Genomic DNA, 60,948 nt, shown 5'->3' with positions numbered 1-60,948 from the left:
TGCTTTAGCTCTTTATCTCTAAAAATGAGGTCAAAATATCCCCTTCCTCCAGAGGGCTGAAAATAAGACGTTGTGAAGAAGCAGTGCCTCTACTGTGTACCATAGTAAAGGTTCAACAGCCATCACAGATGCAGGAGGTAAGTATGGAGTCACTCACTACTAAGGAAAATAAATTATTAACCCCTTGGCAGCCCTCCAGTACAGAAGGGGACTTCAGGAAAGCTGGGAAGGGGCTCTTGATCGGGAACTGCACTGATAGGATGAGGGGAATGGTTTTCAGCTGAAAGAGACGAGATTGAGATGGGATATTAGGAAAAATTGTTTTGCTGTGAGGGTGGAGAGGCACTAGCACAGGTTGCCCAGGGAAGTGTTGGCTGCCCCATCCCTGGAGGTGTTCAAGGCCAGGTTAGATGGGGCTTTGAGCAACCTGATCCAGTGGGAGGTGTCCCTGCCCATGGCAGAGGAGTTGGAACTGGATGGGCTTTGAGGTCCTTTCCAACCCAGACCATTCCATAATTCTATAATTCCATGGTTCTTAGTTGATGGTTGCTCATCGCTGCTCTGGTTGATTCAGTGACAGCCATCGTCATCAGGAACCCTGGGAAGTCACAGAACAGAAAACATGCAGCTCTGGCAGAGGTGTTGCCATTATGGATTTAATTAGGCATTAACAGCTGAGGCCCAGCACATATTTTCTGAGGATTAGTGACCATCTGGGAGCAACTGATGACCTAGGAAACCCTGATTGTTAAGGTTTAGGGCTTGTCCTTTCTCAAGGTCATTACTGTGGCTGGATCAGAGTCCAAATGCACACTCAAAGGCCCTTCCGACCCCTGAGGGGTTTGTGTTTGGCTCTGTGGCTTGTGGTTTGCAGCCAGCCACTGATAAACCGATACCAGAGAAGGTTTTGAAAGCACTCAGAGACTATTGTTTGAGTGAGGAGTAAAAGGCTCACAGATCATAGAATCATAGAATGGTTCAGGCTGGAAGGAACCTCAAAGCCCATCCAGTCCCACCCCTGCCATGGGCAGGGACACCTCCCACTGGATCAGGGGCTCCAAGCCCCATCCAACCTGGCCTTGAACCCCTCCAGGGATGGGGCAGCCACCACTGCTCTGGGAAACCTGGGCCAGGGCCTAACCACTCTCAGAGGAAAACATTTCTTCCCAAGATCTCATTTCAATCTTCCCTCTTTCAGCTGAACACCATTCTCTTTGTCCTATCCCTGCCCTCCCTGATCAAGAGCCCCTCCCCAGCTTTCCTGGAGCCCCTTTCAGCACTGGAAGCTGCTCTAAGGTCTCCCCGCAGCCTTCTCTTCTCCAGGCTGAACAACCCCAACTCTCTCAGCCTGTCCTCGTACAGGAGCTGCTCCAGCCCGCAGATCATCTACGCGGCCTCCTCTGGACTCGCTCCAACAGCTCCATGTCCTTCCCTGTGCTGAGGGCTCCAGAACTGAACACAGGGCTCCAGGTGGGGTCTCACCTGAGCGGAGCAGAGGGGCAGAATGCCCTCCCTCATCATACTGGCCCCACTACTTTGGATGCAGGCTGGGACACGATTGGCTTTCTGGGCTGCAAGTGCACATTATCAGCTCATGTTGAGCTCCTCATCCATCAACCTTCTACTTTGCCATTCAGAATTCTGTTTCAGAAGTGTCTCACCTCACCCCTCCCACCAGCTGGGCCACTCTAGGTGCTATCCCCCACTCAGAGTGCAGTCCTGAACCAGTAAGAAGTCCTGAACTGGCAGTAAGAAACCTGACAGTTGCCAAGAGGGTTGTCAGCAGTTAAACCCCATTAACCCCCAGGTGCTCACACGTACCTAAAATTGCATGTGTAGGCTGAACAAATCTGCTTTTCACAACCACTTTCCAGAGGAATAAATAGAGAAAAAAGAACCAGAGGAAAAAGCATGGCTGAGCAAATTGAATAATAAGGTTCCCCAAAATTTTGAATTACTTTTGCTCAAGCTACAAGCAGCTGGGAAGTGTGACATGTTTAGAGCCTGTGGCTGCTTGATGAGAAGCAGTAGTGATATGAGAGATAATAATGGATCAAAACCAAACCCAAACCCCTAAACCTACCTTTTTTTCCCCCCAGCAAGTGTGATCAATCAAGTTTTAAATAGCTCCAGACTTTAGCAAAGTGTGCATTTGTCCATTATTTAGCTTTAACCTCTGGGTACAGACAAATCTAGCCACCAGCCTAATCGATGCAGTAGCATCCTGCTCATATCCAAAATTCCCACTGTTCAAGTGGATGCTTTTCCAGCCTTAGTCTTTATGGGCCGAATCAAACTGTAGCTATTCAACTAAGCATAGAAAATTACAGCAAGTTCTAACTCTTTTTGAATACTTGATATGAAATGTCATTTTGTCTCTTTTTTAAGAACATAACCTAACACAGCTAACACTGTTTCCAGATCCTGGCAGAAGAAAGATTTTATACCTGGTCTCTTTATACCTTCTTTCCTATGCCAAAGTCTTGGTCACCGCTGGCAGCCTGCCTCCTGGAGAGCCCTGGTTGCTTGTGATATCCTAATTGAGCTGATGCTGGTGAAAGCAGTCAAATTAATTTGTGACAAATACAATTGCTCCAAGTGAAAAAAACTTAATCTTCTGGAGCTTATTTATTTTTTTTCTTCACATGGAGCATATTCAAACAACCATGAAAGTCTTTGTGTTATTGTAACACAAATAAGAATTGTAAACAACCTCTTTTTTACTTCCCATTCAATCCTTCCTCTACATTTGTGGTCAGAGCATTCTCCTGTAGGCACAGCCATTGAAACACATACAGCAACTGGCCTTAGCTGTAGCGTTGGCTGGAGTAACTGGGTGAAGGACTGGACTAATCCTAGACAGCACAGTACTGGTTGCAGAGTATATGCGCTGCTATGTAAGAACACAGAACAAAGTTGTTCAATCCCTGATTTTAGCTGTGTTCAGTTAGTTATTCTGAAGCTGAGGTCTTCCTAAGCAGGAATATCCAAGACAGTAATTGCAGATGACCCATCATTGTTAACTTGATGACCTTTAACCCTTGCTTGAATTAACATCATTATCCAGAAGAGCTCGCATATAAATCATATAAACCACTGCTTCTTTTATGATGGGCAAAGCTGAGCTTAAGAAGTGCAAGGTTATTTGCAAATTTAATAGAGTCTGTGACTCACAAATGGGAATAGATCTTTATAATGCCCATGCGCCCTTGGACAAACTTATTCTCTATTGTGTTCTAGTTAAATTTTGTTGAGGTTAGTAATCCACGAGCTGTGGTCAAAGGGAAGCATCAGTGACTGAACTATACAAGGCAGAAGATTCTTTAATTATGATATGGCATCACCTTTCTTTACGTAGCTGGCCACAGTTTCATTTAAAAGGCGTAGGTGCATAAACATGGATAGCAAAATAATAACCGCTTTTATGAATCATAAAAATGCCTATCCATGAAATTTGCTGGTTTATGTTAAGATTCGATACTTTAAGAAAGAGCATCTTATCAAGGGCAGGTAAGCAATGAAAACATCTCACAGATATCCTGCTATCACCTATCTGACAAAAACACAGTTCGGGCAAAAGTGGCCAGTGCCAACCCAAAAGCACACTTTAATCGTGGCCTTTCATCAGTTTTTATGTAATTCATGTGCACAACTTGTGCACCTTGTGGTCCCGAGCCTTTCCCTAGATGCACAAGGAGGTGAAGAACAAGCTCCTTCACCACTGCAGATCTCTCCTGCATGGTTTGTGCTGCATTTCTTTGCCTGTATACTTCTAAATAGTGGAAGAGGTGAACTCTTGAATATGATGATTTAGGTTTCTGTCTTTGGTATGAAATCATTGCCGAGGAAGGAGATCAGAATCTTACTCGAAACCCATGAGTGTGACATTGACGCCCTCTTTAGGCTCGTATTTCTCCAGACTCAGTTGAAATTTGATTGCTTTGCCCTTTTCCAGACCTATGGTGCAGTGGTACAAAAAAACCCACCACCCCCTCACACTCTCCCTAAACAGAAATCACAGAGGCTTCGGGAAATCCAACAAGGGACAGGTTATTTGGGCTCCTGTTTCACTCACGCTGATTTGCATCACAGTAGCTGAAAAAAACCCCAGAAGTATGAGCTGAAGCAAAAATAGATTCTACAGACCCTATTATTATATCATTTTTAATAAACTACCTCAGATATTTGCATAATGATTCACAGCTGTGCACAGTGCTCTGAAGATGAGCAACCTCAGGCTCTTTCATCAAGTCTCTGTGTGCACCAATGACATTGGTGGTTTGCTAACCAGCCTGGGTACCCTGCTGCCTGCAGAGACAGATTGGTGTCTCAGAGACACGGAGACACAGGATGGTTTGGAATTGAAGAGACGTCAAAGCTCATACAGTTCCACCCCCCCTGCCATGGGCAGGGACACCTCCCACTTGGTCAGGTTGCTCCAAGTAGCCTTGAACCCCTCCAGGGATGGGGCAGCCACCACTGCTCTGGGCAACCTGGGCCAGGGCCTCCCCACCCTCACAGCAAAACATTTCTCCCTAAGACCTCATCTCAATCTCCTCTCTTCCAGCTGAAAAACGTTCCCTCTTACCCTGTCCCAGAAGTCCCTGATCAAAAGCTCCTCCCCAGCTTTCCTGGAGCCCCTTTCAGCACTGGAATCTGCTCTCAGGTCTCCCTGGATCCTTCTCCAGGCTGCACAAACCAAACTCTCTTGGATGGGAGGTGCTCCAGCCCTTGGATCAGTTTTATGACTCTCCAACCCTCCGAGTCTTTCCCTTTTCCCAAGCTTCCTTGATGTCCCACAGGAGCTGATAATACACAGGCTGCGGCTTGGCCCATGGCAGCGTGCGGGGGCTCTGCCAACGTGGGGCGGGTGGAGGGGGAGGAGGCAGGGGCCTTTGAAATCATCCAATCCAACCGTCTCAGATCCCCGAGCATCTCACCTGCCCATCTTTTAAACCCCTTCAGGGATGGGGGCTACACCACCTCCCCAGGCAGCCTCTGCCAGGGCCGGAGAACCCTTTCAGTGAAAAAACTTTTCCTGGAGTAACTTGAGGCCATTGCTTCCTGTCCTAGAAGATCACAGAATCACAGAATCATTAGGTTGGAAAAGACCCATGGGATCATCGAGTCCAACCATTCCTATCAATCACTAAACCATGTCCCTTAGCACCTCATCCACCTGTCCTATAAACATCTCCAGGGAAGGTGAATCAACCACCTCCCTGGGCAGCCTCTGCCAGTGCCCAATGACCCTTTCCATAAAAAAATTTTTCCTGATGTCCAGCCTGAACCTCCCCTGGCGGAGCTTGAGGCTGTTCCCTCTTGTCCTGTCCCCTGTCACTTGGGAGAAGAGCCCAGCTCCCTCCTCTCCACAACCTCCTCTCAGGTAGTTGGAGAGAGCAATGAGGTCTCTCCTCAGCCTCCTCTTCTCCAGGCTAAACACCCCCAGCTCTCTCAGCCGTTCCTCATAAGGCCTGTTCTCCAGCCCCTTCACCAGCTTTGTTGCTCTTCTCTGGACTCGCTCCAGAGCCTCACCATCCTTCTTGTGGTGAGGGGCCCAGAACTGACCCCAGGATTCGAGGAGCGGTCTCACCAGTGCCGAGTACAGGGGCCCAGAATAACCTCCCTGGCCCTGCTGGTCATGCCAGCATGGATGTAAGTGCCTAGCGGGGACCTTCAGGAATTGGTACTGGCACCAGTGCTGTTCAAGATCTTCATCAATGACAGGTGGTGGGATTGAGGGCACCCTCAGCACGTTTGCAGATGACACCAAACTGTGTGGTGTGGTTGACATCGCTGAGGGAAAGGATGAATCCAGAGGGACATGAAGAAGCTGGAGAAGTGGGGCTGTGTGGACCTCATGGAGTTCAACAAGGCCAAGTGCAAGCACAAGGTTCTGCGCCTGGATCGGGTGATCCCAAGCACAATTACACACTGGACAGAGAATAGATTGGGGGCAGCGCTAAGAAAGACTTGGGTTGCTTGAGGATGAGAAGCTCTACATGAACCAGCAATGGGCGCTTGCAGCCAGAAACCAACAGTGTCCTGGGCTGCATCCAAAGCAGTGGGACCAGCAGGGAGAGAGGGGATTCTGCCCCTCCACTCTGCTCTCGTGAGTCCCCACGTGGAGCCCTGTGTTCAGTTCTAGAGTCCTGAACACAGGAAGGACTTGGATCTCTTGGATATCTGTTGGGAGACCTTAGAACAACCTTTCAGTATGCAAAGTGGGCTTATAAGAAAGGTGGGGAAAAACTTTTTAGCAGGCCCTCTAGCAATAAGACAAGGGGTAATTATTTTAAACTAAAATAAGGGAGGTTTAGACTAGATCTTAGGAAGAACTGTTTTCCTGTTAGGGTGGTGAGACACTGGCCCACGGTGCCCAGAGAAGTCATGGCTGCCCCATCCTTGCAGATTTTCAGGTTGGGGTTGGACAAGGCCCTGATGCACTGGGAGGTGTCAGTGCTCACTGCAGGGGCATTGGACTGGATTACCTGGAAAAGTTCCTTCCAACCCAAACCATTCTATGATTCCATGAGGAATCAAGAGGGGTGCGAGCACCTGGGATGGCAGATGAGGGGGAGCCCCTTGCCTATCGGGTCCCATAGGAGCTCCTCTAAGCTCTCCTCAGAGCCTTCTATTCTCCAGGCTGAATGACCTCAACTCTCCCAGCCCTTGGATTGTCTCTGTGGCCTCCTCTGTCCTTGCTCCAACAGCTCCATGTCCTTCCTGTGCTGAGGACTCCAGAACTGGACACAGGGCTCCAGGTGAGGTCTCACCAGAGCAGAGCAGAGGGGCAGAATCCCCACCCTTGCCCTGCTGGTTGCAGAGTTTGGATGCAGTCCTGGAAAGCAGGTGTCTTCTGCAGGAGGTTTTGCCTCTTTCACTTGTGTAAAGGGGATTTTGGTTTTGCCAGGATTGTAATTCGGGTAAGGCAAGAAGAAAAGCATGTGAAGGTACACTGCAGCTGGGGCAAGGGGACAGGAATCGGGGAAGAGGAATCAGGAGGGGTACGAGGGTGAACCCCTGGGTTGGTAGGTAAGGTCCTCCCACAGGAGGATGGGAAGGCTGGATGTGATGCCCTGGCTGAGGGAGCAAGATCATCTCCTTGGCTGCAGCCCCTATGACAGGACAGCTCCCTGACACCTGGGGTGGGGTGGATGCACCAAGACCTTTTCTCCCACTGGCACAGGTCAGGGTTCTGCCTGGCCCTGGGTTGCATCCACTGTCCCTGATGGGAATGTCCCTCGCTAGAACTTGTGCCCAGAGTGCCTGGCCCTGCATGCTACAGACATCTCTGTCCCATCTGTGCTGCTACCCCAGCACTGAACTGGGTGAGTTTGCCCCAGTGTGGCTGTATTTCCCACAGCAGAGACGCACCCTGTTCCCACAGCCGTCTGCGTGCCTGGGCTGTCCATGCCCCCAGTCTCTGTGGTGACCCCACTCCTGTCTGTCACTGTCCTAGGGAATGGGATCTGGTGCAGAAGTGCTGATGTGCCCTCAGATGCTGGTAGGGGGAAGATGGTCCTGCCCTGCCACGTTGCAGCCCTCGCCTGCGTTGACACTGCGAGTCCTGCTGTTTTGTGGGGAGCCTGGTGCAGAGACCAACTTTACTGTTTTGTCTGTCTTAAACTTAGGATATCGGCTGAGGGCCTCCTCAGGTTCAATGGCAGGGGAGGTGCAGGAGTAAGTACCGCTCCCCCTCACCTGTCCGAGCTCTCGGTGCTGAGCTGGCTGCTGTCAGGGGAGGAGGTACAGCATCGGGCACTGCCCCCACCTCACACCACCCTGACTGCCCTAGCTGGACCCTCCCAAAGGAGCTTCTGCATACTCATAGCAAGAGCACCTCCACGTGCTCATGGGGCACACACTGGCCTTATAAAAGAACCTGCAGAGAGAACTGCTCTGAAGAAGAGACTGCTGCTGCCCATTGATGCCATGACACCTTCCTTTTCACTTCTCTCTCTCCTTTTCCCCCCGCTCTCTCTATAATTTACCTTACTGTGTTTTCTTGACTGGCATTGCTGTATGTCAGATCAACCCCACTTGACCTTCGTTCTGTTCAGGGATCAGATTGTGAACTGAAGAAATTGAAATCTGTTTTCTGCAGCTTTGAGAAGTTGCACCCTTATATCTCATCTGTGCACCGAAGTATTTTGGTCTGTTTATTTTGGTCAAAGCCAGAATAAATTTTGCTTTTGATTTCACCTTGAGAGTAACACTGCTGGCCTCTGGATCTCTGCGCAGATAAACTAAACACCTTCCCTCGACTGTGCAGGTTGAAAGAAGGCCCAGACATGAGAGTGTAGCTCATGGATTAGGGCATGACACCTGGTGTCCCCCAGGAGTAGATGCTGGGGCCAAGGGCAACCTGGTGGTGTTGGGGGGCTGTCCTGGAGCTTCACCCTGGAATGAGGAGTGTGGACGTGCCCTGCACTGTGCCAGGGCTCTGCCCATCTGTCCTGGGGTGGGCAGGAGCTGCGTGATGCCTTGTGCTTGTAGGCACAGGGCATGGCACACCAGGAGCTCTCACATGCGGGGCTACGGCGGTGTTAAGTAGTGATTTATCATCAGGGAGATGTGGGGGCCGGTGTGGCAGTGGGGTGTCCCTGAGGCGGTACGTCCTGTGCTCTCAGCTCCTGCAGGAAAGGAGCAGGTGAGTGGGGCTGGACAAGAGCAGCCCTGGCCAGGCAGCTCCCACCTGCCGTGGCCTGGAGTGGATGGGGTTTGGGTAGCTGGGCAAGGAGGAGATGTTACCTGCGCCTGTAGAGCCAGATGGCCCCAGCGAAGGTTGCAGCCACTGCCAGCAGCACTGCGATGGTGATGCCGACACCAAGAGCTGCCTTAGACCTGTCTGGAGGAGAGAGGGCAGTTTCAGGTGCAAAGGATGTCATGGCTGAAGGTGTCATCAGAACCTGACCTCCAGACAGCTGCATGGGTCCAGGGGCTGCCACCTGCACCCTGTGCCCCATCACCACGGTTGGCACCTACCCCATGGGATGAGGAGGCTGCGGCTGCCCAGGCTGCGGTGGCGCACACGGCAGGCGTAGCTGTGCCCATCCTGTGGGGCCACAGCCAGGACGCTGCGGAGCTGGTAGGTGAGGTCGGCGTTGGGCAGGATGGCGCTGGTGTTGAGCTCTGGGCCTGGTGGCACCTCCTGGCCATCCCGCAGCCAGGCCACGTTGATGGGCCGTGGGTAGAAGCCGGTGACGCGGCAAACCAGCAGGAGCTGGGCTGGGCTGGGCGTGCGGGCAAAGACTGTGGCCACGGGTGGCACTGGGGGACAAGAGTCAAGGGGTGAGAGGAGCCCTAGTGGGGCACCTTTAGGGCACCGTTTGTCCCCAGTGTGTGGGGAGTTTTGGGCTGCCTGTGCCAGAGTCAGGGTGGTCTCACCTTGTCTCTCCAGTGTTGCCTTTCCGTGCTCAATGAATTTCCTCATGTGGTCAATGCAGGTGACATTGAGAAGGTGCTGTAGGGTCTCAGCGAACCCAACGAAGATGCTGAACTGCTTCTCAACTTGCACAGCCAGCTCACTTTCCTGCTGCCTCTCCCAGCGAGCCTTGTCCATGTTGAAGCTAATGAAGTTGTGGGCGTTGTAGGCAAGATGGTAGAATGAAGAGTAAGAGCCATTGCGGTACAAGTTGCAGCCGGTTACACACTGGAACACAAAGGGGTCTGGGGGGTGGCAATGGGCATCATGAGTGCAACTCCATTTGGAGCCCGCATCTTTAGGCACAGCCCTTTCCCCTTCCCTCTGCACCCCAAGTCATTCTCCTTAGGAAGAATGAGTGAAAAGGCAAAGCTGAATGAAGAGTTAAACTGGCAAGTGCTGTGCCAGCTGAGTATTTACAGGTCCATGGAACTGATGGGATTAATCCCAGAGCTGAAGGAGCTGGTGGATCATAGAATGGTTTGAGTTAGAAAGTCCATCCAGTTCCACCCCTTGCCATGGGCAGGGACACCTCACACTCAATCAGGCTGCTCAAAGCCCCATCCAACCTGGCCTTGAACACCTTCAGGGACGGGGCAGCCACCACTGCTCTGGGCAACCTGGGCCAGGGCCTCCTCACCCTCACAGCAAATTGTTTCTTCCTAAGATCTCATCTCAATCTTCCCTCTTCCAGCTGAAAACCATTCCTCCTCATCCTGTTCTTGCATTCCCTGATCAAGAGCCCCTCCCCAGCTTTCCTGGAGTGCCTTTAAGTACAGGACTGGACTCCTCTCTATCATCTATGAAAGGTCCTGGGAGTCTGGAGAGGTTCCTACTGACTGGAAGCTGCCCAGTGTTATTCCCATGGACAAGAAGGCCATGAGGGAAGATCCAGGGAACTACAGACCTGTGAGTCCAACCTCAATACCTGGAAAAATGATGAAGAAGATTATACTGGGTGTTACTGAACAGCATTTAAAGGACAATGCAATTATCAGGCACAGTCAACATGTTCGCAAAGGGAAAGTCCTTCTAACCATGTGATCACTTGCTTCACAGGTGAAGGGAAGAGAGTAGATTTAGTTTTTCTGGAATTTAGTAAGGTTTTCAATACTGCCCTCCCAGCATCCATCTGGAGGTGTTGTCCAGCTGTGGGGTGAGCAGGTTCATGGGGCAGTGAGTGAAGACCTGGCTGCATGGCTAGCCTCAAAGGGTTGCAGGGGGCCACCTCTGGCTGGGGACTGGTCAATTCTATATTCCATATTTGATATTCCATATTCATATTCTATCCTATTCCTCCATGTCACGGGTCTGCTCTGCACCAGGGGAAATTCTGCAGGTAAGAAGCCTGTCTGGAGCCCTGTAGCTCCTTGTCCTTGGGCTGCCCCTGCCCGTAGCAGGGTTGGGAGACATGACAAAGGCGGACGTGCTGCTCTGCGGAACAGGACATGGGGTGCAGGCAAGTCAAAGGACGGTGGCACTCTGCCCAGAGCCCTGCCCTTGGTTAACCAGCAGTGCATGAGACATGATGCTCACTTCTGGTCATCAATGGCTTGGTGTTCAGATGGAGATCTGTGACAAGTGGTGTCCCTCAGGGGTCTGTACTGGGACCAGTGCTGTTTAATATCTTCATCAATGATAGAGACAGTGAGATTGAGTGCACCCTCAGTAAGTTTGCAAATGGTACCTAGTGTGGTGCAGTTGTCACACCAGGAGGACGGGATGTCATCCAAAGGGACCCAGACAGGCTGGAGAAGTGGGGCTGTGAGAACCTCATGAGGTTCAACAAGACCAAGTGCAAGGTCCTACACCTGGGTCAGGACAATCTACATTTTCAATAGAGGCTGGGGGATGACATGATTGACAGCAGTTTGTGGAGAAGGACTTGGGGTGCTGGTTGATGAGAAGCTCAACATGAGCCATCTATGAGCACTCCCAGCCCAGAAGGCCGACTCTGTCCTGGGCTGCATCAAATCAAAGTGTGGCCAGCAGGTTGAGGGAAGTGATTCTGCCCCTTTATGTTGCTCTCATGAAACCCCACATGAAGTAGTGTGTCCACTTCTGGAATCCTCAACATAAGAAGGATATGGAACTGTTGGAACGGGTCCAGAGGAACGCTACAATGATGAGGTGCTGGAGCACCTTCTGTATGAGGACAGACTGAGAGGGTTGTGGTTGTTCAGCCTGAAAAAGGCTCTAAGCAACTTCCAGTATTGAAAGGGGCTCCAGGAAAGCTGGGGATAGGCTCTTGATCGGGGATGCAGGGGCAGGATGAGGGGAACGATTTTCAGCTGAAAGAGGGGAGGTTGAGATCTTAGGGACAAATGTTTTGCTGAGGGGGTGAGGAGGCCCTGGCCCAGGCTGCCCAGAGCAGGGGTGGCTGCCCCATCCCTGGAGGGGTTCAAGGCCAGGCTGGATGGGGCTTTGAGCAACCTGATCCAGTGGGAGGTGTTCCTGCCCATGACAGCGTGGTGGGACTGGATGGGCTTTGAGGTCCCTTCCAACCCAAAACATTCTGCAATTCTATGATTCTATGAGCAGGGAGGCCCCTTTAGCCTTCTACTACATTTTCTTGGATGACTTCTTTGGTGGGATTTGGGGTGCCTGGAGAGCAGCTGGGGGAACTGGTGTGAGGGTGTAAGCAGAATTAAACGTGGTGAAGGTTTGTGCAGGAGACCAGGATGTCTTCTTGTGACCTTCACACAGGACAGGGTGATTTGGGGGTTTTACTGGTGCAGGATGAGGCTCATTCCCTGCCCTCCTGCCAGCCTTGGTTTGGGAAAGCTGTTAGCGGTGGCTCTGAGCCCCTCACACAACTTTGGTACTCACAAGGTGTTTGGAGCTGCCTAGCATCTTCAGACAGGGACAGGGCGAGGTTGTGCAGGTAGATATGGAACAGATTATTCAGGTTCTCCCACTCTGGTGCAGGCAGGGCTGGGTAGACCCACGGGTAGAGGTAGAGAGTGTTCAGGGTGCCTTTCTCCCGGGTAACAAAGATGATGTCCTCCAAGGCAGCCCAGATTGAAACGTCCACAAAGGTGGTGTTGCGGAAGTCAAAGGTATGGAAAATGTGGAGCTTACAAGAGCCTGTGGGGACAGGGTGGAGAGAAAACAGCACTGGGGTGCACAAGTATGAAGGAGGAGGTGGGAGGACTGCAGTGTCCCTGGGAACAGACAGGGTGAAATGGGGCAGGGTGGGGGAATCCCCTGCTTTGACTCAGCTTACAGTTCCTTCCACATTTCTCTGAGCCTCTCTGAGCCTCTCCCTTATCTCCAAATTTTTTTTTTTTTTTCCATCCATGTCCCCAGTGGGAGCTGCTACTTGGCCATGTGGGCGGAATGGCAGGGGGATCCTAGTGATGGTTTGGGATGGTGCTGCAAGGAGCATCAGGATCCAGATTGTGAGAAACACTTATTCACTGGTAAAATATTGAAAAGGACAAAATCTTCAAAGCAAAGACAATAATACTGTTATTTTACAATTCAGCGCTGAATTGGATGCCCTTCTAAAAAAAAGGCGTGACATCTTACAAAAGCAATGGCTATATATACTAGTTTTAGACAAAGAACTGTGTAAATCCTCAAAGAATGTTCATTCTTTTTTAGATTATCCAACCGTGTCTGGAGACTCCCTTCGGGTTATCTCCTGACCTAAACCAGCTATATATTACAAGACAACTAAGCATATCAATAAATTCTCACAGCCCTAAGAAAGGTTATCTCTTGACCCAAAACTGCTACATCTTACAAGACAGATTTATATGATGAGATAATTCAACATACAAATCAGCTGCAGCAAAACTTATTAATTAATTCTAACAAGCTTCACAGTGCAGGGGGTGCTGGGCTGGACGGGGTGGTGTGGGGCAGAGGGACAGGTATAGGGCACCTTTGGGTGCTGTAGGGAGGGGGTGGCCCCTTAGTGACAAGGACAGTGCCCACACCTTGCCACCTCTGTGGGGTCCTGCAGGGTAGGGATGTGAGTGGAGGGGGTGAGCCAGGGCTCCAACTTACCCTCTAGATCTGCCCACGTTCCAGGGACGAGGAGGAGAAGGCAGTGGAAGAGGCGAGGGGGCTGCATGGTGCTGGTGCTAAGAGTGCAGGAGCAAGTGCAGCAGGAGGAGGAAGGGGCCGTATGAGCCGTGACCGCATCCTTCTTCACATCGAGCCCGTGTCGCAGGGTGGCCCCAGCAGCTGGGGGGCTGGTGCTGAGGTTTCAGGAAGGGCTTGGCCGGTGCACTCACAGGGCTGTAGTGTGGCTGACCCAGGGCTGGGGTCTCTGCCCAGTAGCTGTGGGTGATGGGAATTTGGATGGGTACAAAGTCATCCCTCCTGGCTGCAGAGGGAGCATTCAGACACCCAAGGAGTTGTAGAGTGAGCCCAGCCTGTGGTGCCCTTCACCTCCTCCAGTTGTTGGGAAAAAACCCTGATATTTTTAATGTTTTAAAAATACATCTTAGGATGATCAGCCAGAAGATCTTACGCAGGTTGTGTCCCAGCTAATGATTATCTTCTGGAATTGTTGTGGTATGGGAGTGGTTTGTTCAGCTGTGTGGCTTGATAACAACACTATTTTTTGGTGTGGCTTTTCAATGGGAGCTGCAAACTCAATCACATTTAGAAGTTCCAAGCCAGGGGTTTAGAGGCTCTGCCAATAACTGGGAGAAGTTTGGGAGGAGATGGCCAAGTGGTGAACTTGGCAGGCAATGTTTGGGGTGATGACCACTCAGCACCCCTATAAACCCCTTGGAGCATGTGCAGAATGGGCAAGGAATAACTTGGCATTTATTATAATTACATGCAATTATGCATGATGAATAATTTATGGCTCTGTATGTGAATAAAGGTGACAGAGCCCTTGGTGTATGCTTTAGTTTGAGGAAAACCTTCAGGCACCAAGGATTTGCACAGCCCTGAATGAGCAACATCTCTCTTGGTGATACGTTTACTGGTTCATTGCATACCGGGCAACCGATCCACTTTTGGACAATGCCATAGGAGCCCACAGAGGTTTACTCTGTAGAGCTCTGGCAGAGAAGAATGGGTTTGAATGGCATGGTTTTGGTAGCAGGAGGCCTGCAGGGGTGGCTGCTGTGAGGAGATACCAGAAGATGCCCCTATGTTCAACAGAGCTAATTCCAGCTGACTCCAGGACTGACTCACTTCTGGCCAAAGCTGAGCCCATCAGCGATGATGTTATTGCCTCTGTGATAACATATTTAAGAAGGGGTTAAAACTGCAGCTGGGAGAGACAAGTGAGAACATATGAGAGAAACAACTGCGGAGACACCAAAGTCAGTGAAGAAGAAGGAGGAAGAGATGCTCCAGGCACTGGAACAGAGGTGGTGCCTATCTGCCCCATGGTGAAGGACCATGGTGAAGGAAATATCCATCTACAGCCCATGGAGGACCCCATGTGAGAGCAGCTGGGTGTGCCTGGAGGTAGCTGTAACCCCTTGGAGAGCCTGCACTGAAGCAGGCTCCTAGCAGGACCTGCAACTGCATGAGGAAGAGCCCATGCTGGAGTAGGTCTTCTGGCAAAATCTGTGATCCCGCGGAGAATCCGTGCTGGAGTGGGCTGGTCCTGAAGGGCTACACGCTGTGGAAAATACCTGTGCCAGAACCATTCATAAGCAACTGCTGCCCATGGTAGGGTCCCATGTGGAAGAGTTTGGGAAGGACCCATGCTGGACGAGTATAGGAAGTACTGTCTCCTGTTGATGGGACCTCATGCTGGAGCAGGGTGACGCGAAACAAGTGCTGGAAACACTGCATCCTAAACTGATGGCAATCACCACTCCCCATCCCACTGTGCCACTTGGGAGGACAAGGTACAGAAGTCAAGAGTGAAGTTGAGCCCAGGAAGAAGGGAGGAGTGGGGGGAAGGTGTTTTTAGGTTGTTCTCATTTCTCTTTATCCTACTCTGATTCTGACTAGCAATCAATTAAATTAATTTCCCAAAGCTGAGTCTGTTGCCCCTTTGGTAATTGCTGAGAGATTGACCTGTCCTTATCTCCACCCACAATGTTTTGTTGCATTTTCTTCTCCTTGTCCAGCAGAGGAGGGGGCAGATAGAGGACAGCCAAGGTCAACTCACCACACCACCGTTCTTAGGGGCACGTCACTCAAAGACAAAGTCGACCAGATCCTCAGCGTGGCTCTTTTTTTGCTGATGGGTATGTATTGGGAGGGTAACTGTCCCCTATCCTTCCTTTTTTTGCAAGGACAGGAGTCAGGAGTGGAGAAGATGCCAACCTAAAACCAGCGTGGACAAAGGGTGAGATAACCACCGGAGCTGAAGCAGCTTCACACCTGCTCAAAACCCCTCCCTGTGTCAGGAGATTAGAGATGTCACTTGGGTCCTCTCTTTCCCTTCTCTCCCCAGTGGAACAACTCCAATTCCCCTTTCTCTCCCTGGTTTGTGGCTGGCTTTATCCTCTGTCCCACTCAGTGGCCCTATGCTGCTTTGGCCCAGGTTGTCACTGCCCTTCTGCCAGGGACAGACACTGGCCATGGAAATGCTGGGATGTGGGAGAAGTTGGTAGAGGCTTTGCTTTTCCTGACGCACCAGGGGAGACCAGTCAGTGTCCAGGAAAAGGGAGAGTCCTGGCCACAACGCGAGGTCTGCAGTGTGCTGGGGGAAATCCTGGGGCACCTTATGATGGGGAAGGAGGATGAGAGCCATAAGTGCTGCATGCGCTTGGGGATGTTCACAGCTGTTTAATGCAATGGTTTTCCAGAGCAAACCTCTGTTGGTGCTGATGGGTCAGGGCTGCAAGTTGAGATGAATCTGGAGAACCAGTGGTGGGGGACTTATTGCTGGGCAGTCAGCCAAGCCTCAAATGATGGATTCCTCACGTTTCCTGCAAAGAGGGAGCACTGTGAGCCATACTGGTGGCTACAAAGTTCAACCCTGCAGAGCTGCTGCTGCTTCTGCAACTGCTGACCCAACCCATCAGAAGCCCATGTGCAGACGGTGGGAAGGAGACCTCACCTGTGCTTCCACCACCAAATAGCCACGGCATAGGCTGCTGCCGCAAGGAACAGCACGATGATGCTGATGGTGATGGTTGGAGCTGAACTGCGGTTTTCTGGGATGGGGAGACAAAAGGGCAGTTGTGTGAGCTTAGCGTCACCAGACAGGTACAGCCCCTCACAGGGACAGTGGCTGCTTCCCACACCCTGTGCCCCATCACCACGGTTGGCACCTACCCCATGGGATGAGGAGGCTGCGGCTGCCCAGGCTGCGGTGGCGCACACGGCAGGCGTAGCTGTGCCCATCCTGTGGGGCCACAGCCAGGACGCTGCGGAGCTGGTAGGTGAGGTCGGCGTTGGGCAGGATGGCGCTGGTGTTGAGCTCTGGGCCTGGTGGCACCTCCTGGCCATCCCGCAGCCAGGCCACGCTGATGGGCCGTGGGTAGAAGCCGGTGACGCGGCAAACCAGCAGGAGCTGGGCTGGGCTGGGCATGCGGGCAAAGACTGTGGCCACGGGCGGCACTGGGGGACAAGAGCCAAGGGGTGAGAGGAGCCCTAGTGGGGCACCTTTAGGGCACCGTTTGTCCCCAGTGTGTGGGGAGTTTTGGGCTGCCTGTGCCAGAGTCAGGGTGGTCTCACCTTGTCTCTCCAGAGTTGCCTTCCCATAGCTGCACAGGCTGAGGACATGGCTCGGGCAGGAGATAGAAAGAATGTGTTCCAGTAGCCCTGTGATGGCCTTCTTGCTGTTGAGGGACTCGTTGACCCAGTCTGCTAACAGCGATTGCTGCTGGGGCTCCCACTGCTTCTTCTCCATGTTGAAAGCTATGAGGTCTCTGCCGCCCTCACCGACATCAATAAAACCCCTGCTTGTCCCGTTGGGGTGCAGCTCACAGCCTCCATGGATCTGGATCACCAATGGGTCTGCCAAGGGAAGACTGGATATTAGGAAATATTTTTTTACTAAAAGAGTGGTGAAGCACTGGCAGAGGCTGCCCTGGGCAGTGGTCAAGTCTCTATCCCTGGAGGGGTTCAAAACACATGTAGCTGTGGTGCTTCGAGATATGGTTTGGTGGGCACGGTGGGGTTGACCTGACAGTTGGACTAGATGACCTTAGAGGTTTTTCCAACGTTAATAATTCCATGATTCTGTGATTCTATGACATGGGTGGCACGAGGTGGGATGCAGCTGCAGGAACATCCAGAAGTGCACTGGGCAGCAGGGTGCAATGAGATGCAGGGCATGGGACCTTGCTTCAAGAAGCCTTGGGACAGCCTGCAAGCTCTCAGTCCCCTTGGAAGACCAGAGTTGATATGGAGCAGTTAGCACAGGGTGGTTGCTCAAACAGAATATTGTCCTCCAAATTATTTGTCCCCAGTTTTGTCTTTCCCTGGTCTGTGCTGTGTGAATCCTGCAGCCCCGGTAAATTAGGTGGCAACTCCCTAGTGTGCAGAAGGGGCGTCCATTCCAGCTGGCAGGAGCCCTAACGGGAGGCTTCATAGAATCATAGAGTTGTGAAAGTTGGAAAAGACGTCTAAGTTCATCCAGACCAACCATCAGCCAACACCACTATGCCCACTAAACCCTGTTCTGAAGTGCCATGTCTACATATTCCAATCACGGAACAGGTGATCTTGAGTGCGATCATGAAGCACATGCAAGAGAACCGGGTGATCAGGCCCAGACAACACGGGGTCACAAAAGGCAGGTCTTGCCAAACTAACCTGATCGCCTTCTATGACAAAGTGACTCGGCTGCTGGATGAGGGAAAGGCTGTGGATGTGGTCTTCCTGGACTTCAGTAAAGCCTTTGACACAGTTTCTCCCAGCATTCTGCTTCGGAAACTGTCACCTCTGGCCTGGACAGGCGCACACTCTGCTGGGTGGAAAACTGGTTGGCTGGAGGGCCCAGAGAGTGGTGGGAAATGGAGTTAACTCCAGCTGGAGGCCAGTGACAAGTGGTGTCCCCAGGGCTCAGTGCTGGGTCCAGCCCTGTTCAATGTCTTCATCAATGACCTGGATGAAGGCATCGAGTGCACCCTTAGCAAGTTTGTGGATGACACTAAGCTGGGTGGAAGTGTGGATCTGCTGGAGGGTCGGGAGGCTCCAAAGGGATCTGAACATGACATGAGGTTTAACAAGGCCAAATGCCGGGTCCTGCACTTGAGGCACAACAGCCCTGTGCAGTTACAGGAATGGCCTCAAGCTCCACCAGGGGAGGTTCAGGCTGGACATCTGAAGAAAATTTTTCACAGAAAGGGTCATTGGGCACTGGAACAAGCTGCCCAGGTGGTGCCAGGAGGTGGTTGAGTCACTATCTATGGGAGTATTTAAAGCATGGGTGGATGAGCTGCTGAGGGACATGGTTTAGTGACTGATAGGCATGGTTGGACTTTATGATCCTGCAGGTCTTTTCCAACCTAGTGATTCTGTGATTCTGTGATTTTTTTAGACCCTCCAGGGATGGAGACTCCGCCACTGCCCTGGGCAGCCTCTGCCAGTGGCTCACCACTGTTTGGGTAAAGAAGTTTTTTGTAATTTCCAATTGAAACCTTCCCTGGCACAATTTGAGACCATTTACTCTTGTCCCATTGCTTGGTACTTGGGAGAAGAGCCCAGCACCTACCTCATCACAACCTCATTTCTGGGAGGTGTAGAGAGTGATGAGGTTTCCCCTCAGCCTCCTCCAGTCTAAACAGCCCCAGGTCCCTCAGATGCTCCCAGAACCCCTGGGCTCCAGACCCTTCCCTAGCTCATTTTCAAGTTTCCAGACATGCTCCAGCACTTCAACATCTTCCTTGTACTGAGGGGCCCAAAACTGAACCCAGGATTCGGGGTGTGGCCTCACTAGCACCTAGCACAGGAGGACAATGCCCCCTCTACTCCTGTTGGATACACCATGGCTGATCCAAGCCAGGATGCTCTTGGCCTTCTTGGCCACCTGGGCCACTGCTGGCTCATGTCCAGCTGCTGTCAACCAGTACCCCCAGGTCCTTTTCCACTGGACAGCTTTCCAGCCACCCTTTCCCAAGCCTCGAATGTTGCATGGGGTTGTTGTTGCCCAGATGTGGGACCTGGCACTTGGCCTTCATCATCCCAACCTGTTGGCCTTAGCCCATCAATCCAGCCTGTCCAGGTCCCTCTGCAGAGCCTTCATGCCCTCCAGAAGATTGACACGCCCACCAAATTTCTTGTTTTCTGCAAATGGACTGAGGGAGCGCTCGATCCCCTTGTCCGGATCATGGATAAAGATATTAAACTGAACCAGCCCCAACACAGAACCCTGAGGAACACTCCTTGTGACTGGCTACCAGCAGGATTTAGCTCTATTAATCACAACTCTTTTGACTTGGCCACCCAGCCAGTTTTTCACCCAGTGAAGAGGATGTGTGTCATTCCACCTCTGGGAGTGCTGCCCTCACTCCTCCTGCTAGCCATGTGCCCTGTCAGCCGCAGCATCTCCCATTACCCTTTCAGGAGCTGTTGCACCCTCTGTGACCACACAAGTACCAGTCCAGTGGAGAGAAGGACACAGCTGGAACCTGGGGAAAGGGGCTGGGGCTTTGGCAGGGGTCCCTGTACTTACAGTCCACTTGCATCTTATGGGCCATTTCATGCACGTATTGGATCATATTACGTATAGAGAGTTTCAAGTGGGACTTCATCTTTGCCATATCACCCTCAGATGCAGCCTGGTGGGCCCAGGGCCAGTGGTAGTGGATGCTCCAGTCAGCAGGATCTATCACATAGATGGCCACGTCCCCCAGGAGTGCCACTGCGAACACCTCGGTGGAGCTGTAGTTGGTGAAGAGGCAGGTCTGGAGCAGCTGGAAAACCTGCAGCTCTGCAGGGAGAGAAGATGGGGATGGGAAGGGCTGCAGGAAAAGATGATTGAGGGGTAACAGGGGCTGCAGACTAGAAAAAAGGAAGATATTTTTTATGCTGAGAGTGGTGAAACACTGGCACAGGCTGCCCAGAGAGGTGAGAGATGCCCCATCCCTAAAAACATTCCAGGTCAGGTTGAATGGGGCTCTGAGCAACCTGATCTGGTTGAAGAAGTCCCTGTTCACTGCAGGGGGGGTTGGACTGGATGGACTTTACAGGACCCTTCCAAACCAAACCATTCTATGATCCTGTGCTAACTCACCCCATCCTATGTGGACCCTCAGCAGCCTGCATATGGCCCTGCCCAGGGTCTCCCCCAGGCATGTTTTCACTGGATTCACACCTACTTGTCTGATCAGGGTTGCTTTCCTGCCTGAACTTCCTCTGCCCCTGTTGCTCTTCTTCCTTCTCTATTTTACTTTTGACAAGGTATTTGTCTCCTGTACAGCATTTCAGGGACCTTGTCTCCTCCTCTCCCCACCTCCCTCCTGCCCAGCACCTGCTGCCTGGCTGTGCACAGTGGATGGTGGGCACCTCAGTGCTTGGTTGGGGCAGTGCACACCCCAGGAGAAGCACCTGTGCCAGGACCTGGCCCTGACAGAGAACTGCATGTGGGGCAGAAAACATGGAGGGGAGGGGAAAGGGCATTTAATAGAACCACAGCATCATAGAATCGTTAAGGTTGGAAAAGACCTCTAAGCTCATCCATTCCAACCATCAACCCAACACCACTGTGCCCACTAAACCATTTCCCAGAGTTCCATATCTACATGTTTTTTGACCCCTCCAGGGATGGAGACTGCACCACTGCCCTGGGGAGCCTCTGCCAGGGCTTCACCAGTCTTGTAGTAAAGAAATTTTTTGCTTGTCACTAGGGAGAAGAGCACAGCACCCGTCTTACACAACCTCCTTTCTGGGAGCTGCAGAGACCAATGAGGTCTCCCCTCAGCCTCCTCTTCTCCAGGCTAAACAGCCCCAGGGCCCTCAGCTGCTCCCAGAACCCCTGGGCTCCAAACCCTTCCCCATCTCTGTTCCCTTCTCTGGATGCACTCCAGCCCCTCAATGCCTTTCTTGGAGTAAGGGGCCCAAAATTGAACTCAGGATTCGAGGTGTGACCTCACCAGCACTGAGTCCCGCGGGACGATCCCTCCCTTGTTCCTGCTGGCCAAACCATGGCTGATCCAAGCCAAGATGTTGTTGGCCTTCTTGCCCACTGCTGGCTCACGTTCAGCCACTGTCGACCAGGGTAAAATTCAGAGAGTTTTGAACTGTCAAAACATTTATGTTTTCTTAGACTTAAGAATGCAATGCTCCCATGCACCATTTTTTTTCATCCACATTTTGGTGCTCTCTGGTGTTGGGAGCCCAAGGAGCCCAAACCCTGACAGGGGCAGGAGAGTAGCCCAGCTCAGAGGACAATGGCACATGCTGATGTCTGCTGCTCCCCCCCAGAGACGTGAGGCCTCAGAGGGTGTGCTGAAATCCTCTGTGTGACAGCAGCACCAGAACACCTTGCAGGTACAGCTTGCCAACAAACTAGAGGCTACTGGAAGGGGCACACAACACCACATGGAGCCGAGACCCTCCTGGTGTGCATGGGCTCCGTGAAAGAGGAAGGCACCTTTGGGAGAACTCCAACACCCCAAGCCTGACTGTGGAACCCCGGCCCCACTTCTGCTTGCATGCACAAGCCCTGGTGCTGGAGCCAGTGGGGCACAAAGCCCTGAACTGGAGGCAGGATCAGAGGGTGGGCAGGGACAGGGCACCTTTGGGTGCTGTGCGATTAGAGGGTGGTGGCTTTTTGAAGCTGGGGATCTTCTCCCCATGCAAGGGACAGTGGCCTGGCCATGCTTCCCCTGAGAAACCTGTGAGGTCTTCTGATAGGAAGGTGAGCGCAGTTGGGGTGAGCCAGGGCTCCCACTTACCCTTTGGGCCTGCCCATATCCCAGGGAGGAGGAAGGGGAGAAAGAAGAAGAGGAGGAAGTGAGGGGGCTGCATGGTGGTGAAGCAAGGCTGGCGCCGGATCAGCAGCGACTGCAGGAGGAAGAAGCACCCGTGGGGTCCCACACTTCCACCCCGCCCCGAAGTCACAGCGGGTTGCACCAATGGGACCAGTGCAAATATGTTGGGGAGGGCCCCAGCGGTCACGAGCTAGGGGCTGGGGATGTGTAGGAGGGAGAAAAGCTGAAATTAGGTCTTGAACATGAAAATGCTGTGACAGGCTGGGGCTGAGGAGAGCCCAGCTGGGAAGAGAGGGCAGAGAAAACGAAGCCCAGGAAACAGCAGTAGGAAAAAACATGTGCTTGAGGACCTGAGCTGTCCCCCACGATGGTACCCGGTCCCTTTCCTCATTCTTATGGAACGCATTTTGATAGGAATGGTTGGACTCGATGATCCGGTGGGTCTCTTCCAACCTGGTTATTCTATGATTCTATGATCAGTTCTGATGGAAGTGCTGATAGCTTTTGGGTTCCAGTCCTGACTGGGGAAAGACAGCTGCGTGGGGAGAAGGGCAGCTTTCCCACGCCTTGGCACCTCCAGCCAGGCTTCTCCTGCGCTGCTTGCCCAAGGGTCTCCAGGGGGAAGGTAATAAGCAGTTTCTGCCTGGCTCATGACTGTGGGAACAGTACTGGGTCGAATATGAAATGCCATCTTCTTTGGATGAACTGTGTAAAACATTTTGTTAAAAGGCTCCATGTTTAAAAATATTAAGAACAAAAAGATCGTTAAAAATACAGAGCATTTCTGCCTCTTATTTTAAGTTCAAAGCTTGGGGGAAAGTGTTTTTCTAGAGTTAACTACAGCTTTGCATATAAACATTTATGACAATGCCCTATGTAATACAGAGCCAACCACAGACTCTGGACAAACAGGATTGATTAATTTTCAAGCGGTATATGCAGCTCTTTTTGTATAAAAGGGACAGAGACACTTCTGGAACTTTCACTGCAGAGTCTTTGCCACTGTCCAGCTTCTGGGTGAAGGAAATCTTGCCACACTGCGGAGTCACATTCTTGAGGCTCAGAGTGTAAAACCAATCACGATTCTGTGTCTGACCCAGAACTGCTTTCTCAGCTGATTTCTATTTGTAGAGGCAGCAAATTATCCAATCGACTCTTTTTTTTGCAGGGACTGTTCTTTTTCCTTAATAAGAGCACCCCAAACTCACTGGAGCTCTGACTCCTGTTCCACTGGAGATGCTACAGAGTTTTCAGGTTCATCTGAAGTCTTTTCTTGTGTCTTCAGAGCAGACCCTAAATGGGTCCATAAACTACCTAATCAGATGAAACCCAAACATTTTTGTAGAAAGAGACAGGACTAAGAGGAATTCTGAAAGAAGTCTGAGGAACCCAGGCTAAATTCACTGTCTTTTTAAAGTCCTCACCCCGCTCCAGGTGTAGCAACAGGAATGGAGGGCCCTGCTTTGTTCCCATTGTCACTGGTGTCCAGTGCTGGAGGGACAATAGAGTAACCACAGATGACCTCACCCTCACCATGTCACCTGCCCACTGCTCCTCCCTGGCTGAACTTCGGTGCCTCCCCTCCCCCTGCAGTTTCTCTTCCTCTTTCCTGGGGTCCCTGTGCTGGTGGTGACGGCAGAACCGAAACCACAGCGATGGAGAAGTTTTAAGGGGTGCCTCCCAGTGACCTCTGAACACCAAACCCCTTCCCTTCCATGGAACTGTCTCACAGAGATGCCGTGGTGGCCTCGTGGGTCCAATGGTCCCATGGTCCCAATGGGACCACCCATGGGATGGTTGAAGGCCACCTTGAGCACAGTGATCATGGAATATCAGAGCTTTGATTCTCAGAGAAATGAAGAGAGAGGTCAGCAGAATGGCCACCTTGGACAGCTGGAGGGCGGACTTCGGCCTCTTTAAGAGCCTGGGCAACAGAGTCCCCTGGGGAAGCAGCCCTGAAGGGGGCAAAGGAGTCCGTGAAGGCCGGACAGTCTTCAAGGAGGAAGAATGAAAGGCACAGGTCAGGCTGTCCCCATGTGTCGGAAGGTGAGTTGGTGGGGAAGAGCCTGGCCTGGCTGAACAGAAAGGAACACAGGAAGAAAGAAGAGTTCATGACTTTTTGCCCCACTGTGAGGGCCCAGCACCTCAGGAGGAATACACAGGTGTTGGAAGGTTCTGCAGGGAGAAAGTTAGGCGGCAAAAGCCCAACCAGGACTGAATCTGGCTCCTGTGGTAGAGAAGAATAAGAAATGTTTCTATAAATATATCAGCAGCAAATGGAGGCTGAGGAGTATCTCCAGCCTTGAGTGGATGCAGGGGGAAACATAGTGACAATGGCAGAGGAAAAGGATGAGGAACTGAACTCCTTCTTCGCCTTTGTCTTTCATAGTCAGAGCAGTTTTTCTTGGGGTACCCAGCACCTTGAGCTGGGAGACACATGGGGAGCAGAATGGAGCCCCAGTAATCCACAAGAGAGTGGTTAACGACCTGCTGCTCCACCTGGACTCACACAAGTCTACAGGATGGGATCCACTCGAGAGTACAGAATGAGCTGATGGAAGAGCTTACCATGCCAGTCTCCATCCATGGTCCTGGCTGAGTGGGGAGGTCCTAGCTAACTGGAGATCAGAAAATGTGGTGCCTGTCTATAAGAAGGGCCAGGAGGAGGATCCAGGGAACTCCAGACCTGTCAGCCTAGCCTCAGTGCTGGGAAAGATTTTGGAGTAGAACATCCTGAGGCATCTTGAACATCTTGTCCAGGATAACAATGTGATCTGGCCCAGTCAGCGAGCCAAGTCCTGCCTGAGAACCTTGATCTCCTTCTATGACCCAGTGACCTACCTGATGGATGAGGAATAGACTATGGATGTTGTCTACCTGGATGTTTGTAAGGCCTTTGACAGCATTTCCCACAGCATTCTCCTGGAGATACTGGCTGCTCATAGTTTGGATGAACATGCTTTTTGCTGGGTAAAAACTGGCTGGATGGTCAAGCTCAGAATATTTTGGTGAGTGGAACAAAATCCCATTGGTAGCCAATCACAGGTGGTGTTCCCTGGCACTGTGTGTTGGCACCTGTTCTGTTCAATATTTTTATCCATCATCTGGATGAGGGCATCAAGTGCTCCCTCAATCAGAAATTTGGTGGGAATGTCCATCTGCTGGAGGGCACAAAGACTCTGCAAAGGGACCTGGACAGGCTGGATTGATGGGCCAAGGCCAACAGAATGGGGTGATGAAGGCTAAGTGCTGTGTCCTGCATCTGGGCCACAACAACCCTGTGCAACATTCCAGGTTTGGGGAAGAGTGGCTGGGAAGTTGCCTGGCAGAAAGTAACCTGGGGATGCTGGTTGACAGCAGCTGAACATAAGCCAGCGGTGACAAATGCCAGCACCATCCTAGCTTGTACCAGCCATGGTGTGGCCAGCAGGAGTAGAGAAGGGATCATCCCCTGTGCTTGGTGCTGGTGAGGCCATACCTTGAATCCTGGCTTTAGTCTGAGACGCCTCACTCCAAGAAAGGCATCGAGGGGCTAGAGCGCATCTGGAGAATGAGAAAAAAACTGGGGAATGGTCCTGAGCACAGGGGTTCTGGGAATGGCTGAGGGCCCTGGGACTGTTTAGCCCGGAGAAGAGGAGGCTGAGGGGAGACCTCATCACTCTGCAGCTCCTGGAAAGGAAGTTTTGCTGAGTTGGTTACTGGGCTCTTCTCCAAAGAAACAAGTGACAGGATGAGAGAAAATGGCCTCAAGTTGCACCAGGAGAGGATTAGATTGGAGGTCTTTTCCAACCTAATTGAGTTTGTGATTCCATGATTCTATGCAACTTTCATCCGTCAGCGAAAGCTGGGAGAGATACATCACTGCTCCTCCTGCAGCAAGGTCCTGGAGCTCTGTGGTGCTGATAGGTGGGTCTGGTTGTCACGGAAATTCAGTCCTGCCCACAGCACTGTGGGTCGAGGGGTTGGCTGAGGCAGAACTAGCCATGGCAGACGTGGGGTGGCTGTGGTCCCAGGTCAGCCAGGTTTTCTCCCGGCTCAGCTGGTGCAGCCAGAGCCTGTTCTGTGAGATCGTGCTGGGAACCTGCCCTGTGCAATCTGCCCTTTTAATGATGCACATTCCTCTGTGTGGCTGATGGACAGCACAGAGTAAATTCCCTCCTGAGCCTGTCTGAATGCCGCCATCTCGGATGGGAGACTGGCTTCTTTTTGCTCCTTACCTGGGAGCCTTGGAGGCATACGGCTTATTTGGTACGGTCTCCAAGTGAGGACTGAAGATCTTTATTAAACAAAAACAATCCCTTTTGTAGCCCTGCCTCTTTGAGGAAGTGCCTTTCCGCTTGCCCAAACAGATCAGTTATGCTTTCTTGTTTTCAACCTTGCAAAATCTGTTTTTAGCAGAATTATCTACAGCTCTTGGCAACAACCGGGGGTCTGCGGTCTCCTCCTTTCTGTATCCCACGGTCTCTTGCCCACCAAGGCAATAATATCTTTATCGGTTTTGGTTAACAAATCACCACCTGGCCCCACAGGGGCAATTTACCCCTATGTGCACAGTTGTTTATTTAAATGAGGTTTGTAAGAACGTGTTTGTAGATGCACAAACACACTTGTACTTGGTCTGGTTTTTTTCCCACTTTGGTGTTTCCTTCAATCAGCACCAATAATTCCATGGTGTCCCAACTTCCATTGGCATCTGGGCAAAACCTCCCCGAGCCCATCCAAATCATACAATCGTGGAATCATTAAGGTTGGAGAAGTCCAAGCATGAGGAGCGACTGAGAGAGCTGGGGTTGTTTAGCCTGGAGAAGAGGAGGCTGAGGGGAGACCTCATTGCTCTCTACAACTACCTGAAAGGAGGTTGTGGAGAGGAGGGTGCTGGCCTCTTCTCCCAAGTGACAGGGGACAGGACAAGAGGGAATGGCCTCAAGCTCCGCCAGGGGAGGTTTAGGCTAGACGTTAGGAAAAAATTCTTTACAGAAAGGGTCATTGGGCACTGGAACAGGCTGCCCAGGGAGGTGGTTGAGTCACCTTCCCTGGAGGTGTTTAAGGCACGGGTGGATGAGGTGCTGAGGGATATGGTTTAGTGTTTGATAGGAACGGTTGGACTCGATGATCCGGTGGGTCTCTTCCAACCTGGTTATTCTGTGATTCTGTGATTCTGTGATTACCCCAACACTACCATGCCCACTAAACTACGTCACAAAGTGCCACAGCTACACACTTTTTGCACCTCTCCAGGGGGTTCAAATTGCTCAAATAGAATAGTGTACACCAAATTATTTGCCCCCAGTTTTGTCATTCCCTGGTCTGTGTGCATCCTGCAGCCCCGATAGATTAGGTGGCAACTCCCTGATGTGTAGAGAGGATGCCCGTTCCAGCTGGCAGGAGTCTTAAGGGGTGGTTTCATAGAATCATAGAATTGTGAAGGTTGGAAAAGACCTGTAAGCTCATCTGACCAAACATCAGCCTATCCCCACTGTGCCCACTAAACCCTGTTCTTAAGTGCCACAGCTACACATTTTTTGAACCCTTGCAGGGATGGAGACTCCACCACTGTCCTGGGCAGTCTCTGCCAGTGCTTCACTGCTCTTTCAGTAAAGGATTTTTTCATAGTATCCAATCTAAACCTCCCCGGCACAACTTGCGACCATTTCCTCTCATCCTATCACTTGTTTCTTGGGGAATCCCTAGAAAAGGCACGTGGTCTTAGAGAAAACATGATTTTTTTATTTCACTTTGCACATATCTGTAACTCCCCCGAGTTACATTAGAGTTCCAGTGTTACTCATCACTTTGCAGAATGGTTTGTGGCCAGGTGCTGTTGTCTCCATGGAACAATTCTGTCTCAGCACAAGTATTTCTGGAATAGGGTTAATAAAGGCAAATTTTAGGAAAGGGCACTGGAAGGTAGAAGGAGAAGGGGCCAGCTTACCACCTACTGACAAAAGTGTTACTCTATGAGGATGGGGGGACATCGCCTCTGGCCACTAGTGTGCCCTGAAGAGCCTCAGTGGGTGCATGGGGCAATATCATGAGGTGAGAGGTGATCGCCAGTAGCAGGTGAAGAAGGTTCAGACTGCATCCTTGTCTGCTTAGCAAATAGAAGCAGGTCATGCCAGCCCAGTTTCCAAGGTGACGATCTTGCATTCAGCAGTGTCCAGCATTTTGTCACAGCAGGAAAAGGGAGAGTTTTTGTCCTTTGAGGCTGGTGGAAGGAGTCACATGTTGCTGGCTCCCTTCTGGGCTAAGCTTCATTGCTCAGGATGGAGTTCCTGGACTCTGATTCCAACTGCTCATGCTTTCTGAAATGAAAGGGTGCTCATGGATGCTCCATGGAAGGCTCCAGGGGACACAGCCAGCAGCAGGCAGGGTGGAACAGGAGCTTTCCTGCCAAAGTGCCGCACTCCCCTGGAGCATCTACTCCTCTACCACCGCTGCTCTGTGGGGCAGAAAGGGCCTCACCTCCGTCTCCATACCCACAGCACCACGATGGCAGCCAAAGACACAGCTGCCAGCAGCCCGGCCCCAAGCCCTGCAATCAGCACCACATCGGTGTTCCCTGAGAAACACAAGCAGAGGCTGCTGTGAGCTTTCTCAGCTTTGCTCCATTCTGTGGGGCAGGGCGGCTCAGAAGCCCCATCACCACGGTTGGCACCTACCCCATGGGATGAGGAGGCTGCGGCTGCCCAGGCTGCGGTGGCGCACACGGCAGGCGTAGCTGTGCCCATCCTGTGGGGCCACAGCCAGGACGCTGCGGAGCTGGTAGGTGAGGTCGGCGTTGGGCAGGATGGCGCTGGTGTTGAGCTCTGGGCCTGGTGGCACCTCCTGGCCATCCCGCAGCCAGGCCACGTTGATGGGCCGTGGGTAGAAGCCGGTGACGCGGCAAACCAGCAGGAGCTGGGCTGGGCTGGGCGTGCGGGCAAAGACTGTGGCCACGGGTGGCACTGGGGGACAAGAGCCAAGGGGTGAGAGGAGCCCTAGTGGGGCACCTTTAGGGCACCGTTTGTCCCCAGTGTGTGGGGAGTTTTGGGCTGCTGTGCCAGGGTTGGAGTGGTCTCACCTTGTCTCTCCAGAGCTGCCTTCCCATAATGCAGTAACAACTCCATGTCGTCAACACAGGTGTCGTTAAAGAGGAAGTCCACCAACTCGCTGAAGGCAGTGTAGTTTTGGAGAACAGCCTGGACATACCGTGACAGGTCAGTGTCTTGGGAGAGGAGCCAAGTGGCATTGTCCACGTTGAAGCTGAGGAAGTCCTGGCCATTGTAGCCCACATAAGCAAAAGCACGGGAGGTCCTGTTGGGGTAGAGTTCACAGCCCGCAGTGCATTGGGCCACAAAGGGGTCTGGGGAGGCAAAGAGGAGAGAGAAGGTGCATGAGGAGCTGGTGCTGCCTTGCTGTGGATGCAGTCAGCATCTCCTCTGCAGCCTAGCACTGCCAGGTCCTTCCCCACTTCTCAGATGCTGTTCAGAGAGGAGGCACAGAGAAGGCTGGGTACTCACAGGGCACATCCTTCTGCATGGCACCTTCATTGATCAAGTGGTGGAACTTCCGCAAATAGATCTTGATCATGTTATCAATGGTTTCCCAGTCACTGCGGGGCAGGGCTGGGCGCACCCAGGGTTGGTAGAAGCGGATGGCCCAGTTGTGCTTATCGAGAGAACCAAGTTCGATGTCTTCCAGCATGCCCAGTCCCTCTGTTTCCACGAAGGAGGTGTTTTGGAAAGTGGTGGTCTGGAGCAGTCGGACAGTGAAGGCCTCTACAATAGACAGGAGCTGACAGGGAGGCATGCGAGTGCGAGGAGAGGGCTGGGGAAAGCAGAGGGTCTGAGGATCCTCAGGGCTGGAGGGACCTGAGGGCCCCCTAGGATTCCTGCATCCTTGACAGCCCCAGCTCTCACCCCTGCACCTGCTAGGGAGGAGGCATGGAGCCAGGGGACAAGGAAGGGTGAGAAGGCAAGGGCCCAGAGCAGGTGGGGAGCAAGAATCCCTTCACCTGTGGGGTCCCATGGAGGCATGGAAGGAGATGGGTGTGTGGCAGAGCTCCGACTTACCCTCCAGGTCTGCCCATGTCCCAGAGAGAAGAACGTAAAGAAGAAGGAGAAGGAGACGGCGGTGAGGGGGCTGCATGTTGCCAGCAGCAGCGCCTAAGGATGCGGCAGGAGAAGGAAGGGATTGTGAGAAATGGGGCTGCACACTTCTCCTCAGGATGGCTCTGCCCAGGCAACTCTACTGGTGCCAGTGGTCTTGGCAGCCAATGGGGTGGCACTGAGGTTTGGGGAGGGCCCTGAGGTTCCCCCTTGGGCTAGGCTGAGGCACCCTTAGCATGGCTGAGTGCTGGGGGAATTTGGGGTGAGTAAGGGCATTGCAGTGGCTGCAGGAGGTGTCCCTCCTGGCCACGGCAGCATCTGGACAATCAGGGCAGTGCAGGTGACCCGACCCCTCTTTTCTACCCCTGTTACAGGTTGAGGGGCCACCTGGCCTTGGGCTGCATACACTGTCCCTGGCAGGAATGCTCCTCACTGCCACTTGTGGCTGGCACATCTGGCTCTGCACAGCACAGACAACTCCCTCTGCTCCATGCTGCTTTGCAGAGGAGGCCAACCATGTTCCCAGAGCTTGGCTGCATGCCTGGGCTCCTTTTGCCCCTAGGGCTGGACGCTGGCCCCGTGCTGATGTAACCTGGCCATCCTGTGGCTGAATAATGCTGATGGGCCATGAGCAGAAGCCAGTGATGTAGCAAACCAGCCGGAGTGGAGCTGGGCCAGTTGTGCAGGTGAAGACTGTGGCCATGGTCGGCGCTGGGGAGGAGAAAGAGGAAAGCGGGTGATTGTCCCAACCCCTTGGCACTGCTGGCCTGGTCCTGGGGAAGGAGCTCCCATGGAGGAGGTGATGAGCAGTGCCCGCCTGGCCTACGGCTACGGGGTCAAGGGTGGGTGCAGGCAGGGCTGGAGGATGTGGTTCCTCCAGAAGTTCCTCTTGGGGCTCAGGCAGTGGAAGGGCTGGAGTAACTGGAGCGGGGGAGTCTGTGAGGGGGACATGGGCTGTGGGGCCAGGAAGGGACTACATCCCACTGGAAGTCATCAGATACTTAAAGCAGGAGTACTTGGCCAGACAGGATCCCCAGTCTGTGACACAGAGTGATGGTCCCACCACAATGAAGCCCATCCTGGGGGCTGCAGTGGATGAAGAGCCCCCATTTCCATGGAGCTCCATCTACACTGTGGGGCCTGGGACCTGTTTCTCTGCCTCCCTGCACCGCACAATGCTGAGGAGTTTCAACTCAAGTTTGTGTCCAGCAGGTCCAGGGAGGTTATTCTCCCTCTGGACTTGGCCCTGGTGAGACCGCTCCTCGAATCCTGTGTTCAGTTCTGGGCCCCTCACCACAAGAAGGATGTTGAGGCTCTGGAGTGAGTCCAGAGAAGAGCAACAAAGCTGGTGAAGGGGCTGGAGAACAGGCCTTATGAGGAGCGACTGAGAGAGCTGGGGGTGTTTAGCCTGGAGAAGAGGAGGCTGAGGGGAGACCTCATTGCTCTCTACAACTACCTGAAAGGAGGTTGTGGAGAGGAGGGAGCTGGGCTCTTCTCCCAAGGGACAGGGGACAGGACAAGTGGGAATGGCCTCAAGCTCCACCAGGGGAGGTTTAAGCTGGATATTAGGAAAAAGTTTTTCATGGAAAGGGTCATTGGGCACTGGCAGAGGCTGCCCAGGGAGGGGGTTGATTCACCTTCCCTGGAGATGTTTATAGGACAGGTGGATGAGGTGCTGAGGGGCATGGTTTATTGATGGATGGGAATGGTTGGACTCGATGATCCAGTGGGTCTTTTCCAACCTGGTGATTCTATGATATGATTCTAACTCCCATAAACTCCCCCAGGAGCTGAGCCTGGCACTCCCTGACTTTGCTACTGTCTTTGGTGGGGAGCTCCATCCTCCTTCCCAAATGCCCACACCCCACAGGTGCAGGACAGGAATGGAGGGCCCTGCTTTGTTCCCATTGTCACTGGTGACCAGTGCTGGAGGGACAATACAGTAACCACAGATGACCTCACCCTCACCATGTCGCCTGCCCACTGCTCCTCCTTGGCTGAACTTCGGTGCCTCCCCCTGCAGTTTCTCTTCCTTTTTCCTGGGGTCCCTGTGCTGGTGGTGACGGCAGAACCGAAACCACAGCGATGGGGAAGTTTTAAGGGGTGCATCCCAATGACCTCTGAACACCAAACCCCTTCCCTTCCATGGAACTGTCTCACAGAGACGCTGCGGTGGCCTCGTGGGTCCGGAAGTGGCACCAATGGTCCTACTGGTCAACCCAATGCTCCCCTTGGCATTACCCAAGGGATGTCCAGCCATGCCACCTTAATGTCCATGTGTGCTCTGGCAGGACCACTTACGCTGGGATCAGAAGAGAGTGTTTGGCTAGTGGGCTAGCAAAGTACAGCCACGGGGTGCAGTTAGGGGTGAGGTAGGGGGACATCTGTCCATGCAGTCCTGTGAGGTGACCATGTGTCCTTGCAGGCATAAAGATTCCAGTATTGTGTGTATGCCGGGGCAAGTGGCCGATGCCTTGGTACACCTGCAATATTAGTGGCAAGCACAGAACAAACGGCCGATGTTCTTGTGCTTTGCTGGCTTGCTGAGACCTTGGAATCTTTATTAAAACCTGTGGGTTAATAGGAAAGGAATGCACTAGGCAGAAAACATTAAGATAAGGGGCACATCTGTGGAAAACAGGAGGTTGCAATCTGTTGCTGTACTGCGGGATTCTCACGGGTGGAAATTCACTGAGATGGCTGTTACTGGACACAGAGGGACTATATAAGGTTTGCACCCTCTCAATAAAGTTGATCTCGATTGTTGCCTCATCGATGGGGTCCGTGCCTTAATCGCTACATGTCCTCACTTCTCACTGAGCAGCAGGCAGGTCCTTGTTGGGCCCTGCTTGTGCAGGTCCACGTGGGGTCACTCCCCTGCCCCTTTCCAGTCTCCACTGCCCTGATTACCATCATGGGTTGCAGTTATTTCCTTGGATGCAGTAGCAGTGCCATGGGAGGCTGTGCTTAGAACATAGCTGCTTATTTTGGCCTTAGCCCTTAAACCTTCCTTCTGCTGGTTCTCCCTTTTTGCTTGTTCCCTTTGCTTCACAATAGGTCCTCTGTGGTCCACAGTCCCTTTGGGAAGCACCTTTTCTGGCTTAGGCACAGTCTCTTTGGGGTGTCCCTGCTTTTCCATGCAGCACCTCCTGCTGCTCTGACCACACTGTTCCTTTTGCTTGTTTTACTTTTCTTTCCTAAATGCATTGTCACACAAGTGCCACAAACTCCTCTTGTTCAAAGGAGTAGAGCTGAACAGAACCAGGCAGCATCTGCAAAGGGCACTTCAGGACCTCCTTCCTCAGAGGTCCCCCTGGTAGCTTCCTCCTCCGCTCCCAGACAAAACCTTTCCAAGTATTCCCAATATGATTCCTTACTGAAGCACAACTGCAATGGCTTGAACTGGACAACTGAGTTTTTATTGGAGTTGGTGCATTCTCGTGGTTGAGCCCCAGGCCAGCTTGATCAGCAGCCAAAACACAAGCAGTTGGACTTCCAACTCCCTTTTCCTCAACCCCCAGGGAAAGAGGAATAGGAAATGAGAGGAAAAAACTTGCGCACCAAAACTGAAACTAAAATAGTTCTAATGAATAATAAGGAAAATGCTATTAACAAGAAAATAATAAAATATGTACAGATGTATGAAGTTGCCCCCCTCTTCCCCACCCAATGATTCTGTCGCCACTGATGCTGCAGAGCAGGCACAGGGAAGGGCCCGGGCTAGGAGGGAGCTGGGTTCAGGAATGGGATTCAGGAACACGTGGATCCGAGATCAGGGCAAACAGACAGACAAGGTCCTCACTGGATGTTTGCCGTCAAAGAAGACGGCTTGCCTCTTGTGTTTTCTCAGTTTTATCCCGAGTGTGATATACATGAGACAGAATCCTCTGTTGGTCAGGTCAGGTCACCTCCCTGCAGGTGCCACCCTTTCCCTCCCCTTTCCCTTACGGCTCCACCAGCTCTGGGATGGCCTTGGTTTCCACAGGAATAAGTGTAAGCTCTGTACTTTCTGCATCCCAGTGTGATCACTGCTAGAAAGACACCCTGTCTGAAGCAATGCACTAAGCTTTCAGAACATGAAGTTACTTATATGAGACCGAGCTGAAGTTAGAAAACTAGTTCCACTTTATCTCAAACCAGAACAGGCATATTCACCACAGTAGGACAAAAGTTGCATTTATGAGGGACTGCAGTGCACTTCTGCCTTTCTAATTTAGCTTGAGGACGCTCGTTGATAACAGCTGTCGTTAAGTAATGGATAAGAAAACTGGACATAACCCCAACTCCACTTAGAAACTGCTTTTAAGTGAGAATACTGTCCTCGGCTCCCCTCTGTGTGACACAGGAACTCTGCTGCAGCTGTGTCTCTGCAAGTCCTGTATCTCCTTATTCCTGACATCAGTCCTGTCCTGTTGACTTCACTGGACCAATTGTCACTGCAAATTTGCTGGGTAGTTTCTGGACTCCTGGCTGATCCTGGTTACAATCACCAGGCCTGATTCTCACCTTGAGTTTGCTAATTTGACTTCCTGGCTCCTTGTAGGTGATGTAGCCACCTTCCTCCCTTGTGAAGAAAACATTTCTTCACAAGATCTCGTCTCAACCTCCTCTCTTTCAGCTGAAAATCATTCCCTCTTGTCCTATCCCTGCACTTGCGGATCAAGAACCCCTCCCCAGCTTTCCTGGAGCTCTTTTCAGTACTAGAAGCTGCTCTAAGGTCTCACCAGAGCCTTCTCTTCTCTAGGCTGAACAAATCCAACTCATAAAACAAGCCCTCATATGGGAGGTGCTACAGCCCTTGGATCATCTCCATGGCCTCCTCTGGACAGACTCCAACAGCTCCATGTCCTTCCTGTGCTGGGGACTCCAGAACTGAATGCAGGGCTCCAGGGCAGGGGTCTCACCAGAGTGGAGCAGAGGGGCATGCTCTTTCAAAATAGATTCTGTGAACTGATGAAGTATATTTTCCTTTCCTGATTGCATGTGCTGTACCATATTCATGGTGACCAGCTACCCAGGAACCTATATATATATATATATGACCATTCCTCCAATTAGCCAGAGATGAATCAGAAAGAAGTAAGATGCCTGCATTATGAGGGATAAATAGTTTATATCTTGTTTCCTCCTTGATATCTCAGAAATATGGTTCTTCATAAATTTTAGGCTGGGATTCACCTTATCTAATTTTTGACACATTCCAGGTAAATACCGACATGTAGAAAAGGCACTCAAAGAAGCAAGCACCTCCGTGTGCCATTCCACTGCCCTGTTTTAAACTACTGCATTTGGCAGAGCAGATACTTAACCAGTTGTCCACCAGTTTTTAAGGGAACCAAGGGTGAACAGCTGACATGTAGACATTCTGTCTGCCTGCATGTCCTTGATTAATCCTTTCCTCTGTTATAGGTGGTAGGATGGGATTCCTTTCCCTAACTGTGAACATTAAGATGCACACTCTTACCTGACAGAGTTTCCAGATGCTGTTTTAGAACGGTGCAGGCTTCCTGAATGTCTTGTTTCATACTTGGTACTGTGGTGATGGGGTGGATGTCTGAGAAAAGCATGTTTAGTCTTCTGTATCTTTTCTAAACTTACCATGGACCATACCCAAGATTTCTACCATGTGGCCATCTTTCTGTTGCTATGTTTTTAGCCACCTTTTATGGCCAACAGGAAACAAGTTATTTCTAGGCATCCAGGGATCTGTACGTTCTGGTAGAGAGCAAGTTGAACACAAGCCAGCAGTGCCCTGGCAGCCAAGAGGGCGACCGTGTCCTGGTGTGCCTGCCACATGGCATCGCCAGCCCGGTGAGGGAGGGGATTGTTCCACTCTGATCCTCACTGGTGCAGCCCCACCTTGAGCACTGGGGGCAGTTCTGGGCACCACAGGATAAAAAGGACCCGAAGCTACTGGAGAGCCTCCAGAGGAGGGAACAGAGTTGGCGAAGGGTTTAGAGGGGAAGCTGTGTGAGGAACAGCTGAAGTCACTGAGTCTGTTCAGCCTGAAGAAGAGGAGAATGAGGGGAGATGTCCTTGTGCTCTGCAGCTTTCTCACAAGGGGAGGAGGAGGAGCAGGCACTGAGCTCTTCTCTCTTCATGACCAATAATAGGACCCAAGGGAATGGCAGGAAGATGTCAAGATGAGTTTATGAAAGGCAGGTCCTGCCAAACTGACCTGATCTCCTTCTATGACAATGCGACTTAATGAACAAGGGAAAGGCTGTGGTTATAGTGTACCTAGATTTTAATTAAGCCTTTGACATCGTTTCTCACAGCATTCTGCTTGAGAGACTGGCTGCCCTTGGCTTGGATAGGTGTTCCTTCTGCTGAATAAAACAGTAGCTGGATGGCTGGGCCCAAAGAGTGGTGTCCTCCAGTTGGAGGTTGGTCACAAGTGATGTCCCCCAAGGCTCAGTGTTGTTTCCAGTTCCGTTCAATATCTTCATCAATGGTCTGGATGAAGGGATTCAGTGCATCCTTAGTAAGCTCACAGATGACACTAAGCTGGGCAGAAGTGTCAATCTCCTTGAGGATAGAGAGGCCCTGCGGAGGGATCTGAACAGGCTGGATTGATGTGCTGCGACCAATGGTATAACGTTCAACAGGGCCAAGTGCCGGGTCCTGCACTTGGGGCACAACAACCCCATACAGTGCTACAGGCTTGGAGAGGAGTGGCTGGAAAGCTGTCTGGAAGAGAAAGACCTGGTGGTGTTGGTTGACAGCTACTGAACATGAGCCAGCAGTGTGCCCAAGCAGCCAAGAAGGTCAATGGCATCTTTGCCTGTATCAGAAACGGTGTGGCCAGCAGGAATAAGAGAAGGGATTTTGACCCTGCACTTGGCGTTGCTGAGGACGCACCTTGAATCCTGGGTTCAGTTTTGGGCCCCTCACCACAAGAAGGACATTGGGGGGATGGAGAAGGGCAACAAAGCTGGTGAAGGGGCTGGAAAACAAACCTTGTGAGAGACAGCTGAGGGAACCAGGGCTGTACAGTCTAGAGAAAAAATGTAGGCTGAGGGGAGGCCTTATCACTGTCTACTTCTATCTGAAATGAGGTTGTAGCGAGGTGAGTGCTGGCCTCTTCTCCCAAGTAACAAGTGATAGGATGAGAGGAAATGGCTTCAAATTGCGCCAGGGGAAGTTTTAAATCTCTGGAGGAATTTAAAATATGGGTAGAAGTGCTTAGGGATGTGGCTCACTAGTGGCAGGTATGGTTGGAATCGATGAACTCAAAGGCCTTTTCTAACCAAACAATTCTATAATTCTGTGTGCTAGAGGAGGGTTAGGTTGGACATTAAGAAAAGGTTCTTCCCCCGGAGGATGGTGGAGCACTGGAAGCAGTCACGGCCCCAAGCATGACAATATTCCAGAAGCATTTGGCCAGCATCCTTGAGCACAGGGTGTGAATGGGGGGGTTATCCTATGCAGGGACAGGAGTTGAACTCGATGATCCTTGGGGATCCCTTCCAACACAGGACATTCTATGATTCTATGATTCTTCTAATTTCATGTTACCTGAAATGCAAATTAACATAATCCTGGAAGTATCCATTTAATTCTTCTTGCTAAGTCTGTTCAGAATATCTTGCAACAGAAGAGAAATAGCCATTTCTTACAGGTCATAGAAAGGCATGGTTTTCATAAACTTTGAACACGGTCACAAATTATAGCTCTGTATAAGGACTAAGGCAGAGTTGTGAGTGTGGATGAAACGTCACAGCGATACCTAAAATCCTGGCAAATAAAACTCTCTAAGACTTGTTCTGGAGTTTTAGAAAGCAAACATCCTTTATCAGGCCTGGGCAACATGCAGGAATGATCTCCATCAATCATGTGCAACGAGACAAAGGCTGTTACAGAATATATTTCCCATTTACATGCATATGTATAAATTTTCATAGAGATCTTATGCATAGTCTATTACTTTCCAAGTCTAATTTTAATGTTATGAAACTTCTCAACAGTCAAAACTCTTGCTAATTTGGAGCTGGCTCCATCTCTCTGCTTGGCCTTGGATTTAAGATAGATGAAAACTCCTAACAGAGGTGATTACGGAAGAAGAGACATCTGTTCAGTGCAGAGAATACTGAACACAAGACATTATCATCTTCAAGGAACAAACAATGTCTAGAAAACACCATTTTAAAGATAACATGCTGTCAGAGGGATATTCTATGTAACTTTCAAAAAACCACAACTGCCTAGATGTAACTTAACTGTACTTTAGCCTAACTAAAAATATTTCACTTTGAAAATTTCATTCACCACTTTGCCTGGGAATGAAAAGGCTGGTGATTATGAATACTGGTTTTGTGAGTGAGTCTGACTGACATATAAGAAATGCAGAGATGCAATAATTGATGCACAACTTTTCCACATAGCATAGCTGTAAAGAAATTCTCATCTTTTTAACTTCATCTACAACAAAGATTCTCTTTTCCTGCACTGTTTCTCCTTGGTTTGTATATAGGTATCTACTATATTTTTTCTTCTGTTTAAGGCATTGAAATTAAGTCATGGCTAAATTTTCTGGTTTACTTCAGCACTAAGAAGCACAAATGCCCACACTGAATGCTGATATATGCTTTCTGTGGCTTTCTGAACCTCAGAGCGGGACTTCATAGCAGTGTAGAAGTGAGCTGTCTTCCCAGGCTTACTGTGCATGAGAGGGTGATTCCATCATTAGCATTGATGGAGTACAGGCCTGTTACGGGGGTTATGCATCTGCTACCGTGTCCATGTTAGGAATAATGCAGGTGCCACTTCAGCAGGGCTCAGCCCCAGGTTCCTGCCTGAAGATGAGTCACCAATCTGCTGAGTAAATAAGCAGTTTATTTATCCAATATGAAGAGCAGCTCGAGCTGGGAACCTCCAAAGAGGGACCTCTACTGCAGATCATACACCCCAGTAATAATTGTTTCACGCATCACCCAATTCCAATCACTTAATTCTGGCTGGTGCTCTCTTGATTTCTTATTGGTTTTCTTGATCACTGGTCTGACCACCTTCTGAAATTACCTCATTCTTCTGGAATTGTTTCCTTTGTCCTTTTCTTCTTCATTCTGCTCACATATGCTGGTTTCAGTGAGTTCTGCATCTGCAGCATTAGTTTTACAAAAAAGTTTACTGTCAGTCAACCCTTGCAATCCAAGGCTTCAATTATTTTGGCTTCTGGTGCTTAGCAAGCCTGTTAATCCTAACAGCTCTCAACAATTCTCACTTTGTTTTTATAGGCATACCCGCCTTAGAATGGGTTGTCAAAAAAGGCACGTCTTTATCCTTTCTTACTCCTAAGTAACGTTTGTCTGACAAGACTGAAGACATTAAAAAAACAATGGAACAACAAGAGCATAACCACAGGAAGTAAAATCTTACTATGAATGGCTAATGCCTTAATAACCAAGAATTAAGTCCCCAGAGGCTGAACAGTGTTTTTCACAAATCTTTTGAGGTGTCTGGATGTAGATGGGAAACAAACAATTGCAAGCAGAGGGACCAGGGGAGAAAAACTGGAGTCGGTCCACTGTTGCTTGTACAGAGGCCACAGCCAAGTTAGAGCTAAGCTGCTTTAACCATCACTAAAAGGTGTTAACAAGAAGCGCAAGGAATATATAGCTCTAGAAGTTGACCTACTAGGATTGCCACATCTTTTGACACAATTGTTTTAGTTCTTGATAAATGTAGATATATGCAAAGTATTACAAATAGGATTCAAAGAGTTTTGAGAGTATCAATATCACAAGTTCCCACACTTGTAAAAACACATAATCAATATAAAGGCTATGTGATTAAAGGTAAACAGGGTAAACAGCTGCATACATGTGTAATTCATCGTTATCCCTGAATTGTCAGCATCCTGTATTGTTGCAAAGCTCTTCTAACTGTTACTGGCCAGCATAGTCTGCTCAGCACCACTGTGTCCAGAGGCACCATCTTGAGTTATGTTTCCCCAACTCCAATGCTGTCAACAGTATTCCAAATGACCTGTAAAACAATCAAACCTTCTAGGATGACATGGACCACAATTGTTACAGGAAAGCTAAAGCCAACTGTGCTGATAAAGCCTAAGTGCTTCTTTTGGGGGGTTTCTTGGATGTAAAGTAGCTCCATATAGATGATGAATGCACCAAACAGGACACTGCCTTCTTTAGCTATGTCCAATGGTCTGCTTGGCCATGCAGCAGGAGCCTCACTGGTCCAGGGAGCTCTAGAAAGGAAACAAAAGAAACACGGTTCCAGAATTCCTTTCTCCTTAGGGAATTCAGATGGTCCCAGCTTTAATCTCCCTGAAGGACTGGTGGAGTTGTGCATGGCTGATGGTTATTCATTTAACTGATGTTCCTTAGGAATTAATGTAATATGTGAGTGATGGAGTGATGAATCCAGTCTGCTTTCCCTGTAACTTTTACAGCGAAATAAGAAGTTAATAATACAGTAAATGGACAGTCACACCTCTCCTCCCCCTACCCCCAACTTTGTTTTGTGAGAGTGAATTTTTATCATCACTACATTCTCTGACGGGGTATCATGTGCTTGCATTCCAGCTGGTACTAGTTGAAACCACTGGGCTTGTGCCCTATTTAATTGGCTTTGTAACCCCAATAAAAGTCTCATACTTTGTTCATCTCCACTCAAGAAGCTGGTCTGAGCAGGGACAAAGGTCCCAGGTCAGTTAAAGGCCTGCCGAACAGTGTTTCTAATATCCTATAGAAGTATTCCTAAAACTTCAGGCCATTTCAATCCTACTTGACTAAAAGTTTGAGCAGTTTTAGTTTTGAATTCTGTTCATTCCTTTCACCAGTCCTGAGGACTGCAGATGAGATGAAACATGGCACTGTCTCTGTAGTCCTAAAATTTTTATAAATGCTATTTTGTGCTTGTAAGAGTCGGTCAAAGGATCGATTTCTGCCTCAACATTTTCTCATCAGGTGCTAAGCACAGATGCAGGCCTTAGGAAAACAGCCAAAAACGTTGGTACGGAACAAATGCTTTGTACCTACCTACCTGTACCTACCTCTTTATCTCAAAAAAGTTTCGGACATGTCTCCAAGCCTCCCTGCTCCCTACTGTTGTGAAAGATCCATGAAGCAAGGAGGAAAATACAGGAAGATTAATGACGGGACTTACCACAGACCCATAGCCAACAGAGCACGCGCGCAAGGTGATGACTACTGGCCTTCATCGGGAGACCACTGCCACCAGGAGGAGCGCATGCACAAAGGGAGGAGACCTGCAGACACTCTTCTCCTGGCATTTGTAGCCTGCTAGGTGGAGACTGGCACATCTCCACAGGCAGAGGTGGGTTGCAGGTGTGTTCAGTAGCATAAAAGACAGCTCCAGAGCAGCTGAATTGGACAGAAGAAGAAGACAGAAGAAGACAGAAGACAGAAGACAGAAGAAGAAGATCTTCCTCACTGTGAGATCACCTTGATCGAAGACAGACGCAGTGGAACGTCTGTGGACCTATAAACCCCTTTTCCTTCCCATTTCTCACCATCTCTTTCCCTGTTCTCTCCCTCTTTCTATTGCAAGCCGCTTCACGGGCACAATTAATAAAGTTCCAGTTTTGATTGAAATTTAACTCCCTTGACTTGTTGAATTATTGCTTTTTCCTCTGCACTCTGAAGTCATAAATGAAATGAACCATCACATGTCTGCTTAGGAGTGGACCGTGACATTAATTGGTGTGATGGATAGGATTTTAGAGTGCAAAATGGGAGTTGTTTTTTTAATTTTAGTGACCCTTGAGAAAAAATAAGAGAAACACCATGTCGCTGTTGGCAGGTGACTAACTTTCTCAAGTGGATTTGAATTGTTTTTTACTGTTGTTGCTGATATTGCTTTTGAAGGTTTTTAGCCCCTGGATGGGGAAAATGATGACAGAAAAACAGGAGAATAGAGATTCTCAGCTAGTTAATGATAGAGATTAATTTTTTTGCATCTTTGGCTAAATATGGTGCTTGACCCTCTCCTATTGGGGAAGATTCGGCTCGAGAGAATTGGAAAAATTTGCAGAGTATAATAGACTGATTTCCTTTATTGCAGAAAGAGGCTAAGGTTAAGTTTTTACCACCAGGCAAAAACAGGGCAATAGTCTGCTCTGTTTTGGCTACCAGCTTGGTCACAGCCATTAAAGACTATCTTAGGCAGTGCAGTGATGAAGAAAAAAAACATAGAAACCTTGGAAAACCTAATGCACTGTCACCAAATGACAATCTCCACTCTGGAAAAGGAATTAGAAAGAAAGGAAAAGGAATTAGAGAAAAAGAAAAAAGAATTAGAGAAAAAGGAAAAGAATTGGAGAAAAGGGAAAAAGAAAACCATTCATTAAGACTTGCTCTTGAAGTAAATTGTATTATCAGTACTGCTAATTCACAGAACTGTAGTTCACAGGATATAGTTTCATCGGGATCTGAGGATTTGAGGGAATCCCTCATATTAACCCAATGTATCCACAAAAGGAATTGGAAGAGAAAAAGAAACCTTGATAAAAGTCCCCCTCATTTAAGACTCTTAATCAAAACTGAATATTTTTATCTTAATGATGAAGATACAGAGCCCCATATAACTACCAAGGAAACGCCCTCTTCTGCTGCTGAACAGGCAGCGTTGAAAAAGGAATGTAGGTGTCTTATCGAAGAATCTGAAACAGAATGTGTGTGGTGTGTGTCTTTAACTGGGGGTGACCAAATCCAATTGAGCAAAAGGAAGGCTGAGGGTTATTGGGGCCACAGAGTTTTCTTAAGAGCAGGTGATCACCAGGCCCCATGGTCCTTAACTCAGCGTGCTGCTTACTAGGCTGGGGGGTTAAACCCTCTGGATAGGGGAGACCCCTTGGCAATAACAAGCACAGCAGACCAATTACTAGAAAGCATACACAAAGCTGCTTGCCTGGAAATGATATATGACAGAAAATTAATTCCCAGATGTGAATCATCAGTGATGTTGCCCGTTAACCCTGAAATTATGACTCCCTTGATAAGGGAACTCCCCGAATCACTTAAATCCATGGGGATAAGTCTCCAGAGAACCATAGCATCTGTGGGTCCTGTGGAGGGGTTGGAGGCTTCTATGCACAGAGGTGATGATAGCAGAAATGCAGGCAGTACCATCACAGACTCTTATGCTAATTCCTCCAACTTTTCAACACCAGCCGCACTAGGTAACAGATCTTATCTGAGATCTAAAGTCTGGACATGGGGGGAGGTAGCACAAGAATTAATTGATTAGAGTAGGAAATATTGTCTTGTGAAGCCTTTGGAAGAAAGATCAAGGGGCATCCAACATGTAAAAGTTAAAAATGCACTCCCCCATACCCCCATACCAGTAAAACTGCAGATGTTGCCAAAGAACAGTCACAATATAAAGCCGTTTCAGTCCGACTCAACTGGTGTCATTTAGGGCTTAAAAAACGAATTCCTAAGGATTTAATGGATGGTTTACCTGCTGGATAATAACACCATTTTGACTCCTTTTGCCTGAAAAGGGCAAGTTTTATATTTTATTTTTGCAGGAGAACCCCATGGGACATTGAACATTTTTATAGAAGAAACAAATAAAAATCGAAATCTTAAATCTGAGATTGGTTTTTAAAATTTTGGCTGGGTTGTTCATACGTTTCTGCATTACACCTCCTATGGAAAGATTCAGGTGGGATGCAGAAAAGTGGAACTTGGTTTTCAACCAGAAAAGGCTTCTTTTATTACAGTTGTTAGCAATTTTTTAGATTTCAATATGACATCCAAAATTAACCCTGGCATTTCAGAAGAAATACATCCTATTAAGGATTGGAGATGTATTAGGCAAGATATTTTTACCTTGTGTTGCTGCCAGAAATTTACTGGCAACAATACTTCCTTGAACCCGAGTGACATTAGTGTAGAAGTTACCAAATCTTGTAAGAAAGAACAAGGTGATTGTTGGCTCAATTTCACTATGGTTAATTCTGTCTGTGGTGTGCGATTGGAGAGATGACCCAAAAACTCAACCAAAATTATTAGGTTTAATTCACAAATTCAAAATGAATGTTGTAACTAAATTAAACCTTGTTGCAGTACTCACACACCAAGGCAGAGACACTTCCCTTATTTTAAACAATAAGGAAACAGTATTTCTTTTTGTTGTTATTCAAGATGATGACATTTGTAGAAGATGTCAATTAATGGCTGAATCTCTCGTTGAGCCAGCAAACAGCTATAGTATTGGACCACATGGTCTTTTTCAACCATGCCGAACCCAAAATTTGGACTGTTGGCTAAATTTCACCACAGTAAAATTTCCTCATAAGGTCATGTGTGGAAAAAATATCACCAGACATTGGGGGGAATTAATAATAGAAGTTTTAACACCTACGGTTCGTCCCAAATCAACACTTCAACCAATGATTTACGAGGTTGGATCATTTCTAATTGGAAACACCGGCCAACAATAAATGTTATTTAGATTAGAATGGTCTCTCAAAAAGGTTGAGTTGTTGATGCAAAATAATGTTTCAGAAATTCAACCTGCCTGTTCTCCCTTCTTACGCACCTCTTATGAGGGATGGACCACCTGGCTACGTAGATCTTCTCGAAGACGAATATCGAGAGACCTGACTGGTGTTTTGGGAACCAGACTAAGGGTTCTGAACAGCATTGATTCAGAGGTATTATTAAAGAAATTGGCCACTACAACTTTTGATTTGGCAAAAATACAACAGCCTTTACAACCTTCCCTTTTGGCTTTGGGAATGCATCAGTGGCTGCTGTCAAATGTATTACCAAAATGGGAAAAGGTGAATGTAAAAGATCATGAACTAATTCTAGACCCACTCAGTGTACCTCTTTGGCTCTCAGTTGCATCCAGGCTCAATTGTGGATGCAATCAGTGGCCGTATCAATCATTAGAGAAGGCAAAGAAGGCATTTTTCCTACAGAAATCCAGAAAGTAATTTGGGATAATGCTAACAATTTTGAAAAGAACCTCCAGTCTTGGTGGAAATTGGTAAATTTTACCTATGATTCTGTTAAGAACGCTGTCACAGCTTATGTGTTAACCATTCACAATGCTTCAGTATCTTTGAATTATCCTGTTTTCGCATTAGGCTTGGACCACAATGGGACTATACTCTATCCTTTCGAGCACAGAGCATGGGCCCAAAAGGTGAATGATTGATGGCAAACGGTAGACCTGGCGTCCTGCATTGTGCAGGAACAACTAGAATTTATTTGTGAAAGTAACACCATCAGAACACAAGATTTTTGCCTAGACACTGACCAAAAGGTTTGCCATTTTGAAGTTCGTCCTGAGGTTGACATTAAAATTGTAATAATTAACATTGGCAAAGGTTGTATATGCTTAAGAACTGCTTGTAATAGTATAAAAGTAGAGAATGTAATAGCTTATACCAATAATCACACGAATTTTTGTGTCTGTCATTTTACTGAAATCACAGGATGTGACTTCTCTTACTCAGCTCCAGTCACTTCCCACCAGATTCTAAAATCTAACCTCACACTGATTCATGAATTAATGCCCATACCTATTGGAATGAATGTAACTCAAACTAAGGAATTATTACAGTATTGAGATTATATTCAAATATTAGAGGAGATAAAGAAAAATGGACAAAAGACTCTGATAACAATTCACCATCGTGTGGATGAATTACAGCAAATTGTGAAAAGAGTGACTCAGGATGGAGAAAATAATTGGTGGGATACACTTTTCGACTTTTCGGGTGGTCGCCTGCTGCTACGGGCATCCTGAACAAGCTGTGTCACCCTATTGTCATTCTCCTGATTCTTTCTCCAATCAGTATCACTCTATCTGTGATACTGTGTATTCTTAATTGTCAAATGATAAAGTGAATGAGACTTTTGTCATCCACATTCAACACACAAAAGTCCTTGAGTGTCATATGCAGTCCAGACATCCTGAAATCGATGTTAGGTGGGTTTTAAGGCAAAAAGTAATGTAAAAAACTTTCCTCCCTTTTCTCTCTCTCTGTCTCTCTTTCTCTCTCTCTCTCTTCCCCTCTGAGTACTACCGCCATGTGGTCCCAAAGACAACTTATCATGAAGACAACTGATCCTGAAGACAACTGTTGAGCCACTGGGTGGTGTGAGAGTCGGTCAAAGGATTGATTTCTGCCTCAACATTTTCTCATCAGGTGCTAAGCACAGATGCAGGCCTTAGGAAAACAGCCAAAAAACGCTGGTACGGAACAAATGCTTTGTACCTACCTACCTGTACCTACCTCTTTATCTCAAAAATATTCTGTACCTGACTCTAAGCCTCCCTGCTCCCTACCATCGTGAAAGATCCATGAAGCAAGGAGGAAAATACAGGAAGATTAATGACGGGACTTGCCACAGACCCATACCCAAAGGAGCATGCGCGCAAGGTGATGATGACTACTGGCCTTCATCAGGAGATCCCAGGTCGACCACTGCCACAGAAGGAGCGCATGCACAAAGGGAGGAGACCTGCAGACACTCTTCTCCTGGCATGTGTGGCCTGCTAGGTGGAGATTGGCACATCTCCACAGACAGAGGCGGGTCGCAGGTGTATTCACCAGCAAAAAAGACATCTCTGGAGCAGCTGGATTTTAGGCAGAAGGAGAAGAAGAAGACAGAAGAAGAAGACAGAAGAAGAAGAAGAAGACGATTCCCCCACTGCAAGATCACCTCAATCGAAGAACGCCTTCTGGACCAGGACTGCCAGAGATGCCGGTTATCTGTGGACCTGTGGTGGTAGCTATAAACCCCTTTTCCTTCCCTTTTCTCCCCATCCCTTTCCTTGTTCTCCATCTCTTTCTATCACAAGCTGCTTTATGAACACAATTAATAAAGCACCAGTTTAGACTGAAATTTAACTCCCTTGACTTTTTGAATGATTACCTTTTTCCCGTTGCACTCTGACATCATAAATGAAACGAACCATCACGCGTCCGCTTATGAGTGGACCGTGACACCGTCCCAGCACTTGTATACCCCCAACATTCACCCTGTAGGGCTGACGGTGTTGGGCAAAGCTTCTTGAACGTTGTAAGACTTGGCGCCTTGACCACTGCCGTGGGGAGCTGTTCCAGGGCTCCACCACCCTCTGGGGGAAGAACCTTTCCCTAATGTCCAAGCTAACCCTTCCCTGGTGCATCTTCCCGACATTCCCTTGGGTCCGGTTGTTGGTCACCAGAAAGAAGAGCTCAGCACCTTCTCCTCCTCACCTTTTGAGGAAGCTGCAGACCATGATGAAGTCTCCCGTCAGTCTCCTCCAGGCTGAACAGACCCAATGACTTCAGCTGCTCCTCACACAGCTTCTTCTCTAAACCCTTCACCAACTCCATACTTTCCTCTGGATGCTTTCCAGGAGCTTTAGATCCTTGTTATCCCATGGAGCCCAAGCCTGCACGCAGTGCTCAAGGAGGGACACTTGGAGTGCTCCCATGAGAAGCCACTATGGGACACAGCTTGTTCTTCCAGCTTTATTAAAGACAATATATATTGGAACGCATCCACTCTGGGAGGACAACTCGGTCTCTCCAAGGTTCAGAAGGGCCACCAGCGCAGCCACCGCAGCCTCCATCTTGGAGTGGGCCTCTTTCTCGACAGGATGCCCAAGGTCTCAGTTGCCAGGGAGCTGATCCAGGGATCTGGGTCCTCCTTCAAGGGCAGGAGGGCTGCAAGGGCAGGAAGCAGAAATCAGAGAATCATGGAATGGTGTGGGTCAGAAAGGGCCTTAAAGCCCATCCAGTTCCACCCCCCTGCCATGGGCTGGGGCACCTCCAGCTGGTTCAGGTTCTCAAAGCCCCATACAACTTAGCCTTCAACAGCTCCAGGGATGGGGCAGCCACGACCTCTCTGGGCAGCCTGGGCCAGGGCCTCTCCACCCTCACAGGAGAACATTTCTTCCTAAGGTCTTGTCTCAATCTCCCCTCTTTCAGCTCCAAACAGTTCCCTTCATCCTATCCCGGCACTTCCTGAACAAGAGACCCTCCCCAGCTATCCTGGAGCCCCTTTATGTGCTGGAATGTTCCTCTAAGGTCTCCCTGGCGATGAATCCCACTGCCTGCAGGGACCCCTAGGAGTCTCCCCAGACTCTTCCAGCCCCAGTCATCTCTTTTCTTGGCCAGGAGGTGTGGCTGAGACAGACGACAGCTCGAAGCTCTTGCTTGGGAATGGCCCATTTGCCCCCAACACATTCCTCTGCCCCTGAAATGTCTCCCTGGAGCAGAACCAAGCATGGCAGCTCTTCCCAGGCTCTGTCCCTGCCCCACCAGCCCAAGCCCTGCCCCTCCTCACCATTACAGACCTTCAGCAGAACCTCTGAGCTCCAGTTCCTCAGGCAGTGTGTGGCCAGACCTCGAAAGAGTGCTTGGTCAAACTTCCTGCTCCCCAGCACTCCCAGTTCCCGGCCCCAGGGCAGGGTGATCCCGGGAAGGTCCATGCCCAAGGTGCTGGGATGCAGCTTGCCTCCCAGTCCCACTGGCATGGTGGGTGCTCCTTGGGGCAACCAGGGCTCTTGGCAGTCATTGGGCTGTCCCGTGCCAGGCTGCCAGGAGAATCACAGAATGGATTGGGTTGGAAGGGCCTTCAAAGCCTATCCAGTTCCAACCCACTGCCATGGGAAGGGACACTTCCCACTGGATCAAGTGGAGCCAAATCCAACCTTGCCTTGAGTATCTCCAGGGATGGGATCTTGGGGTTCTAGTTGATGGCAAGTTAGAATCATGAAGCCATAGAATGGGTTGGGTTGAAAGGCACTGCAAAGCCCCTCCAGATCCACTCCTCTGCCATGGGGAGGGACACCTCCCACTGGACCAGGCTGCTCAAAGCCCCAACAACCTGGCGTTGAACACCTTCGGGGATGGGGCAACCACAATTTCTCTGGGCAACCTGAGCCAGGGCCTCCCCACCCTCCTCGTGGAGAATCCCTTCCTAAAGTCTGATCTACATTTCCTCCCCTCCAATTTAAATCCATTGCCCTCGTCCTATCACTCTGTGACCTTGGAAAAAGTCCTAGAATCATGGAATGCTTTAGGTTGGAAGAGACCTTAGAGATGACAAAGACTGGAGAGGGACCTGGGGTTGTGGCTCACCCAGGAACCAGCTGGCCATCACACGCAAGGTGGCCTGAGGGTTCTGCAGATAGGGCAGGCTCTCGTGCAGGAATTTGTCCACTTGGCTCCTGTTGCACTCCAGCTAGGTGGAGCACAAGGACAAAGAGCTGGTCGAGATGCTCCGCAGCCACTGGACCAGTCTCTCCTCCCAGCAACCTGCTTCCCTCCCAACCAGGAGCCTGGTGAGCTGAGGTTTGGAGAGAGCCTGGGTGTGCCCAGACCGCCCTGTCCCACTGCCAGGCTGGACTGGGCCAGCATCTCCTTCAGCATGCAGGAAAAGGAGGGGAGTGGGGCTGGAGAAGAGCCCGTGGGGGCTGTGTGCTCAAGGACAGGGAAGGAGGAGGCAGGCACAGGCTCTGGGCTCACAGGCATGGGGGACAGCCCAGCCTGGGGCTTCGGGGTTCTCCTCACCAAGCACTCTCCAATCTGGGGGTTCTGATACATCCGGGCCAGGCAGCTGAGCTTCCTCCATCCCAGGAACTCTGAGCAGACCAGGAGGGTGTCCCTGGAAGCCTGCAGAGAAGCAAAAACTGGGAGATGGCAGCCAGCCCAGGGAAGGAGACCTGGCATCCTCCTGCTCTCATCTGGGCTCTGAGCTGTTGCCAGCAGGGTCTGAGCCAGAACCGGGTTCCGTGCCCAGGGTAGGAACATGGGGCAGCCGCCACCTCAGGCATCTCCCACCGCCGGCCATCAGAACAGAGAACCTAGAGAGCTGCAGAGCTGCAGCCAGGGGTGGGGGCAGGCTGAGGAGAAAAGCCATGTGAGACCAGGGCTGGAGTCCTGGAGATACCAGGGCAGGAGAGAGCCAGCAGCACCTCCCATGCATCACAGAATCCTAGAATCCCTAGGTGGAAAAGACCTTTGAGATCATCAGGTCCAACCGTACCTGTCCACTACTAAACAATATCCCTGAGCAATTCATCTGCCTGGCATTTAAATGCCTCCAGAGATGGTGACTCCACCACCTCCCTGGGAGCCGTTCCAGTCCCTGACAACCCTTTTGGTGAAGAGGTTTCTCCTGATGTCCAGTCTGAGTCTGCCCTGATGCAGCTTGAGGCCATTCCCTCTCATCCTATCACTTGGGAGACCAACACCCACCTCTCTACAACCTCCTTTCAGGCAGTTGTACACAGTGATCAGGTCTCCCCTCAGCCTCCTCTTCTCCAGGCTAAACTAACCCCGGGTCCCTCAGCTGCTCCTCATAAGATTTGTTCTCCTTCACCAGCTTTGTTGCCCTTCTTTGGACGTGCTCCAGGACCTTCATGCCCTTCTTGTAGTGCAGGACCCAAAACTGAAGCCAAGATTCGAGGTGTCGCCTCACCAGTGCTGAGTCTGGGGGCAGAATCACTTCCCTGGTCCTGTTGGCCAAGCAGTTTCTGATCCAAGCCAAGATGCTATTGGCTTTCTTAGCCACCTGGGCCACTGCTGGCTCATCCTCCAGCAGGAAGCTTGGCTGTCCCACTCCTTCATTCTGTGCTCCGAGTGGGCCGAGCTTTGATCCTGGGATGCAGGGTGGGTCCCCCTCTGGCTCTATCTCCCTTCCAACTGCTCTCCCTGCCCATGGCTGTGGAACAAGCTGGCTCTCCTTACATGCGGCCCCTTGGTGCACACTGAGGTCACTGTCCTCGTGCAAAAGGAGCAGGGGGAGCAGGGGTTCATTCCTGGGATTTTCTGCGAATGTTCTCTTGGAGCTGAGACAGACCGTGGGCCAAAGCCTTGGGGGTCTCAGGCACAGCCCTGGGAACAAGGATTGGGGCTCAAAGCCGTGGCCTCCCACACCTGCAGGGAGAGCTGGGAAGCCTAAAGGGACTCATGTGTCCCCAAGTGGCCTTAGGCTGCTCCTGCTGGAGGAGGCAGGGCAGGGCAGGAAAATGTTTGTGCCGGGTACTCCGGTGCTGCTGGGACCCTGGCTTTGGGCTGGGGGAGGGCAGAATGGGGAGAGAGGGGCTGTGGGGGGACCCTAGCTCCTCACTCTCCTCTGCGGCCGGCGGTGGTGGGACCAGCACAGGGAATGAGGGGAGCGGTGGGACCCTGGCGGGACACATTCCCAGGCTCTGACATCCAGCAGCCCTTGCCCCGCACACCAAGGCCACCCCCGTGGTGTCCACGTGCCCTGCCCCACCACCCCAGTCCCTGCTCGCCCCACCTGGGCCACTCTCTCCATCTCATCGTTCGTGTGGAGGAATAGTAGGAGCAGGGCCCTCTGCACATTCTTCTTCATCTTCCTCTTGTGCCTCCCCTCCACTGCCTTCACAGCATCTCCGAAGAGGATGATGGAGAGCCGCCACACCTCGCTGTGCTCCTGCAAGGGAGGAGGACAGGGGAATTCAGCCACAGCCACTTCTTGCACACGGCGAGCGAGGGTGCTAGCGTGGCGGCTGCAAGGGCGGACACTCCGTGGCCGGATCCCCAGCACCAGGGCTGTGGGGCAGAGCTGCAGCTGAGGCTGAACAGCCCTGAGCCCCGAACGGCACCACGGGAGGAGCGAGGAGAGTCCTCCTGCCCGTCTGCTGCCGCCTGGGCCGCGCTGAGGGGCAGCGTCAGTGCAGAGCACCCTGCGGGGCTGAGACCCCCACGGTTCCTTACGTCGTCAAAGAGGGGCAGGAGCTTCTCCACCAGTGGCAGAGCCATGGGCCTGGCCTCCTCCTTCAGCATGGGATCTATCACATTCCTAAGGAGTTGCAGGGCCTTCATCCTGACATCACCGCTGGTGTCCTGCAGGTTCTCCATCACATCTGGCAGTAGGACCATCATTTTTCTGGCCTGTGTGAAACCGTTTTCTTGTTGTGAATGGGGAAAAGACCACACTGCCAAAAAAAGCCCTGATCGCCTGCCTGCCACTCAGCTTCCCCACAGGTGGGACAGGAGAGGCTGCAGCACCTCCTGGCAGGCAGTGGCTGCTGATGGGGATGTGGAGAGAGCTGGAGGACGGGAAGGGAGTGCAGGAGAGCTGCTCAGCCACCCCACTTTCTGACCAGCCCGGAGGGGCAGATGGATTTGTTTCCCTCTGTGCCTGGAGAGTCCCGCAGGCACCCTCAAACCGCCTCCAGTGCAGGAAGGGTGACTGGAACTGTCACCCACCATTGTGAGCCCCAGCCCATGCCGAGCCAGCACATTCCCACCGCCCCGGGCCCCAGCCGCCAGTACGGCTCCACTTGGATGCACCCCACTCACCGTCTTGGGGTGTCTCTGAAAGCATGATGAGGGCTCTGAGTGCCAGTGAAAGCATCACCGGGCTCGCATGCCTCAGGCGTCTCTGGGCTTCATACAGGACAGCAAACTCCTCTGCTTCAATGTCATTGCAGAACAGCTGCTGAAACACAGAGAGCAGTGAGAGGAGCAGAGCCTGCTGGGCTCCCTGCACCTCTCTGGCACAAAGGAGGCGCGAGGCACGGGCGGTGGCTTGAAGCCTCCTCAGGCTGTGCTGAAGGCCTGGCCCCAGCAATCACTCTGCTGCTTCCTCTGGCCCTGCCTCAGGTGTCCAGGCTGCAGATCTGTGCAGGGGACGCCGCAGGAGGGAAGCAGAGGGGCTGTGTCCATGTGTACCCCAGGAGGTGCCCATCTGGAAACAGGGAGAAGGGGAGGGGCTGTGCCTCTTTCCCGGGAATGCAGGCACAGCCCTGCAGGGAGCACGGTCACTCACAGACAAAAGGAAGATGAAGGCATCCTCCGTGGCACAACTGAACACCCTGCACAGCCTCTGGTCCTGGAGCACGTTGAGCAGCTCCACCAAGACGTTCCACAAAGTCTCAGGCAGGGAGATCATGGCCCCCCACATGGCCAGGGCAGCACCGCAGACCCAGAGCGCTGGCTCAGCAGTGATGCTGCAGCCCTGCCCCAACCCACCCCATCCCTTGGGGGGCCTGGGTGCCCTGCCTGGGCAGGTAGGAGGCGGATGAGGGGGGTTCCCCATCTGATGGCTTCAAAGCCATCAAGAGAGACTTCAAGGCCCTTGGTTAAATGACGGAGGGCTCTGAGGCTCAAATAGTATTCTGCTTCATTCCAAGGCTAAATACAGAGGAGCTGGAAGTCAGGAAGAATTCGATTAATGCCTGGCTCGGAGCCTGGTGTGAGGAGAGGGGCTTCCATTTCTTTGATCATGGGGTGGGTCACACACCCCCAGGCTTTCTTACTAAGGATGGGACATGTGCGTCTCATAGCGGGGCAAAAGCCCTTGTTAAAACCTAGCTAAGCTCATAAACTGAGCTTTAAACTAGATGTGAACGGGGAGAGGGATGAGACCAGGCTAGACAGGAGTGAGCCTGGATGTGGGGCACCAGTGACTTGGAGATGGTGTGCTGGTGAGGACCACCAGTGCATCACCACACAGCCAGTGGGGGTGAGCACACCTGGGGATGGTAAGGAAGATACAGGCACTCTGGTGCTAAGTACTCCAACGACCAGGAAATTTGGAATGAACACTATTCCCTGTAAGAGGGCTGAAGGTTCGCCAGCTCAGCTGAAGTGCATTTACACCAATGCACACAGCATGGGGAATAAGAAGGAAGAGCTGGAAGCTGTCGTAGGGCAAGGAGGCTGTGATGTCATTGCCATCACGGAAACGTGTTGGGATGACTCATATAACTGGAGTGCAGCTATGGTGGGGTACAAACTCTTCAGGCGGGACAGGAAGGGTAGGAGAGGAGGCGGGGTAGCCCTCTATGTAAGGAAGGACTTGGACACCGTTGAGATGGATTGTGGTGATGAGGAAGTTGTGCCGCTTAGCACCTCGTCCACGCGTGCCTTAAACCCCTCCAGGGAAGGTGACTCAACCACCTCCCTGGGCAGCCTCTGCCAGTGCCCAATGACCCTTTCTGTGAAAAATTTTTTCATAATGTCCAGCTTAAACCTCCCCTGGCAGAGCTTGAGGCCATTCCCTCTCGTCCTGTCCCCTGTCACTTGGGAGAAGAGCCCAGCTCCCTCCTCTCCACAACCTCCTTCCAGGTAGTTGTAGAGAGCAATGAGGTCTCCCCTCAGCCTCCTCTTCTCCAGGCTAAACAACCCCAGCTTTCTCAGCCGCTCCTCATAAGGCCTGTTCTCCAGCCCCTTCACCAGCTTTGTTGCTCTTCTCTGGACTCGCTCCAGAGCCTCACCATCCTTCTTGTGGTGAGGGGCCCCGAACTGAACACGGGATTCCAGGAGCGGTCTCACCAGTGCTGAGTCCAGAGGGAGAAGAACCTCCCTGGCCCTGCTGGCCACGCCGTTTCTGATCCAAGCCAAGATGCCATTGGCCTTCTTGGCCACCTGGGCCACTGCTGGCTCATGTTCAGTCACTGTCAACCAACACCCTCAGGTCCCTCTCCTCCAGGCAGCTTTCCAGCCAGACTTCTCCTAGTCTGGAGCTGCTCAGGGTTGTTGTGCCCCAAGTGCAGGACCCGGCATTTGGCCTTGTTAAACCTCATCCCATTGGTCTCAGCCCATGGATCCAGCCTGTTCAGATCCCTTTGGAGCCTCCCGACCCTCCAGCAGATCCACTCTTTCACCCAGCTTAGTGTCATCCACAAACTTGCTAAGGGTGCACTTGATGCCTTCATCCAGGTCATTGATAAAGACAAGGAACAGGGCTGGACCCAGCACTGAGCCCTGGGGACACCACTTGTCACTGGCCTCCAGCTGGAGTTAACTCCATCTCCCACCACTCTCTGGGCCCTCCAGCCAACCAGTTTTCCACTCAGGAGAGTGTGCGCCTGTCCAGGCCAGAGGTGACAGTTTCTGAAGCAGAATGCTGGGAGAGACTGTGTCAAAGCCTTTACTGAAGTCCAGGAAGATGCATCCACAGCCTTTCCCTCATCCAGCAGCTGAGTCACTTTGTCATAGAAGGCGATCAGGTTAGTTTGGCAAGACCTGCCTTTTGTGAACCCGTGTTGTCTGGGCCTGATCATCCGGTTCTCTTGCATGTGCTTCATGGTAGCACTCAAGATCACCTGCTCCATGACTTTCCCTGGCACTGAGGTCAGACTGACAGGCCTGGAGTTCCCTGGATCCTCCCTGCGACCCTTCTTGTAGATGGGCACAACATCAGCCTCCAGTCCAGTGGGACTTCCCAGCCTTCCAGGACTGTTGGAAGATGATGGAAAGGGGTTTGGCCAGCACATCCGCCAGCTCCTTCAGTACCCTTGGCTGGATCCCGTGCGGCCCCATAGACTTGTGGGTGTCTAGTTGAGCAAGCAAGGCTCTGACCACCTCCTCTTGGATCACAGGAACCTCATTCTGCTCCTCTAACTCCTGGGTGTGTACACAGAGGGAACGACTTTCTTTACAGCTAAAGACTGAGGCAAAGAAGGCATTAAGTACCTCAGCCTTGTCCTCATCCCCTGTCACTGTTGTTCCTTCTGTGTCCTATAGGGAGTGAATATCCTCCCTAGTCCTCCTTTTATTGTGAATGTATCTATAGAAAGTTTTTTGATTATCTTTCACAGATTTTGTTAACCTGATTTCTAGTTGGGCCTTAGCCCTCCTGGTTTTTTCTCTGCATGATCTCACTTCCTCCCTGTAGTCCACCCAAGACGTTTGTCCCTTCTTCCAAAGCTCTTAGACATTCCTCTTCTTTTTGATGTCTCTCAAGATCTCCCTACTCAACCAAGCTGGCTTTTTCCCCCACCGTCTCCTTTTCAGGAACACGGGGACAGCTTGGCCTCCTGAGCTGCTAGGATTTCCGTTTTGAAGAGCTCCCAGCCCTCGTGGGCTCCCTTGCCCTTAAGGACTGTGTCCCATGGGACTTTGCCAACCAGCCTTCTGAACAGTCCGAAGTCTGCCCTCTGAAAGTTTAATGTGACTGTTCTGCTAATCCCCCTCTTCACCTCACCTAGAACTGGAAAACCTATCATCTCATGATCGCTTTGTCCCAGACGTCCTCCAACCCTCACATCCCCCACAAGGCCTTCTCTGTTCACAAACAGCAGGTCCAGGAGGGCACCCTCCCTTGTTGGTTCATTCCCCAGCTGTGCAAGGAAGTTGTCTTCCACGCACTCCAGAAACCTCCTAGACTGCTTCCTTTCTGCTCTATTGTACTTCCAGCAGATATCCGGAAGATTGAAGTCTCCCACTAGGACAAGAGGTAGCGATCTTGAGACTACTCCCAGTTGTTTATAGAGGAGCTCCTCAGCTGCTTATTCTTCGCTGGGTGGTCTATAATAGACTCCATGCTCCATCTCCTTCTTCTGCACAGGGAGGCGATGCCACTTTTCAGGACAGCAAGTTTATAAGTATTTATGTAGCCAGGTATAATAGATTAAGGTATAACAGGATATTTGAACAATAAAGCATATTTGATTGAACTTTGCTTTAGTGGTCCTGTCTTTACACACTAGTATCTATACATGAACCTGATATATAATTGGTGATGAGGATGGGATACCAGTAGTCCAAAGCAATACACCTTGGGATTTTGAATCTGTCCTTTATGCTGGTCAGAAACCCCACCATGAAGGTAAGGAGCTGGGTCACCTCCCCTCCCTGCACACTACACAGCTTGCAGCTCTCCACGCTGCTCAGTTGGCTGCTCTGGGAGTGGGATGTTATTCTGCCCCTGTACTCAGCACTAGTGAGACCGCACCTTGAACCCTGTGTTCAGTTCTGGGCCCCTCACCACAAGAAGGATGTTGAGGCTCTGGAGCGAGTCCAGAGAAGAACAACAAAGCTGGTGAAGGGGCTGGAGAACAAGTCTTACGAGAAGCGGCTGAGGGAACTGGGGTTCTTCAGCCTTGAGAAGAGGAGGCTTAGGGGAGATCTTATTGCTCTCTACAACTACCTGAAAGGAGGGCACTGGAACAAGTTGCCCAGGGAGGTGGTTGAGTGACCCAGCCTGTCTAGGTCCTCCTGCAGAACCTTCCTGCACTCCGGCAGATTGACACTCCCAACTATATTGGTGTCTGACTGAGGGAGCACTCAATCCCCTCATCCCCATCACGGATAAAGATAACAAATCGCAAAAAAATGGGTTACCTCAACTTTAGGCATTTTTTTTTATTTTGGTCATTGCTTTTAGAGAATAATTGGAGTCCATATACAATTTCCAACTCTTTTTTGCTTTCAGGAAGAGGCAAACCAACTGCTGTACAGTGCTGGCTTTCTCTTCACACAGGCAAGCACACAATTAGGCAAACAAAGCATCCACAATGCCCTAAGTATTGTCTAATATTAGTTTAATTCCCAACGCCATGTAAAAATACATTCTAATTAATTGCTTTTTCAGGGGACCTCCAGAGTTGAAGATAAAGATCATAAATAAACAACAAATCAAATCACTGCAAACTCAGTCAGGGTTGTCAATTCACAAGGTGCTCTCAGCCTCCCTTCATGATAAATTTGATACGTTTTAGCACAGCAGGATACTGGTACACAACTACATCACTGAAAGTTCTATGTGCAGGTTTCTATTCACTTCCCCTTCCACAGACTCGCTGGCAGAGGTTAGTTACTTCCCATAAAATTTCTTATTCAGAAGAAAGATCAGAAGGTTGACATTCACTTTTGCTCTGTCAAACAATTTCATGACTGCAACACCTTCATATGGCAGCTGCAAATGATCCTGCAAAAGAGGATACCTTTACGAGCAAGGAGTCCTTATGAGCTTACAGAGAATATACCAGATCCTAAGGTACAGTAGGTAGTTAAGGATCACAAAGTACATGACATAAAATAGAAAAACAAAAGACTCTTTAAAGTTCCGCTCATGCTGCACTAACAATAACATCCCTCTAAGACATTTAATATATTCATTTTTTTTGATAAACATGGGTTAAAACATGACAATGTACGAGAGCAGAAATAAAACACCATTCTAAGAAAGCCGAATTTGAGATCCCGTCATCTCCAGGCTTTCCATTTGCATAGTAGCCATGAAGTTGCTGTAACATTAGAAAGGGTCTCCTATATGCCTCATTATATCATGCACCCGAGGAACATGATGACGTTACACATTGTCACTTTCTAAAAGTCTCGGTTGCCACAGGTCTTGGTGAGGTGGTTTAGAGCACTGCAATACAGGGCAGAGGAAGAAATAGCATCGCTGTTAGGATCACATACATGATGCCAATTCAGCTGCTCGAGCCTTTATGCGGGCAGTATTTCCAGTTACACTTTGCACCCAGACTCACTGAACTGATTCATCTCAGTCATGAATTTCTGTCAGCAAGCCTGCTCTTGAACAGCAAACACTGGAGAAGGCATTCAGGTACTGCTGCTGAAGGGAAATTCTGTATGCATTCTATAACCCAAATCTGCCTCCTGCAGCCGTCCAGCCTGCATGACAATGGAGCAAACAATGATAAAGCTATTTCTACTGCTTTCTGTAAAAATTTTGGCAATGGTAACACAAATCTCTATTACTGATGCCGCTGTCAAGGCTATACTCGGATAACCAACGGCAGTTCCCTCATTGCTGTCCTCTCAGAACATCTGATTTTCCCACAAAGCAGTGCTACTAAGCCATAGTGGTAGAGCAACACAGGTACCTGAGCAGCAAACAAGCTCGGACAGCCCCCCAAACCAAGAAGTTTGTGACCAGCTCTGACAGATGAGGACCAGAATGAACTAGGGAAGTACTTGGAGCACATGAGGCCATGTGGGAAGTAGCCATCCCTCCCAGCAGCTGGTTAGGTGTCACAGACTTATCTCAATGTCAGGTGCTCTGCAAAATATGTTCCGAGACCCCCGAGGCATCCACGAATAACAACCCTAACAACACCCAAGTTGGTGGGCAGGCACAGAAATGGAAGAGGACAGAGACACCAGGCGTTGTAGCACTGGCGTTTGGGAAAAGGTCGGTCAGTAGGCCAGGCTACTGGAACAGCCTAAGCCAAGGCTGAAGACTCCGAAGAACTCTATGGCTAAAGAAACCAGTCAGTGTAGGGTGGCAGAAAGGATATCAATGCGAGAAGACCAGCTAAAGCCAGCACACCCAAGCCTATCTGACTGCCACCACAGACTCCTGATCTCTCTGCTGCATCAGGAAGTTATTGCAAATGCACATGTTCATTTTGTGAGTGCGCGTATAAGTGTCACCCAGACCACAGACCAATATCGGGCTTTCATTAGTAAAGAAACACAAGCAGTCTCAGTCCTCCATTTGTGTCGCATCTGTTTCGCCTGCTACAAATGGGTTGGATTTAAGAGCATTTTTCAGACTGTTCAGGCAGGAAACGTCATTATTACCCTGATGAAAAGTACAGCAAGCAGAACTTACACGCTGCTTTAAATGGGACAGATCTAACCTGATAATGCAACATGAATGTTTCCATCTGCACCCGCATGAGTTTTGCTTTTACCTCAAAACCTCCTACTTCTTCTGTTGGACTAATTTCAAATATCACATTTTTAAACCTATTAAGTTTGAGAAATGAAAAACCACAGCTGATTACTGAACAGGCAATTCCTATTGAAACAGCGAGAGAATGCAAGAGATGAAATCTGAAGATAAATTTCTTAGAAACCTATTCTTTACTCTTTATGCTTTATTCCCATTTGGAATGAGACCATAAAAGCTGACCAGACTCAACACAACAATGACTGGAAGCCTACCAGGTGCCATGTCACCTTCACACAAGTGTAGTAAGAAATGCGGGAATTTAGCCTAAGCGCAGTCTCCTTGGCGCTGCACGTTCACACCTCATTTAGTGAACGAAATACAAAACATGATTCAGGGTTGAAAAAAAAAATCTATTAACAGGCAGCTTCCATGGAAGATACACCAAGTTTAAGGCTAGCAAACTGCAGCTGGACAGACTGAAACTAGCTGACCTGATTTTTTGACAGTGAGGGCTATTAACCACAGCAACAATTCACTGGAGGAGGTACCCTTCTGTGACTGTGTGAGTGACAGGGAAGGGGTGGGTGGGAAGAAGATGTCACATTTAAATCTCATTGTGCTTCTCAATCAAAGTCCTGCTTCTCTTCAACCAGAAAGAGAACTGAAAAGTGATGTTTCTTGGCCCAAGGGATGCCAGCCTAGATTACCAAAATGATTTCTTCACCTTTAATATTGGGTTCAATGGAGGGCTTGGGAAGGGAGTCACACACCATCAACCAGCAATGCTAAATTCCAGGAACAAACCCACAAGGCGGTTTGTCACAATCTCACATACAGAATCATAGAATGGGTTGGGTTGGAAGGAACCTTAAAAACCACCAAATCCCACCCATCCTGCCAAGGGCAGGGACACCTCCCACTGGATCAGACTGCCCAAGGCCCCATCCAACCTGGCCTTGAACACTTCCAGGGATGGGACAGCCACAACTTCCCTGGGCAACCTGTTCCAGTGCCTCACCATGCTCATCGTGAAGAAATTCCTGCTTATGTCTCATCTAAAGGTTCCCCTCTCCAATTTATAGCAACACAATCTCAGAGCTTCTGTTCCTCAACTGCCTAGGGTAGTTTGGAGAAAGAGGCAAGAATTCAGCATACCTGTCTTCCTCTTCCTCCAAGAAGGTTATTTCACCCTAAAGTGTTTAAAGGAGATACTCACTGATTGCTTTGCAGGTCCTCAGTCTCTAAAAGCACTCTCTTCTCATGCC

General features: G+C 50.3%; 2 protein-coding genes and 1 pseudogene across 2 annotated transcripts; 1 reads left to right on the top strand and 2 right to left on the bottom strand.

Moving 5' to 3' along the window:
• Positions 1–361: 361 nt before the first annotated feature.
• On the bottom strand, positions 362–22,318 carry LOC138725332 (uncharacterized). Its single transcript, XM_069866126.1, has 11 exons — positions 22,210–22,318; positions 19,986–20,243; positions 17,042–17,323; positions 16,640–16,924; positions 16,422–16,518; positions 13,442–13,635; positions 12,257–12,514; positions 9,391–9,672; positions 8,989–9,273; positions 8,755–8,851; positions 362–598 (listed from the first exon to the last, which is right to left on the bottom strand). Exons 1-11 carry the CDS (start codon positions 22,280–22,282, stop codon positions 571–573), a joined length of 2,139 nt encoding a protein of 712 aa, XP_069722227.1. The 5' UTR covers positions 22,283–22,318; the 3' UTR covers positions 362–570.
• A 6,006-nt stretch (positions 22,319–28,324) lies between these two features.
• Positions 28,325–30,372, bottom strand: LOC138725133 (T-cell surface glycoprotein CD1b-3-like). The gene is made up of 6 exons (XM_069865720.1): positions 30,297–30,372; positions 29,745–30,002; positions 29,306–29,587; positions 28,905–29,189; positions 28,708–28,804; positions 28,325–28,547 (listed from the first exon to the last, which is right to left on the bottom strand). The coding sequence occupies exons 1-6, from the start codon at positions 30,370–30,372 to the stop codon at positions 28,490–28,492; spliced, it is 1,056 nt and encodes a 351-aa protein (XP_069721821.1). The 3' UTR covers positions 28,325–28,489.
• A 750-nt stretch (positions 30,373–31,122) lies between these two features.
• Positions 31,123–47,072, top strand: LOC138725330 (uncharacterized; annotated as a pseudogene).
• Positions 47,073–60,948: the final 13,876 nt, after the last annotated feature.

The sequence above is a fragment of the Phaenicophaeus curvirostris genome, chromosome 11 (genome assembly GCF_032191515.1).
Source record: "Phaenicophaeus curvirostris isolate KB17595 chromosome 11, BPBGC_Pcur_1.0, whole genome shotgun sequence".
NCBI lineage: Eukaryota > Metazoa > Chordata > Aves > Cuculiformes > Cuculidae > Phaenicophaeus > Phaenicophaeus curvirostris.
Note: the sequence above shows the minus strand (reverse complement) of the source record. Positions and strands in the feature narration are given on the sequence as shown.

Excerpts from the sequence above, each read along its gene's own strand:
- LOC138725332 (XM_069866126.1), bottom strand. The coding sequence starts at position 22,282 with ATGCAGCCCCCTCACTTCCTCCTCTTCTTCTTTCTCCCCTTCCTCCTC. Across the intron at positions 16,925-17,041 it reads GGCAACTCTGGAGAGACAAG|TGCCGCCCGTGGCCACAGTC; the intron begins GTGAGACCACCC and ends CTTGTCCCCCAG. Across the intron at positions 9,274-9,390 it reads GGCAACACTGGAGAGACAAG|TGCCACCCGTGGCCACAGTC; the intron begins GTGAGACCACCC and ends CTTGTCCCCCAG.
- LOC138725133 (XM_069865720.1), bottom strand. The coding sequence starts at position 30,372 with ATGCAGCCCCCTCACCGCCGTCTCCTTCTCCTTCTTCTTTACGTTCTT. Across the intron at positions 29,588-29,744 it reads CATGCAGAAGGATGTGCCCT|ACCCCTTTGTGGCCCAATGC; the intron begins GTGAGTACCCAG and ends TTGCCTCCCCAG. Across the intron at positions 29,190-29,305 it reads GGCAGCTCTGGAGAGACAAG|TGCCACCCGTGGCCACAGTC; the intron begins GTGAGACCACTC and ends CTTGTCCCCCAG.